Raw genomic sequence first — 72,089 nt, 5'->3', positions numbered from 1 at the left:
GCAGAGCATGCGCTAAGGTGGCAGGTGAGAAACTATCAAACATTGTGGAAACAGCAAATGGGACATATATTTCGTCCACTTAGAAACAGAGCTGGAGGGTGCATCACAGAGCAGGGGCACCTCCAATGCAATAGGAATCCCTGGTGCCACCCCCACGGCAGTCCTGGGCAACTGCTGCTTTAGGTTTGGGTTCGGTTTTCTCCCAACAACCACTCAGAAATATATGTCATGAAGCCGTCCTCCCCCTCAGTCTGGATCAATGGTGTGGGGCTGAGGGGAGCGTCCCCTATTTCTCTCGCCAGAAGGGTTTAGACTCTTTCTTAAACTAAAAGTAGAAGCGGACCATTGGAGATATGAAGGCAGCCAATACACTTTTCCACTCTCCTTTCCATGGAATTCAGAACCAATGGAGAGAGAGAGAGAAAGAATCAGGCAGACGGAATTCCCAATACTGGCCCCCTTAGTAGTAAAGGCTAGTTTGGAGCCTGTGGCTTAAACCTCTGGCAATCCCGAACTTCTTGGTTCTCTTATCCCAGAGCTGGGATGGTCGCCTACCCAGTTATAAACACAGGCTTCCTTGGAACCCTGAGGAGGTGGAGGATCAGCCCAGAGTTCTTTGCAGGCAGGCAGAGGAATGGGCCAAGGAGGCCGGAGTACTCACTAATCATAGAAGTCATTCCACCCACCATGGGATAAAGTGGGTGAGTGTGGGGAGCCGTCGGGAGCTGTACTGATGATGCTCCATGGAAACCTGAAGCCAGGTAATAGGAGGTGGCCCCTGCCAAGTCCAAGTCTAATTTGCCGTCCCTCTTCCTCGCCTGAAGAAATGGACCCTTGGGTGAGAAGCATGTGTGAAAGGTGGTCTTGTGACCATGATTTTTTTTTTTTTTTTTAAGGGCCACACTTGTAGCAAATGGAGGTTCCCAGGCTAGGGGTCGAATCGGAGCTGTAGCTGCCAGCCTATGCCACAGCTCACGGCCATGCTGGATCCTTAACCCACTGAGCAAGGCCAGAGATTGAACCTGTGTCCTCACGGATGCCAGATTCCTTAACCGCTGAGCCATGATGGGAAGTCCTGACCGTGTTTCTTTGACTCCCTGACATGAATTGGTGTGGCAAGCAGATGCAGTGTTTGAAAACAATGTCGTGACCTTCCTCCTTAGCAGACAGGTAACATGTTGACCTCCCAGGAATCTCCTAGATTTGCGACTCTAGATCATTGCATTCCGTTAAAATTAGCGGATTTGAGAAACACTAGGATTGTGGTTCCAAAAGTGTGACAGACCTAAGTCTCCAGAAGAAATCTAGACTCGAGCACAAGACTGAAGATGTGTGGCAGTGACTTTTTGAGTAGGGTATAAATTTGGACAGAAAGTTCTCAAATTGTTGCTGAGATTTCAGGGGTCTGTTCAAGACATTCTGTTCTGATAATATTCAACCGTGTGCTGTTAAGCCAACAACTCTCCTCTCTCCAGCTCTCAAGGACTCTTTTGCTTTCCTTCTGATGTAGATTTTATTGGGGTTCTGCTTCTTTCTTTTTTGCTTTTAAGGGCTGTACCCGCGGCATATGGAGGTTCCCAGGCTGGGGTCGAATTAGAGCTACACCTGCTGGCCTACACCACAGCAACAGCAACATGGGATCAGAGCCGCATCAGTGACCTACACCACAGCTCATGGCAACGCCAGATCCCTGACCCAGGAAACCCACATCCTCATGGATATTAGTCAGATTCACTTCCTCCATGCCACAGTGGGAACTTCTCGTGTTCTTTCAAGATGAAGACAGTGACTGTACATTAGCTTCAAGATGCCTGCATTTTAGTGCCCTTGGTTTTGTTTCTCTTTTTGGGTTTTGGTGGTCTTGTTTTTTTTTGTTTGTTTGTTTGTTTGTTTTTTGTCTTATTGCCATTTCTTGGGCCACTCCTGCGGCTTATGGAGGTTCCCAGGATAGGAGTCCAATCAGAGCCTACGCCAGAGCCACAGCAACACGGGATCTGAGCCTCGTCTGCAACCTACACCACAGCTCACGGCAACGTCGGATCCTTAACCCACTGAGAAAGGCCAGGGATGGAACCCTCAACCTCATGGTTCCTAGTCGGATTCATTAACTACTGCGCCACGACGGGAATGCCAAGATTTACATTTTAATTAGTAAGGAGCTGTAATCTGTTAGCACACCTTGCCTTTAATAGCTACAGAGGCATGCCTGGAGGGGAAGACAGACTGGTTTTTCCAAAGGGGCGTACTGGTGTCGAGAAAATGTACAGAGACCCTAACATTACTTCTCTGCTTCTACGACCTTGACTATTGTGACTCCGCTGTTGCTGCCAGGTTTACCCACAGTCTCCGCTTCGCATCCTTGCTCCTGCCCAGAGTAAGCATTTGGGGCTCATTGCCTCCCAGCTTTCCTTGTTCCCGCTTCTCGTCAAAGACAGTCAATCTCTAGTGTTAGTGAGCATAGCAGTCACGGGATGTTTGCTCAGAATGCAGATGCCTGGGCTGCCCCTTAGAGAGTCTGATGTGTCAAGTCTGTGACGTGGCCCAGGAATCTCACTTTGAACCAGCATCCCCAGTGACTGCGAGGAAGGAGGGCCACGCCCTTACTCCAAAACATGCTGCCAAGTGAGACGCTCCGAGCCCCGCTTCTGCTTACTCCAGTGTGTGGCCTTGGTCCACGTCCAATTTTTGTCCTCATAACCTTCATTTAGGTGTCAGAAACCTGAAGGGACTGGGCTTCTCTAGCCCGAGATAAGATGCATTCTGTGATGCACGTTAAGGAAGAGAATCAAGTTGGCCAAGGGCTTAAGCGGCCGTCTAATTATGTCATTAACGTGCACTTTCTGTAAGCTTAGAAATTTATGGAAGAGTTCAGCTCAGTCCATTTCAACTGAGAGTTCTTCTCAGGCTCTGTGCTTCATGATGGGGATCCAGCTGTCTGAGACCTTAGGGTTTAAAGGGGGCACTGGGAGAGTCTTGTTTTTTCCCTTCTAGGCAGTCTGCCAAGAAGTTGGTTGCCTTCGGTGGTTGCGTTGTCCATGATGTGATTTTTTTGATTTGACGAGTAGTTGGAAATGTGGTCTACAGACCTTTCTTGGAGACACTCTCTGGACCACCTGCATCTGTTTAGGGATATTCTCCCAGACGTATCAAGCCTGATGGAACTGCAGCAGTGACCTCCAGCTCAGGGAAAATTACTACTAGTCATCTTGCTTCAAGGGACCCTCTTGACTTTTTCTTTCTTTTTTTCTTTCTTTCTTTTTTTTTTCTTTTTTTGCTTTATTTTTAGGGCCACACCGAAGGCATATGGAGGTTCCCAGGCTAGAGGTCAAACTGGAGTTGCAGCTACTGGCCTACATCACAGCCACAGCAACATGGGATCTGAGCTGTGCCTGCGAACTACACTACAGCTCACAGCAAGGCCAGATCCTTAATCCACTGAGCAGGGCCAGGGATCGAACCCATGTCTTCATGGATACTAGTTGGATTCATTTCTGCTGTGCCACAGTGGGAACTCCCTTATTATTTCTGAATACAGTACTAATCACAGGACTGCTGAGATTCTAGAAATGTTTGTAATTTCATTTTCTTGTTTTCTGGTATTCTTTTCATTGATTATATATATATCGCTATTTAACTATTCTCATGCTACTGAATTCTTCTAGAATAGTCTTTCACCTAACATTATTCATTTTTGGTGTTAAATGAGTTTTGGAAACTCTAAAGTTTACCATTCTGTCATTGTCTTTCTAATACATCTATCTTTTTAAGTGTGCTTAATTTATAATATTCTACCTTTCTTATTCACTTTTTAAGCTTTAATTTTATCTGTTTAATTTGATCATCTGATAGCTATGACTTTTTGTAAACAGTGAAATTGCATTTGGGGTGACTCCTTTGCATTTCTGTTTGGTGTAGGAAATTACTTTTGAGTTAGACAGATTCATTGTACCAGTTTTTATGACTTGCTTTGTCATCATCTCAGCTCCCCATTTATATTTTATTTATAAGAAGCATGTTTCACTCAAGAGCTGTCTGAAATCCAAACTGTTCACTGTTTGTTGCCCTCAGGGAAGTTTTACGAGAAGCTAGTCTGTTTAGGCGGGTGTTGGCATGGAGCTAGCACGCCAGCTGTTTTCAGTATAGACTGGGCTACAAGGTGGTGTGACCAGAGGTCAGTAACTTGAAATTCCTGAAATCGTCATTTTTATTTTAAAAAACATCTGTGCCTCAGGAAAAGGCATATGGTATGCAATATTAAAATTATTATTATTGTTATTGTTTATGGTGGGTGAGGAATGATTATTAACTTCCTCTCTGTCCTTTGGAGGAAGCATAAAGCAAGCTTCATTGCGCAACCCTTGTGTCATAGACTGAAGTGACCTGGATTAATGTTTAAGGCTGTTTTAAATACAACAGTTTGGGCCCTTATCCAAAGACCTGGGGAAAAGTCTGTTCCCATGGTCCCCAAAATGTTGATATCAATTCTCTCACTTGCAAGGATGTTGGCCATAGTTTAGTACAAGAATCCTGTTTGCAAGCAAAAGAAACACAAACGATAATTTGACTTTAGATAGTAGGGAGAACAGAACAGTTGAAAGATCCATGAAGTCTGTGGGCAGGAACCCCAGATCCAGGGCACTTAGGTGTCCCATGGAGCCCTAAGTCTGGTTGGGAATCTCTTGGCCACATTGGCCTCTATGGTGCCAGCTCCGGCTCTTCGTTGCTTACGGGTCTCCATTTATCCACAAAGTAATTTTTAGACCCACTTCTGTCCATTTCCTGGTCTGGTGAAATCTCTAAACTGACTTCATCATCCATATTTGAAAGAAAATAGGAAGCTGGATTTTGAAGACAAATACTTAATCACTTTGGATAAATCATGTCTTTACCTTTGCACGGACGTTTGTTACTGAGGATTTATGGATACTCATGTGTCCTGTTCTCCTACTTAAGGGAGAAATGATAGCTTTACTTTAATAAATCTGCCTTCTGTTACAACCATTAACCTATCAATGAATAAATGTGTTCTTTTTTCAATTTTTTATTTTTTGTATACTCAGCATCTTTATCTCCTTCTTTAGGTAAAAGTGTCTTAATATTAGGATTCTCCAGAGAAACAGAACCTGTAGGATATTGCTCTCTCTCCCATCTCTATCTTTTTCTTGAGAGAGATTTTAACTGTTTCTTATAACAGTCAGAGGCCAGCAAGTCCAAAAAATTGTCAGGTAGCAGCAAGCTGGAGACCCTGGAAATAGCTGCTGTTTCAGCTTGAGACTGAAGACAATCTTCAGGCAGAACTGCCTCTTTCTTGGGAGTGGGGAGAGGCAGGGAATGGAGACAACATTAGTTTTTGTTTTTTTCCTTCCGTGGGTCTTCACCTGATTGGATGGGGCCCACCCACGTGATGGAGGATAATTTACTTTACTCACAGTAGGCTGATTAAAGTGCTCATCCTTTCTAAAAAACATCTTAATAGAAACATCTAGACTAGTGCTTGACCAAATATCTGGGTACCATGGCCTAGCCAAGTTGACATATAAAATTAGCTATTAAATACTCCGTCTTACTTCGGGAGGACTGCTATCCTGAGCCTTTGTCCATGTGCTTCAGATAGGGCCGACCTCATTTCTGGTCCCAAGGGTGAGCAGCATGTGATACAGGCTCAGCCAGTCATAGCATAAATTTACCCCGGTCACAGGGACTGCTTCAAGGATGGACAACAATCAAACCTAGACCAATGAGAGCCCTTCCTCAACAAGGCATTGTCTCATTCTCAGAGTCTGAGTGCAAAGGCCCCATAAGCTTAGAGCTGCAGGGGCCATCTCTGCTCCACATGGGGGAAGCTTGCTTGGAAATTAAGCCAACCCAGGGGAAAGAAAGCAGGGCTGAGAGGTGGACAACAAGAGATCACTTCTTGTAGGCATTATATAAACATTCTTTGAAAACCTGATGTCAGCTACCTTGATCCATGGATTTTTTTTTAAAGTTATATAAGTTAATATATTCCTTGTTTTACTAAAGTGAGTTTAATCTGAGTTTCTGTCACTTGCAATTGCATTACTTCTGATTAATACATGATCTGCCAGGCAATGTTCTAGGTGCTTCCCAGAAACAGCTGCTTTCAACAACTTTAGTTTTTTCTTTTCATATTTATCTCCATATAGCTAAACAATATGCTTCTCTGATCTTTTTTTATTGTTTGATTTTAGTCAGTAGTGATTGATTTCCTGTTACTGTGATGGATTCCCTCCTTCCCCTCCAATTCTCCCTTCCTTCCTTCCAATCCCTCTGTAGTTACAGTGCAATGCTTAGTTACATTACTACTTAAGAGTGCCGTGATTCTGATTTGGGCCAACATCACCTTACTTTGTATGACATAAACAGTCCAAATCTTCTAAAAAGGTAAGGATGGAAAAATAATTTATGAAGAATCATACAGATTCTTTACAATATATCAGGTGCACTTAAAGAGAACAGAGAACGTATACACCATTCTAAGCATTGAATTTGCTGTAGGCCAGGCAGGGGGGAAACATTTGCTGATGTCTGTCTGTGCCACACCTCATATTTTATTGGTTATATTTTGATGTTTACAATAACCCTGTGATTTGTATTCTTTTCTTTTTCATAGATGAGAAAATTGAGTGTCAGAGATCATCATCCATGTGAAGCAAAAAAAGGTGTCATCATCCTTTTGAATAATATGGGAGTGATGCATGAACTCATAAACAGAAGGTAAATCCAGCACTTTCAGCATTGATGGGAAATGACTTCTGATGTCATTCGGAGGTACTTTAATGCCCCCTTCAGCATATGAGCTCTGGCAGCTGCATCCCTGAAGAGTGGGCTCCTGAGCCTTACCAGTGGTAGGCTCTTGGTTTTTCATTTTGCTGTGTTTTTAAAATTTTCCTATCCACAAATTAATCACTGTGATGCACCACACTAACAAACTGAAGAATAAAAACTATATAATCATCTCAATAGATGCATTAAAAAGCTTCTGACAACATTCACACTCATTTTTAATAAAATCTCTCCAGAAAGTGGACATAGAGGGAATCTACCTCAGAGATGTAATAAAAGCCATGTGCAAACCCATAGCTAACACCACACTCAGTGGTGAAAAGCTGAAAATATTTCCTCTATGATCAGGAAGAGGACAAGGATGGCCACTCACACCACTCTCATTCGACATAGTTTTGGATGTCCTGGCCATGGCAATCAAAGAAAAAGAAATAAAAGGAATCCAAATTGGAAAAGGAGTTCCTGTGGTGGCCCAGTGGTAATGAACCTGACTAGTATCCAAATTGGAAAAGAAGAAGTAAAATGTCACTGTTGCAGATGACATGATGCTATACAGAAAAAATCCTAAAGATGCTACCAGGAAACTATTAGAGCCTATCAATGAATTAGGTAAAGTTGCAGGATACAACATTAATATACAGAAATCTCTTGCATTCCTATACACTAACAATGAAAGGTCAGAAAGAGAAATTATGGAAACAGTACCATTTACCATCACATCAAAAAGAATAAAATACCTAGAAATAGGAGTTTCCTTGGTGGCACAGTAGGTTAAAGATACATCATTGTCACTGCTGTGGCTCAGTCACAACTGTAGCAGGGGTTTGACTTCTGGCCCTGGAAGGTCTGCAGTATCATGGGTGCAGCAAAACAAAAACAAAAACAAAACAAAAAACCCAAAACCTAGAGACAAAAGACCTGCACTCTGAAAACTATGAGATGCTGATAAAAGAAATAAAATATAACACAAATAGATGGAAAGATATACCATGATCCTGGGTTGGAAGAATCAATATTGTCAACGTGATTATACTACACAAGGAAATCTACAGATTTAATGTAATCTCTGTCAAATTACTAACGGCATTTTTCACAGAAATAGAACAAAAAAAATTTTAATTTGTATGGAAACACAAAAAACCCTGAATAGCCAAATCAATCCTGTAAAAGAAAAATGGAACTGGAGGAATAAGGCTCCCTGACTTAAGACTATACTACAAAGCCACAGTCATCAAAACAGTATGGTACTGGCACAAAAACAGAAATATAGGTCAGTGGAATAGGATAAAAAGCCCAGAGATAAACTCATGCACTCATGGTCAACTAATCTATGACAAAAGGAGGTGAGAACAGTGGAAAAAAGATAATCTCTTTAATAAGTGGTGCTGGGAAAACTAGACAGCTACATGTAAAAGAATGATATGAGAACATTCTCTGACACCATACACAAAAATAAACCCTAAATACATTAAAGACATAAGCATAAGACCAGATACTATAAAGCTCCAAGAGGAAAACATAAACAGAACACTCTCTGACATAAACTGTAGCAGTATCTTTTTTTGATCCACCTCCTAGAGTAATAAAAATGAAAATAAATCAATGGGACCTAATTCAACTTAAAACCTCTGCATGACAAATGAAACCATAAATAAATGAAAAGACAACCCAGGAGTTCCCGTTGTGGCGCAGTGGTTAACGAATCTGACTAGGAACCATGAGGTTGCAGGTTCGATCCCTGCCCTTGCTCAGTGGGTTAATGATCCGGCGTTGCCGTGAGCTGTGGTGTAGGTTGCAGACGCGGCTCGGATCCGCGTTGCTGTGGCTCTGCGTAGGCCGGTGCTACAGCTCCAATTCGACCCTGGCCTGGGAACCTCCATATGCCGCGAGTGCGGCCCAAGAAATAGCAACAACAACAACAACAACAACAACAAAAAGACAACCCACAGAACAGGAGAACACATTGGCAAATTGACGAGACTAACAGGGATTAATCTCCAAAGTAAACAGTTACCTCATGTAGCTTTATATCAAAAAACCCAAACAACCCGATGAAAAAATGAGCAGAATATATAAATAGGTATTTCTCCAAAGAAAACAGACATGTGGACAAAAAGCACATGAAAAGATATTCAACATCACTAATTACTGAAAAAATGCAAATCAAAACTACAATGAATTATCACCTCACACCAGTCTGAATGGCTATCATCAAAGAGTCTACAAACAATAAATGCTGGTGAGAGTGTGGAGAAAAGGGAATCTTCCTGAACTGTTGGTGGGACTGTAAATTGGTGCAACCACTATAGAGAACAATACGCAGGTTCTTTAAAAAACTAAATATAGAACTACCACATGATCCAGCAATCCCACTTCTGGGCATATACCTGGAAAAAAAACCATAATTCAAAAAGATATATGCACCCCAATGTTCATTGCTGCACTATTTACAATAGTTAAAACATGGAAAAAACCCGAATGTCTATCAACAGAGGAATCAATAAAGCAGATGAGGTCCATATATACAATGGACTGTTACTCAGCCATAAAAAAGAATGAAATAATACCATCGGCAGCACATGGATGGACATAGAGATCATCATACTAAGTTACGTCAGACAAAGACACATACCGGATGATATCACTTGTGGGTGGAATCGAATAAAATGATATAAAAGAACTCCTTTATAAAATCGAAACAAACTCACAGATTTCAAACTCAAGCTTATGGTTAACAAAGGGAAACATGGAGCGGGGGATCAATTGGGAGGATGGGATCAACACATACACACTACTATTCATCAAACAGATTACGTAACGAGGACGGATTATACAGCACATGAGGTCCACTCAATGTTCTACGATAACGTATGTGGGGAAAAAAATGGATACACGTGTATGTGTAACTGATTCACTTTGCTGTTCACCTGAAACTAATGCAACACTGTCAATCAACTCCACTCCAATAAAACGTTTAAAAAATCAAAAGATTAAATAACCTCATAAATACAATGGAAAGTATAATGGCGACAGTGTTTCAAATGAGGGCCTTCAAGCACTGTGAGATGGTGGAAGGATGGGCTTGATTGGGTGAGGGAGATCAGCAAAGGTTGGTTTGGACGAAAACTCTAAATCTGAAATGATACATGGAGGGAATATCCCATTTCCTCCAGCCTGGGACCCTCTGCTTTATCTGGGGGAGGTGGTTTAGCAAGGAAAGACTCGAACTTGTACCCAGAGCCACCTCCCTCTCATACTCCCCTTCCCTTATGCCTACATTGTACAAAAAGGTAATGTTTTGTTTTTTATTTTTTTGCCTCATGTAGCACACCTGTTTTTATTCAGTAGTATTCGGTAACTTTGCAAGAGAAAAGAAACTCAGCATGCCTCCGGCATCTATCCGTTCTTTCAAATGAGATAAAACTCTAATTCTTTAATACTGATCGAGCCCCTGTGAGATCTTCCACCTGTCGTCTGTGATATAAGCACTCACCTAGGGCAGGAGAGGGTATTTTTCCCTCCCGTGAAGGGTGGAAAAGATGAAAAGAAGTTCTATAAGAATCCAAAGCAAGACTAAACTTCTAATCCCTCTCTTGCCTGGAAAGGGGAAGAGGTGTAAAAACACAGCATGGCCTTCTCTGTTGTCTGAACCCCTGAGGCCAGCCCTCAAGGGCTGAGGGTAGGCTGTGGGCTTCCAGGCCTGCACCGTCAAAAGCTGACCCCAGGAAGACACAGATGAACGTGGCCAAAGGGCCAAGGAAGGATCCCTGGTGTGAACAGGAGATGAAGTACTAGATGGACCCCCCACCCCCACCCCACCCTGCTCTGTACATGGGGAGGGGGGCAGAATTCGGGAGAAGTCCCAGAGGACATCTTAACATTGGAGCACTTTCAACCCACCGCCACCGTGGCCCCACTGGGCATCTGTGTCAGCTGTGACTCAGAGTCCCATTTCTCCCACTGCAGGCTAACGTTTGGAGAGCGTAGAAGGACCACAGCTAGAAATGAAGAACCTCCCATCTATTTTCCTGACTCTCCCCGAAGTCACAGGGATGGGCCTGCATGGCCCTGGCACCTGTGCCTGCCTGCTTGGATCCGAGAGTCTGTGTTGAGTGTGGTCTGTGACAGTCCTGCTGAAAGAGACCTGTGAAGAGCTAGAGATGACGCCTGCTCTGTCACTTCTTGGTCCCACCAGCATCTCTCGAAATGCCAGAAAAAAAAAAACATCTAAGTCATCAGCTAGATGATCAGCCATCTCATAGAGACACTGCACAAACTGGGGGCGGCTCTGGTTTATGCCTGTCTCCTGATATAAATAAAGGCATCCTGGTTTGGATGGTAAATGATACGGCCGCCCTCCAGCGTGAGCCCTCCTATCTTATGGTACAGTTAATCTGACTCTAGAGAGGGGTTAGCTGACCTCGGAGTTGCCTCATGCCCCGAACTTCCCTTTCGTTCTGCCCACAGAAGCGAGTCATCCTCACGGAGTTCCTATTTAGAGAGGGTGACTCAAACCCCACCCTGCCTTGGAGAGGTGTCCCTCCAGAGGGGCCCAGGGAGAGGTGCACCATGGCTGGCCAGGAGCTGACTTGTTCTTCCATTCATACCTACTGGAGGGTGACAGTCACTTGTCTCAGCTGTTGCCCTGAGTCCTGAGGGCCCGACTGCATTACTTAGAGGAAGTGTGTGAGTCTTACTCAAGCTGACAGTGGTTACTCTTACATGTGGGGAGGGGAGGGAAAGTGTGTCACCAGCCCCCTCGTCCTCTCAGGAGCCTCCTGGAAGGCTGACTCTCAAACCTTAATTCTTTCATCGTAATTATACACAGAGTCTAACAAGATATCTCAAGTACATAGCAGTTTAATAAGAAATAAATGCAATTACTAGAGCCCAAGAATTAATTCAATCTCGCGGCTGAGCCCCTAACCTCACTGGGTTTTATTGAGCAGACCAAATTTGTGTTCAGCAGCCAGAAATGCTGCTTGCAATTTACTAGATCCAAGGCACTGTTTCCCTCCTGAGGTTATTTATAATTTTTTTTCTTCTTTTATTAGCATTTTTTTTTTTATAAAACAGAGTCTTATAAAGGCATTTTAAAGGAATTTTATGAAGGTAATTATTACCAAAATTAAGATGAGTAATTATGGCCTATAATCAACTCAGAAAAATGGTTTGCTTTCATGAGGAAGCAGCAATTATTGTTTTCTTCCTTGTGTAGTCTTCAGGCTTGCAATTAATTGGTCTTTAGTGAAAAGCAGCAGCCGCTTAGCTTAAAATGGTTCCCTGGATTGATTAGAGCTACATTTCTAGACAGAATCCTGAAGAATCTGTTTATGTGAATATCTGTATTTAGAAAGAATAGAGTCCATTTCAATGATTAATACGACTACATCAATAATGGTAAAAAAAAAATAACACATCTGAACAATTAAACAAATATATTTTTGGATTTTAAAAAACATTTTCTCTTCCAACAAAAATTTCTAGCTTTGCTCAAAGATCAAAGCTATAATTTTTGCTTCCTAAACATACTGAGTAAGTTTGGGATTACTGTGTGTCTTGTGAGAGACGGCTTGATCTATGATCAATGATCTAGCCAGCTACCAAGCATGGGGAGAGCCCACGGCTAACTTTGATGGTCCCCAGACACATTATGGAAGCCTCTCATTTATAGAGGGCAGAGTCTCTGGCAGATTGCAAAAGCGGCCACAAATTCTTACACACCTATATCCGTATCACTTTGTAGCTCCTCCCATCAAGAAGTAGAATCTTTCTCTACTCCTTACAACTGGGCTAGGTTATGGGACTTGCTTTGGCCAAAGGGACAGTAGCAAAAATGACACAAGCAGTGACTTGCAGAGCATCTGTGCCTTAAGTTTTGCTGTCTTGCTGCTCCTGGGGACTTGAGCTGCCATGTGAAGACTGGGCTGCCCTTCTGGGATACAGGAGGCATATGGCTCAGTCTACTTGGTCACCCCCCCCTCCCCGTTAGTTGATCCCTGGGAACACAACCATCCAGCTAACTGGCTGTTGCTCATGTGTGTGTGAGTGAGCCCTGCTCAGATCAACAGAGGAAACACCCAACCGAGTGAGCCTAGTCCAAATTGCTGACCCTGAGGACTGTGAGCTAAATAGTATTGGTGTTATAGGCTACTAAGTTGGAGGTTGTTACACAGCAAATCCAAATGATACAGCTTTTTGCTGGTTTGAAATCTCTTGCAGGGAGAGCCAAACCAAAGACAGAGAAGCTCACTTATTAGGCAGATGCTATGTGCCAAACTCAATGTTTCATATATAGTATTACATAATACAAAGCACGTATTAACCATTTCCATTTTAAAAATAGGTAAACAGAGACTGAATGAGATAATCAACTTGCCTAAGCTTGTAGGTGGTAGAACAAGGATTCCAAACCAGGTCTATTTTGTTTTAATTTTTAAAAATCTCATTTTATTTTTACAATTAGGTTTTTCAATGTTTAACAATAAATTAGAGCATAGAAAAATAGCTTAAAACAGTTTCCTTAGTAGGCTTTTTTTTTTTTTTTCTTTTTAGGGCTGCACCCGTGGCATATGAAGGTTCCCAGGCTAGGGGCTGAATTGGAGCTACAGCTGTTGGCCTATACCACAGCCATAGCCACACAGGATCCAAGCTGTGTCTGCAACCTACATCATAGCTCATGGCAATGCCAGATCGTTAACCCACTGAGTGAGGCCAGGGATTGAACCCGCAGTCTCATGGTTCCTAGTTGTATTTGTTTCTGCCACGCTATGATGGGAACTCTGAGTAGGCATAATTTTAACTAAAAAAAAAAAAAAAAAAAAAATCAATGTCCTCCCCCTACTTTTATTTTTATTGTTGTAGCTTTCCCTATCTGATGATGTGGCCCCTAATTTTTCTTGATTTGATATACTTTAATTAATTTTTGTCTTTTGAGGGCCACACCCATGGCATATGGAAGTTCTCAGACTAGAGGTCAAATTGGAACTGAAGCTGCTGGCCTATGCCACAGCCACACCCAACACCAGATCTGAGCCACATCTGTGACCCTACACCATAGCTCATATCAATACAGGATCCTTAACCCACTGAGTGAAGGCAGGGATTGAGTCCACATCCTCATGGATACTAGTCAGGTGCTTAACCCACTGAGCCACACCCAGAATTCCTTAATTTATTTATTTTTAGTTTAAATTTATTGGAGTATAGTTGATTTACAATGTTGTATTAGCTTCAGGTCCAAGGCAATCTGCAGATTCAATGTAATCACTATCAAGTTACCAATGACATTCTTCACAGAACTAGAACAAAATATTTCAAAATTTGTACGGAAACACCAAAAGACCCCAAAAGAGCAAAAGAAATGTTGAAAAAGAATAGCAGAAATGGAGGAATCAGGCTTCCTGACTGTAGACTCTACTACAAAGCTACTGTCATCAAAACAGTGTGGCACTGGCATACATAAAAACAGAAATACAGATCAGTGGAGCAGAATAGAAGGCCCAGAGATCAGAGATCCCACTGTTCCACAACAGGATTGTTGGCATCTTGGGAGTGCTGGGACACAGGTTTGATCCCTGTGGTCTGGCACAGTGGGTTAAGGATCTAGCATCACCACAGCTGTGGCTTAGGTGGCAACTGTGGCTTGGATCTGATCTCTGGCCTGAACTCCCTATGTCTCAGGGTGACCAAAAAAGTAAAAAAAGTAAAGAAAAAAGAAAGCCCAGAGATTAAACCCACACACCTATGGTCAACTAATCTGTGACAAAGGAGGCAAGAACATACAATGGAGGAAAGTCTCTTCAATAAGCAGTGCTGGGAAAACTGGACAGCTACATGTAAAAGAATGAAATTAGAACATTCTCCAACACCATACACAAAAATAAACTCAAAATGGATTGAAGACCTAAACCCAAGGCCAGATACTATGAAACTCCTAGAGGAAAATATAAGCAAAACACCCTTTGACATAAATTTCAGCAATATCTTGTTTGATACACATCTTAGAATAATGCAATACAAACAAAAATAAACCAATGGGACCTAATTAAACTTAAAAGCTTTTGCACAGCAAAAGAAACCATAAAAAAAAAAAATTAACAAAACAAAAAGACAGCCCACAGAATAGGAGAAAATCTTTGTAAAAGAAGCGGCTGACAAGGGATTAATCTCCAAAATATACAAACATCTCATGGAGCTTTATATCAAAAATTAAAAAAAGAATAAAATTAGCAGAAGATCTACACAATCATTTCCCCCAGAGAAGACACAGATAGCTAAAAAACACATGAAAATATTCTCAACATCACTAATTATTACAGAAATGCAAATCAAAACTACAATGACGTATCACTTCACACCAGTCAGAATGGCCATCACCAAAAAGTCTACAAACAATAAATGCTGACGAGGGTGTGGTGAAAAAGGAACCCTCCTACACTGTTGGTACAACCTCATGGAAAGCAGTATGGAGGTTGCTCAGAAAATTAAATGTAGAACTACCAAATGATACAGCAATCCTACTCCTGGGCATATATCCAGAGAAATCTCTAATTTGAAAAGATATATGTACCACAATGTTCATTGCAGCACTATTTAAAATAGCCAAGACATGGAAGCAATCTCAAGGGTCATTAACAGAGGACTGGATAGAGATGATGTGGTACATATGTACAGTGGAATATTACTCAGCCATTAAAAAGAATGAAATAATGCCATTTGCAGCAACATGGATGGACCTAGAAATGATCATACTAAGTGAAGTAAGTCAAATCAAGACAAATATCATATGAGATCACTAATATGTGGAATCTAAAAAAAAAATGTTACAAAAGAACTTACAAAACAGAAAGAGACTCAAAGACTTTAAAAACAAATATGTGCTTACCAAAGCAGATATATGAGAAGGGGGGATAAATGAGGGGGTTGGGATTGACATACACACAATATTATATATAAAACAGATAGGTAACAAGGACCTATTATATAGTACAGGGTGATCTACTCAATTCTGTATAATAACGTATGTAGGAAAAGAATCTGAAAAGGAACAAATATATGTATAACTGATTTACTTTGCTGTAAACCTAAAACTAACACAACCTTCTAAGTCAACTAAATTCCAAAACAATTTCTTTAAGAAACCAAAACAAAATCAGTTCTCCACAGAGCAGGCAGTTGTCTTCTTTGCCATCTGTGAGATGCCGCTGAAATGACTTATGTCCCCTCCCACATAGCCTCAAACTCCAATCATTAGAGACTAGTTCCCTAGATTAAAGAGGAGGTTTCTGGGAGTTCCTTTTGAAAGTTAAATTGTTTGGGGGGAACCTGAGGTAAGAGGGGAAGGAGACATTTCAGCACAAAGGAATTCATCAGCTACCAGCAACTCAGGTCCTTAACAGGGCAAAGGCAGTGATGGATATAGTGTGTGTTGATGAGGACAGGAGGGATGGGTCCAGAGCATGTGGTGTGCCATGGGGAGAGCGCACCACAGTGGGAGCTGAGTTAACTAGGGCTTACAGGGAGAGGGGAAGGCACCTGATCTGGTTTTCAACAAGCCTAGAAAAAGTGGAAGGAATTGAAGAACAGTATCACTTAATTCACAACTGAGCCTAGGGTTGTTCCTGCCCATACTAATTTAAATAAACTCTGACATGTACTGGGCCAAATACTGTGTTAGAAGTTTCCATGATTTTTTGATAACATGTAATGGGCACTGTTCTAAATGTTTTACACTGATTTTCAAACAGCAATTTGTGGCTGTTACTCTCACTTTCCCATTTTGCAGATGAGGAGACTGAGGCACAGAGAAGGATCCTAAGGTCACGTTCACATAGATGATAAGTGGCAGCGCTTGGAGATGCACCCAGGCTATCTAGCTCCACAGTCATGCTCCTAGCACCATATCGTTCCATCTTCCAATCATGTTATTTCTTTTTAGGGATGACATGTGATACTCCTTTTGGCTGTTGCTTCATTCAAAACCTATTTATTGAAGTGAACGCAAGTGTATGGGGACTAACTCTCCTGGTCTGCCTGTAACTGAGGCATTTCCTGGGATGCAGGACTGTTAGTGCTGAAACTGGAACAATACCAAACAAGCTGGAATTGTACATCACCCAAAACTAGGAGTATGGTGATAATAAAAATAAACATAGGATCTGCCTTCATAGAGCACTAGGGGCAAATAATTATAGGTGCAATTATAAATTTAGCATCTGATGTTCAACACCGCTAAGTATTAGAGAAATGCAAGTCAAAACTACAATGAGGTATCACCTTACACTGATTAGAATGGACATCAATAAGACTACAAACAACTAATACTAGAGAGGGTGTGGAGAAAAGGGAACCTTCCTACACTGTTGGTGGGAATGTAAATTGGTGCAACCCCCATGGAAAACAGAATGGAGGTTCCTTAAAAAACTAAATATAGAATTACCACATGATCTAGCAATCCCACTCCTGGGCATATATTTGGACAAAACTGTAAGTGAAAGATACATATACGCCTATGTTCATAGCAGCACTATTCACAATAGCGAAGACCTGGGAAAAAAACAAATGTCCATCGACTGATGAATGGATTAAGAAGATGTATACATATGTACAATGGAATACTACTCAGACGTAAAAATAATGCTATTTCCAGGGACATAGATACAGCTAGAGATCATCATACTAAGTGAAGTAAATCAGAAAGACAAAGACCACATGATACCACTTACAGGTGGAATCTAAAATATGGCAAAAATGAGCCTATCTACAAACCAGCAACAGACTCACAGATAAGAACACACTTGTAGTTGTCATGGGGGGAGGGGGCAGGGAGTGGGATGGATGGGAGCTTGGGGTTAGTAGACGCAAACTATTACATTTAGAATGAATAAAAAATGAGGTCCTACTGTATAGCACAGGGAACTATATTCAATCCCCTGGGACAGATCATGCTGGAAAACAATATTAAAAAAAATGTCTATGAATGTGCGACTGGGTCACTTTGCTGTACGGTAGATATTGGCACAACATTGTAAATCAACTATAATAAAAATGAAAGCTAATGTAAAGGGAAAATTTTATTTATTTTCTTTTTAGGGCCACACCTGCGGCATATGGCGATTCCCAGGCTAGGGGTTGAATTGGAGCTGTACATGCCCGTCTACACCACAGCCACGGCAACGTGGGATCTGAGCCAGGTCTGCAATGCTGGATCCTCAACCCACTGAGCAAGGCCAGGGATTGAACCCGCCTCCTCATGGACACTAGTCAGGTTCATTACCGCTGAGCCACAATGGGAACTCTCATAAATGGTCATTTTTAGATTAAATAGTGAGGATGCTGTCTATTGCCACAGAAGCAAAAGGGCACCTCATGTTCCTTAGGTATCTCTGGGCCCAAGAAGAGAAAAATATGGGTTAACTTTTCCCACTGGAGTGATTTTTATTATTACTACCTTATAAAACCAGAGAAGAGCAACAAATAATCAGAGTTACACCTCTAATACCTCATTTATCCCAAGGACACATTCTTATTAGGTACTGTTTAAATCTGATGTGTTGTACTTTAAATAATTATTCACAGCACATGTATATTTTTTAAATCTTGCTTTTGTTTTTATAACTTACAGCTGCAGAGGGCCCCAGGTGCTGTTTTTAAAGAGGATTAAGGTCCTGCATCAAGAAGCCTCCAATTCTAATCAGCAAAATCCATTGTCGCCATGGAATTAAAATTAAACATCATTACATGTTTCCCCAGAAGTTTAGGAGAATACAGAGGTTAAAAAACAGAAAGATTAAAAACAGCAGGAATGTAACATGTAGGTAAGAACTCCAAGGGTGAATCCCCTTTGGCTTTCTGTGATTGAAAACACGGATGTGGATCTTTTATTTTTTTTTTAATTTTTATTTATTTATTTTTTGCTTTTATTGAGGGCTACACCATGGCATATGGAAGTTGCCAGGCTAGGGGTAGAATTGGAGTTACAGCTGCCAGCCTATGCCACAGCCACAGATACATAGGGTCCCAGCCGTGTCTGTGACCTACACCACAGCTCAGTGCCATGCCAGATCCGTAACCCACTGATCAGGGCAGGGATCAAATCTGCCCTCATGGATACCAGTCGGGTTTGTTACCACTGAGCCACAATGGGAACTCCTGGATGTGCATCTTTTAGAGCCTCAAGACCTCTGGGGAAGGATAGCTACCCTACCATGACATAGTCCTCAGTCAGCTCTTATTTGTCTTCAGGACAGCACTGGTTAGTCATGTGCCACTGAGAAACACTGAACCAGGAAACACCTTAATTGCAGGTCAAGCCAGGTAGAGAATTAACAAAACATCAAATTGTGTGCGCATGCTACCATAACCAAAGGCCACAGACGAGGTGGTTTAAAAAACAAGAAACTAGCCTACTGTTCAGGAGGCTAGAAGTCCGAGATCAGGGTACCAGCAAGGTTGGTGTCTGATAAAGTTCTCCCTTTGGGCTGCAGAGGGCCTTTCTCTGGTGGGAGTCAGTGAGGGGAGAGAGAGGGGAAGCCAACTCTGGTGTCTCTTACAAAGGCACTAACTCCATCACGAGGACCCCACCCCCATGACCTCATCTGAACCTAACTCTCTCCCAAAGGCCCTGGCTCCAAAACCATCGCACTGGGAGTTAGGGCCTCCACCAATGAATTTGGGGGAAACACAATTCAGCCCATAGCAGCCTGCATTTTAGTTTAGTAGCATGATTAGAAGGAAACGTCTTCCTAATTTCAAGAAATCAATGAAGAGACAAGAGGTCTTTCTGGCTGGCTTAGAGAAGACGGTTTATCCCTGCATGGAACATTTGGCATATCCCTCACCTGAAGAATGTTCTGGCCCAGAGGCAGTGAGGTGTGGTGGGCCCGGAGGCTGGGTTCTGGCACAGGCCCACCTTGGTTTGAGCCTCTGTGTTGCTGCTTAGCACCCAGATTCATGGGGATCAGCTTGTCTCAGGTCGGTGGCAATAGGGATAGTATTTAACACTAGGTGTTGCTGGATGATTAAATACTCAATGGGAAGTGAGGGAACAGAGGGCCTTTACAGCAAACATGAGTGAAGGGACTCTTAGGGGGAGCCTGGGAGGCCCATGAGCCAGGGGTCTAACCAGCTCTTGAGGCTATGCCTGCCAGACTCTGTATTCAATCTGTTGAAATTGTGTTTGATTAATACATATGTAGAAAATCTGGCCTTCCACTGATGTGTTGTTGAAAAAGAGATAAGTCTATTTAGAGCTTGTTCAGATGATTGTGGCTATTTTTCTTTGATACTTAACCCAATCTCGACAAGTTCTTCTTCCTTACACGTTATTTGCTATGTGGAATCTGAAATCATATTAATGGAGTTTCCCCCTCTATTATATTAAAATCTATTGGTCAGTCTTGCACTTTTTAAACATTTTTTAGGGCTGCACCTGAAACACATGGAAATTCCCAGGCTAGGGGTTGACTTGGAGCTACAGCTGCCGGCCTACACCACAGCCACAGCCATGGTGGATCCGAGCCGCCTCTGCAACCCACAGCACAGCTCACGGCAACACTGGATCCCCGACACATGGAGCAAGGCCAGGGATCAAACCCGCATCCTGATGGATACTAGTCAGAATCATTTCTGCCATGCCACAATGGGAACACCCCAGCTTGCACTGTGAGTGGGTATTTCACACTGCATGGTTTAAAAATACTGTGCATTGGTGACTCAGAAAATACTGATTCACAGTTATATAGATCTTCCAAACATCTACACATTTAATTATATAAAAGTTATATTCATCAATATCAGCACTGATTTTACTTTAAAAAAAAAAAAGCTTTAAGAATAGGGAGGTGTCAAGTTCAGGTAGTGGATTCAAGTTCTCTTAAATTCTGATTTCTGCCTAATGTTATTACTGGCAACAAACACTGCTGATCGTTTCCCTTGAAGTGAGAGAGGCTCCCTTGGTTCATTTCTGAGAAAGCGTCTGCCATGTCCGAGTAACTGCAGTTTCTCTCTCAGCTGCTGTTCCAAGTCGGGACGGTTTTCCATGGGAAAGGCAGCTAGTTCCGCTCACAACTCAAACATTCACACAGTGCTTCTCCCTGCAGCAACATGGCAGTCTTGGATGTGGCACAAGGGCTTTAGTGTATGTGGTGCCATGGCCTTGTGGTACTAAGGCAGCAGCAGTTCTGTCCGCTATTGCTTTTGCTCATTTCAACAGTGAAAAAGTCCTTAATGTGATTAGGAATCCAGTTTTGACCTTACTGCGTTAATGCCAAGCCTCTCCATGTGGTGAAATGCAGTCTCCTGAAAATCCTTCTGCTCCATCCTACCAGATGGGGAACCACGGAAAGCCTGGGTCTGCGGGGATGGGACCAGAGCAGGATCAGCTTGAGGTCAGAGGCAGGACTGCAGACTCAAGCTTCACTGCAAAGAATTCAAACTCACAAATGGCAAAAGGCAAAACAGAAGTAGCAGGCTACATGCGAACCATCCATACAACTGAAACAAAACAAAGCCCTACTGATAAATTTACTTAGGAGAGAGAGCTATGAAAATATTGGCAGGAGGCAGAGAAAGATAATTATAAATATTTAGCAAATAGCATGGCTAGAAATGTAATTTTTAGGTTTTTTTTTTTTTTTTTTTTTAAAGCAACCACGTTCATATCATCTTGTGGCTTAAGAACTCAAAGCACATTGTCAACACGGTTTTAGTTTGTCTTGGTGGGGTTGAAGGTAAGAGTATGTGCTTCCTTTGGACAACTGGCATTAGTGTGATTGCTACACTTGAGTTCACTGTAACTAACACATTCCTTTCTTAATTGTCTGTAACCTTGACCAAATGCCAAGAATGTCTTTGGTGAACTTTCTTGAGGAATAACCATGTTTTTTGCTTGAGTTCTAATGTGCTTGAAACTTGCCTTTTGCTGAATTTCCAAGAACATCGGGCAAAGTGAAGAAAACCTACTGATTCCTAAGGAGTGGGCGTGAATGATCCTTGTGATTTAAAAAAATGTTCACTAACCATCTTCTTTGGCAGCTGGGGAACACAAATGACATTTTCTCCTACTAGGTTGCCTGGCCACTGTAAACAAGATCAAATTGAGTTAGAACTGCTTTGTTTGAGAGTTATTTGTACTCAAATCCTGAGCTTTAGGTGTGAAAGAGAAGGAAAGATATTGACCTCTGGAGGGTGGCTATTAAGAAGGTCTGCTGTATTTTTTTTTTATATCTTCCCTTGTGGTGCATCTTTTTCTTTTTTTCTTTTTTTCCTTTTTAGGGCTGAACCTACACATGTGGAAGTTTCCAGGCTAGGGGTCAAATCAGAGCTACAGCTGCCAGCCTAAAAGGAAAGATGTTGACCTCTGGGGGTGGCTATTAAGAGGGTTTGCTGTCTTTAACACAGAATCTTGTATATCTTCTCTATGTGGTGCATCTTTTTTTTTTCTTTTCTTTTTAGGGCCGTACCTGTGGCATATGGAAGTTCCCAGGCTAGGGGTCGAACTGGAGCAATGATGCCAACCTACCTCACAGCCACAGCAACGCAGAATCTGAGCTGCGTCTGTGACCTGAACCACAGCTCACGGCAACATCAGATCCCCAACCCACTGAATGAGGCCAAGGATCAAACCCGCATCCTTGTGGATGCTGGTTGGATTCATTTCCGCTGCGCCACAATGGGAACTCCTATGTGGTGCATCTTCCATGGCATCTAAGCGATATATAGCGTATCTTCTGTTTTAATTTCCTTCTTGACTTTTTCTGTTGATCCTCCCGTGATGTCCTCCTGCCCCATCCCTATTTTGTTTTCTTTCTTTTCTTTGAAGTGATGGCCTGTGTGTAGTTAGAAGAAGGAAAGAAGGAATAGCTCCGTTTTGCTTGCTTTCCCCTCTCCTCTCATGCTTCTCATGCTGTACGTATCTTCTCCTGTACTGAACCATTTGTCACTGCTCACCTGCCATGTACAGTGTTTGTATCCATATTGTAGTGGTTGTGATGCTTAAACTCATTGTTTTTAGGACTAGAAGTGGCCTTGGAGATCACTTAATCTAGCCTTTCTCATTTTCACAAGAGAGGAAATTGGGGGCCAGCGTGATGAAGTGATGTATACATTTCATAAAGTAAATGGCAAACCCAGACGCCCTCAGTGCAGGAGTGTGGCCCTAATGTCTATTGCATGACACCTGTGTTTTCAGGTGCTGTCCAGCTGCTGTCTCATTTCATCATGGTAACCACCCTACCTTTACAAGTGATGAAATTGAGGCTCAGAATATGTATGGCATTGTCCCAGCCCCGAAGTGCAGAACACTAGTCAGCCTGACTGTTCATTCCACATTTCATCTCCTCTTAGCTCTTTGCCTTTGTTCCCACAATAAGACCAAGTAGTAGTATGTCCCATCAAGTGATGGACTTAGATTGGTAAAAGATATGGTTAAAAAACCCCACTGTTTTAAAAGTACCACATCTCTGTTCCTTTAAGACTTACAAAACTGAAAGTAAACTTTCTTGGAGACCTCATGAATGACCTACAAGTTCATTAAAAACATCTCCTCAGTCCTACCCCGCTGTAGACAGAAAACTGGGAAGTATAAAATTTATGCATCGGTATTTTAATCAAGTCAGAAACCTCCTTCTTGGCTGTTCAACATGGGAGTTAAAAATCTGCATTTAAATTGTAGTTCTAAAATATAAATCCTGAGGACCCAAGAGGCCCTTCCCCAGGGGAACTGTATACAGAGAGTATGAACTTTCTGCTTATCTTTCATTCTGCCAGCTTTCAGAAAGTTCAGGGATGAGCCGGAAGGAGGAACAGCTCTAGGAAATAACAAGAAAATGCTTAGGGATTTGGTATAGAACTTCATTTAATGATAAGATTTTTCCGCTCATTCATAAGGGCTGAATCTGCATAATCTGACATGAATTATGGTGTGGGACTGCTAATAGGCAATTTATTCAACAGCTGTAGGAAGGGTTATGGCTTTCTGTCAACAGTCACACTTAGTTGTTTTGTGGTGAGGCCGGGCAGCTGCTGGAGGAAGAGCAGGGTCCCTTAAGAGATGTGCACACGGGCTTCTCAAACGGTCAGGCTTTGAGTAGTCTCTGCTCGTAGGAGCATCCAAAAGTAAAGGGACCCTCAGCTTAGGAATAGCTTTGGTCATAAAGGAAAACCGTGGGTACCCATGTGTGTAACAGAGAAGACTGGGTTTGTCACCCCATAAGCTTCTCCCCAAAGCATCTGCCTAGGCTCAAGCTTTTCCACTTCTGTACAACCTACACATCATGATCAGATTGGTTTCCCTAGGACAGTTCTGAAGGCATGTGATTAGCCTGCACAGATATACTCACAGCCTTCACATTGACCATGGAATCAAAACACAGCTTCTCTGCCTGGCATGCAAGGCGATCCTCCCCCATCTGGACCCCACCACCTTTCTTTCCATCCTGACCTCCTCCTTTGCTGGGTAATGGATCTTTATCCAAACCAAACACCCCTTCTCAAGTGCATCTGATACTCTTTGGCTCCTGCCATTGCTCACACAGGCTCCTCTCTCCCTTTCTTCCTGCTCTCCCTCTTACCCTCCATCAGTACCTCCAGCACCACCTTGGAGAGACTCTTACAAAAAATGGATCACTCAGTGGTGGTCGTGAATGAAATGAAACGCTTTGGGATTCAATTGCTCGCTGGGATTGTTATCAGCATTAAAAGATGTATATGGAAATGCTTTTGAACTGTAATAATAGTATGGATTTTGTCTTGAGGTTTCTGACGATGGAGGTGATGGATAAGAAGCCAATGAGAATAGGGGGTTGGACCTCAGTATTTTGCATGGACTGAGTCAGTGACAGGTTCAGCTGAAGCGCAGTCAGTAGGAGGCTATGCTGCCTCTGGCGCTCCTGTGGTCCCCACTTTTCAAAAGGGATTTTCCAAGTCACTGGCAATTGTTGACACAACTTCTGGGGCTACTCACGTTCCCCAGGAAGGGGGCAGCTGGATGAGTCATCAGACAGGATCTGCTGGCATCCTCTCTTTCTGGTTAATTGCTGTCATCCTGCGGCTTCTATTCCTCAGGAGGACCACCCTTTCCCAAGCTCCATTCTGTCTGCTTCTGGGCACCTCGTGTTCCTTTTAAGTACTCCACGGAGCTCCTACCACAGAACCTTCTTGCCTGTACTTATTCAGAAGACTCCAGGTTTGGCTTTGCAAATAGATATAAGAACTTCATCCTGCTGCATAATTGTCCCTTTTAATGGTATTAAATTGTCCGTCTTAATGCAATTATGTTGGTATTTATTATACCTGCTCTTTGGGAGAATAAGCAGCTCTTCGCCTTGTCCACTAAGTTTCAGGGTCACTCCTACCCCTGTCCTTGCCATCGGCTCTTGATGGAACTAATAAATCCTTTGAAGCTGACCTGGTTACAATGCCTTGATTAATTCCATGCTGCCGCCCTGCCTCGCTGTAATTGCGGCATGCCAAAGCAAAAATCTTAATGATTTACCCAAAATCAGATGCTGGAAAATTGCTTTCGACGATGTTATTGAAGATGATTTCTCAGGGGCTATGTCTGTGGACAGCATAACTTAAGTGTAGCAAAGCTGTGTCATCCGGGTTGAGGAAAGTCAAGAAAGTGGCAGGGGGAAAAGCTGGCTCAACAATGAAAGGGAACAGGCTTAAACTTTTTGTTTCTGTGGTTGTGTGTGTGTGGGGGGGGGGGGGTTTGCTTACAGATTTTAAAAAATGTATCAGTTTGGAATAAGCTTTGCTTCACATAACATCAAAACCTGATAGGAAAGAGCTGGAAATCATTTCTTTCTCTCGTCAGGCAAAACGAGCAGTGGGTAGTGCAGGCCTGGAACGTGAACCTGTGACGTCCTCCGGGCCCACGACTTCTTCAAGGACTGTAGCAAGCTGAGGGTCTGTGACTCCTCTTCATAGTCCAAGACGGCTTCTAAGGCTTCCGTCTCCACTAACGAGTGTTGGGTAGTTTAGGGAAGCAGAGACAGGAGTAGCTACAGACGTTTTACGGAGCCTTGCCTGAGTCCCGCGCGGCTCGTCAGCAAACGTTCTATTGGTCGAAAGGTAGTTCTATGGCTACACCTACATTATAGAAAGGATGAGACTCGAATCGCTTAGTGAGGCGGCAGGGGTGGGGGTGGGATCAGCTAAACTCAGAGTTCTGTTATTAAAGAAGGGTTGATGGACGTCAGGAAATAAGTAACAATTTCTTTCTTTCGCGTCAGTCACGGTTTCCCATCATCCTCCAGTTCCAAGTCACCTTTAAAGTCAACTTGTCACCTGAATACCTTGTGTTTTCCCACTTTTCCTTTGCTCCTATGGGGTTCTCGCGTCTTGAAATGAATGTCCTCTGCTGCCTCCAGGCAGTGACAATCACCTTGTCCATAAACCTTTCCCTGCGTGTTCCCCTAAAAGAAAGTTCTTCCATCCTGGAATTCCTATAATGTATATTTTCTCTGCCATTTAAGTAATACTTATCATACTTTCCCTTATAGGACCATATGTTTTGTTAATATATCTTTACGACAGTCTATAAACTAGACTCTAGAGATCGGAGGACCAGTTTTGGGCATGATTGCATCCTCAAATACATAAGACTTTGCTTTGATCGTATTGACTCACTCAAAAAAATTTATTGAACAACTACTATGTGGCAGCACAGGTGTGACATGTCTTTTTGAGGAGATAGACTATTGTGCAGTTACAGGGTAGTGTGGTAAGAGCTTAGTATGGAACAGAAATAAATGAATTTTACCCCTCGCTTCATTTATTTTACCGTTCGAAATTGGAAAAACGTAAGAATAGTTAGTCTTATTAGTCTTATTTACTAGAACAGATCAACATTTTTAGAAAACTGCAGCAATGAGTGATGCATAACTTGAAGTAATATGATATCCATATTCATAAGAGTATCATCTGTAACAAGTAAATGACACAAAGTGCTCAGTGAGGATGGAGACTTCCGGCTCCAGCTGCTCCACGGAACCCTCTCCCACCTTCTCCCCTACCCCCTTTTCCCTCTTTCTGGTCCAAGTTTTTTCTTTCTCTTTCCCTGCCCCCGAGAAGGATGTGGGGCAACATATAAAATATAGAGCGTGTAACAAGACAAAATATAGTTAAAATATGAGGGAGTCAAGCAAGTGGACTAACAGAGAAGTTGGAACAATAAGATGATGCCAGAAATGAGATAAAGAAACAGAACCAACTGATGAATGTTTTAAAGACCCATAAAATGTTGCTAGGAGTACATTCTAAATTCAGGTTTAGAAATGTTGGCAGCCAATTCAAAGAGGATGGTATGATCAGTTACGTGACACAGTGTCCATTTTCAGAAGATGAACATGAGTAGATGAACAGCCTGATGGATGCACATCTAAGACCCATTTCATAACTATCTGCAAGGGATGCATGCGGATCAGCGCTCGCTGCAGGGGTTCTCCTGTTGCTCTGGCTTTGCTTTGTTAGACAGGCAGATGGCTCTAGGCATTTGCTGGGAGAGGGCACATTCCCTAGAGCTACCTCTGGACCTGGACTCCTGTTCACTGTCCCTCACCCCAAGCTGTCTACACCAAGTTGCAGGGCTTCCGACTGGTCTTCAGGGTGACTCTGCCTCTTTGCAGTCGCAGAAATTCCTAGGATCACTGTTTTAGGTTGTGTCCAAGCCAAGGAAATTGTGTGGTTTTTAATGAGCCTTGTCTCCACCACAAGTATCACGGAAGGTGGAAGAGAATGGTCCTCTTACCCAACCCGGCTTTTCAGAGAGAGGAAAGATCATCGTTCTTAAAAATATGAAGAATTATGACTATGAAAACTGAAAAATATTTATTAAAACCTATAACTAAGCCCATTACTCTTACACCTAATACACCTCGTGCTCCTTTAATCTGAGTTGTTTTATGAGTATAATTGATATGTTAAGTTCCTGGACAAGTGGTTTGCAACCTTAGGTTTGCATTGGTGGCTCCTTTAGAGATTTATACAAAATACATCCACCCAGGCTACATAGCTAGAGGTTTTAATTTAGTAGGTCTAAAGCCAGGTCTGGGAATCTAAATTTTAATAACACTTACCAAAGGATTCTATAAATGCCAAGACAGCGATTTGCTGTTTTAGACCTCATTGGGTGACTGTGACATACCACTTAGGTTGCCAAGGAGATTGATAAACCAAAGGTGATCCTCCAGTTGTCAAATCTAGGTGATGGGCCACTCTTGGGATTTTGGCTTCACCGAGTTCTTACTGGTCTGCAGTGCTATTTCACATCTGGCCTGCAAGCATCCCAGGTGCTTCCAGATTTGGTTTTCTTTTCTTTTTTTTTTTTTTTTGTCTTTTTGCCTTTTCTAGGGCCGCTCCCATGGCATATGGAGGTTCCCAAGCCAGGGGTTGAATAAGATCTGTAGCTGCTGGCCTACACCAGAGCCACAGCAACGCAGGATCCAAGTCGCATCTGCAACCTACACCACAGCTCACAGCAATGCCAGATCCTTAACCCACTAAGCAAAGCCAGGGATCAAACCCACAATCTCATGGTTCCTGGTCAGATTCATTAACCACTGTGCCACGACGGGAACTCCCAGATTTGGTTTCCTTTACTTCTGACATGACAGACATTGTGGCCCTTGAAAAGCGCACTCAATTTTGGAACCTGCAGTCCTAGGTTCTGACTCTTATTACATATTAATCCTACAACTGTCAACAAGCCATTTAACTTTTCTGAGTCTCTGTTGGCTTTTAAGATGGAGATAACATTACTTTCCTATCCTCTGACGGTATTGTGAGGATTCTGTCCTATAACCTATGAAAATCATTGTGGACACTCAAGTGCTCTGAATATGTAAAGAATTCTTTTAATGAGATCTCTTTTCATCAACTCGTTGACCATCTCTTGTGGATTAAAAAAAAAAAGACCAAACTGTAGCCATTTTTGACTTTTCTGGCTTGTCACCTCACAACACTGCAGAGTTTGAGGTATAGGACTATAGTGGACGTGACTGTAAGGCCATTAGGTGAGCGTCAGGACCAGAACAGCTAGGTGCACTGAGAAATCCCAAAGACTAAGGCAGGCACCTGCTGGTTACCCCCAACTCATAACTCCTCCTTCTGTAAGAAAAGCAAGAAAGCAACTGTGTACTTACCCCTGTGGTCTGTCTAGGGATAGGCCATGACCCAATAGAACCAAGCAGATTCTTAGAGCAGAAAATAGTTCTGGGCCATCAAGCACATTGCGCTGAGAATCTACATGGGATTCGGTGTGTTTGGAAGAAAATGTTAGGGGTTCAATACTGAAGGTCATTCCTTGACAAGGGTTTCTCAAAGGACATATGTGTACAGATCCTTTTTGGTATAAATTGTTGGTAGGCACACCTATTTTCTGTAGTTGGAAAAATTTAAATCTATTCATGTGTCTTCCAGCTGAGAGGGAAGAAAAACCAAACCCGTGTTTGCGTTCATCATTTCTAGTAGTTTCTGGAAATGAGGCCATGCAGAGAAGGAAATCCCTGTTGTTTGTGACTAGTTTTGCTAAGTTCAAGGCCTAGTCACCCTAGGAAGGTGGAGGTTGACCAAGTGCCAGGGTTGAAAAGGAGCTAGAAGCGAATATAAGATAGCTGTTTCCCTCACTGCCTGCTACACGGAGGAGAATCTGGGTCAATTATAAAGCAGTTTAAAAAATGTACGACTAACTGTTTAACCTTGAGGATGGAGTTTGGTAAGTGGGGGGGGGGGGGATCTTCTCTTCCTCATATAAGCACTGCTAGGAACTAACTCCCAAATTAAACTTCAGGAAAGGGAGGCAGGTGGGGGTAGGGCAGAAGGAAGATTTGGGGACATTCCATGGAACCAACCCCAGGAAGGATTCTGGGAAAGCTAATCTTTACTACCCACCTTCTTCATGACCCTCTGCACACACTCTTCCCATGACGCTGTCTGGCTGTCCCTCGCTTCCTTTCTTCACCTTCTCTGTTTCGAACCCACCTCTTTTTCAACACTTAGAATCACCCCCATCAAATCCCATTTCTACTGTACCTTATTTCAGGTTGGTTTGGGGAAGAAATTAAGTAACATGCTGACATTAACTTGAGGTCACCTTATATTTGGTCTAATAATCTAGGAAGGATATTAAGACCTTCTCTCCATTCCATTGTAATAAACTCAAGTGTAAACTGAGGCTGGATACAGGGAAATACCCGATGTCTCTGCTGATGTATGCTCTGTGTAAAATCTGTGGATTCTAGGAGTTCCTGCTGTGGCACAGCAGGTTAAGGGTCTGGCATTGCTGCAGCTGTGGTGTAGGTTGCAGCTGTAACTTGGGTTTGATCCCTAGCCCAGGAAGTTCCATATGCTGCAGGTATGGCTATAAAAAACATTTGTGGCTTCTAAAGGTCCATTTGGTCTGACTCTAGTTCAAAGACTTCTCTCCCTCACATTGGTTTATTTTATAAGCTGATTTGAAGTTCTCATCATTGTTTTAACTTTTTATGTGAGGTTCAATTTGTTGTTGCTTGATGCAAAATGCTCCCCATTATCTAATGAGATGGAATTTATTTCATGATCTCAGTTAATTATTCCCCTTAAAATATAATTAGGATCTGAAATAGATTTATAGTATTGAAGTTAGTTGGTTTCAAAATCTTACTACTGTTTTACACCAAGAAACAAAGTCCCAGGGCATCTGGACCACTGATTTAAATCCTTCAGTCATCTCAGAGAATCACTGCATCCAGTGGGACTTAGTACCTTCATTTGTGGAAGGCTATGGCTTCATGACCCTGTGCAAAATTATGTGTGGAAAAGAGGTCAATGCATTTTATACTCAGGCAGAAGATAGAACCTAAGGACTTTAGTTTTGCAAAAAAATTATTATTTGATACCATATGATATCACTTATATCTGAAATGTAATATATGGCACAAATGAACCTTTCCACAGAAAAGAAACTCATGGACCTGGAGAACAGGCTTGTGGTTGCCAAAGAGGAAGGGGAGGGATTGGGATGGACTGGGAGCTTGGGGTTAATAGATGCCAACCATTGCATTTGGAGTGGATAAGCAATGAGATCCTGCTGTATACCACAGGGAACTATATCTAGTCACTTGTGATGGAACATGATGGAGGATAATGTGAGAAAAAAGAACGTGTGTGTGTGTGTGTGTGTGTGTGTGTGAGACTGGGTTACTTCACAGTAAAAATTGAAAGAATACAGTAAACCAACTATAATGGAAAAAATAAAAATCATTATAAAAAAATTTAAATAATACAAATTCTTTGCACACGCACATTATTATTTGATATCCATCACAATATTTTCTTGAAAACACTTTTACTTTAGGCACTCTTCTTCTGGAAGGACTCATTGTTTACTAATTTAGAAAGGAGTCAACTTAATTGATTTATGTCTCCTTAAATTTGCATACTCAGATTCTGTGTTGACGAATTAAACTCGGAAGTTGTGCCTTCCCACTAATTGAACTTTTCAGCAGATTTAAAATTAATGAACCAAAGCCTCTTCTTCTAGAATTTATTTTAAAAGAGTCATGTCCATGGAATAAGAGCTTATTTTTTTCCCCTGCATTTCCACCCTAAGGAAACTATATGTAATTTATTGAGTGTTTGTAGTAGTTAGCGCTGATCAGTAAAAATGAGGTGGAATGGTGGCTCTGAATGCTTCCACCCATCTGCTTGTCTGGTTTATTGTTTTTCATTTGTTTGTTTTTTGTTTTTGTCTCTTTAGGGCCTCACCCTCGGCATATGGAGGTTCCCAGGCTAGGTTTCGAATCAGAGCTGGAGCTGCCAGCCTACGCCCCAGCCACAGCAACGCCAGATCCGAGCCATCCTACACCACAGTTCACCCCAACACTGGATCCTTAACCCACTGAATGAGGCCTGGGATTGAACCTGCATCCTCATGGATGCTAGTCAGATTCACTTCCTCTGAGCCAGATGGGAACTCCCCATTGTCTGGTTTATTTTTAAAAGCATCCTTCATTTAAAAAGGGATTTTACTAATGAGCTCACTTGATCATATTTCAGGGACAGGTCAGAATTAAAGGAAGTTAATCAACTTAGTAAGAATTTCTGAACATTATTTACATTTATCTGTGTTTTAGGATCCCCAGGGACCCTCAAGGTTCAACATTCAGGTTTCCTGGCTGTTATCAAGAGCTAAATATTTGGGAAGTGGCTGACATAAACATTTTCTTTTATTGAATCTGACCCCATAAATGGTATATGATTTTTTCAGTCTGTTTGTGAGGTGCCTGTTGATTTGATGCCGGGTTAAGTGGAAGAGTTGAGATGAGAGAAATGTGTTGCAGTTTTTCCTTTTATGTACAGTTGATAGAACCCGTGTCAGCAATGGACAATGCGCTTGGGGAAGTCTTTCCAGAACTGACTTTGGATTTTGCTTCAAGGCTTTCTCTTGGTCTTTTGATGGTTAATAGCCCTTAGTTAATGAGCTAGGTAGCTATGATTAGAGTTCAGTGTCCTCGTGGAACAGAGAGAAAGTAAATCTGCCTGGTACGCCTAACTTCATCACTAACATGCCAAAGCCCCCTCTAGGGATCTACGGGTGGGGTCATTTCCATACAAAACAAACACATAAACACACCAGTTTAGGATACCTACTGGCAGGATCACGTCATACAAAACAAATAAACAAACCAGCTTATATCCAAATCAAAACAAAGCAAACCAAAACCAAAACCGAAAACAAGGAAAAAAAGCATGGGTCCATAATATACAACAAAAAACCTTTGGGAATATAAATTGAGGGGAGAGAGGGGGTTTTTTTAGGTCCCTGTGCAGGTCAGTCACAAATCTTACGGATGTCAGTGGTTTTACCACTGGCTGACTTTGGGATTGGAGGGAGTAAAGTAAGGTTGAAACTAGCCGAAGGGTAGGGTCAAAGGTCACAGCTGCAGGGAGTGTGAGGGATGACAGGCAAACCCTGACTCCTGGCCAAGGCCAAGGCACAGTGTCATAGTAATTGCATCCCTTCCCTATGCTCTAGGAATTTGAGTTTGAGGGAATCTTACGGGTCGGAGTCTAATCCCCTGACTTTTCAGCTGAGGAATCGGAGATCCAGACATTTGAATGACTTTCCCGTCTAGTTGTTGCAGAACCGTGACCAGAGCAGGGTCTCCAGCCACCCACCTTGCCAACCTCTTTCCCGCTGACACCCTCATCCCCAACACACAGACTCACCGTTCAGTAAGTACCCACTGAGTGCCAACTGCTTGAGTGCAAATATCTGTGCACTGATATTTTTAGAGTAACCTCTTCTTGGTCTTCATCTTTCCCATGCATTTCCCTCCTTCTCATTCAACAGCACCGCTGCCGGACTCATGTGCACTATTCACATTAGCTTCCTGTTCCTGAAGGAGGTGTGGTTCTGGTGACACCGACAGTTTTGTGGGAGACGGTGTCTGAAGTTACGGAAGTGATGGCTCATAACTTTGTATTAAAAATGTCTAAAAGTCTCACGAAGGTTTGTTTTTTTAAGTCCTTCAGAAAATCAAGTGGGCATGATAGATTTTTCAGAGGAAAAGGAACCAATAAGACAGTTGTATTTAGTTTCAAAAGCTGCCTCCTGAATAGGAATTTGCATACGGATTTCTCAAGAAATTTCAAAAAGGCAAAGGGTTTAGAGGTGAGCTCAGAACAAGATATTTTGTATTATGAAATGCACACAGATGATTATTTTTCCCCATGAGATAAATTCAATGCTATTTATTTTTCTAGGACTCTTATGCTATCCCAAGTGCAAGATTATCTTAACATTTTGCAAATAATCAGAGATAAGCTTTCTTCATTTCTCTCTGCTACGGAAGAAAGATGTACCTTTACTACTTCAACTTAATGAAGAATATAAATATTGCATTGATAGGATTATGAGAGAAATTTATTTGATATAGAAATAAGTCACTTCCCTCGCTCAGAAATTATAATTATCTTAACATTTTGAAGAATTTTCCTATCTATGAGACAATTACCTACCCTTCAGATCGACACAGGCTCATTTCACAGTCCATGAATACTCTTTGATTTATTTTTCATCTTTGGAAAAATCCTACAAGTATTAAAATCATTTGTTAATTCTTCTAGACTTGGCTTTCATAAGAAAACTGTTAGGATGCAGGATTAGTTGTTGCATTGTTAGAAACTGCAGTAGCCAACACAGAATTTGGGGGGATGGGTTTCTGAAAGGAGAGAGTATTCCTGGTCATCTAACCAGCATTTTTTTCATGGGGAGTCATGTAGAGAAGGGGAAATTCGGAGTGGCTCAGTGCAATTTTATTTTTCCTATCTGAGGTCCTTGCATTTAATTGATTTTTTAAACTCTGTTTAAATGAGTCTGTCTTAATGACTTCTCATGGGATGAGGATGAGAATGAGGAAGCATATTCTGTTATGGGCAGATGTGGTATACAGAATAATTCCCCTGCATCCCCTTGCCCTCCATCCCCAGACCCTGTGAATATGTTACCATACTTGGCAAACAGGATTTTTCAGATATCATTAAGTTAATGGTCTTGAGATGGAGATATTATCTGGAAAGGTGGGTTGAGGGTGGGGGGTGGGTGCAATCGCACTGCGTAGGTCCTTGGAAGAAAATTCCTGGGCTGTGATCAGACAGAGATGTGACGATGGAACAAGAGTCAGAGAAATTCTAGGTGGCTGGCTTGGAAGACAGAGGAAGTGGGCCACGAACCAAGAAATGTGGGCAGACTCTAAACCTGGAAGAAGCAAGGAAATGGATTAGCAATTAAAGGCTCCAGAAGGATATGACATAGTCCTGCTGACACCTTGATTCTAGCCCAGTGAGACTCGTGAGGAAGTCCTAGCCTCCAGAACAGTAAGATAATCCATGTGTGTTATTTTAAAGTTCAGGTCATTACATTTCTGGCAAATTATTATTGCAGCAGCAGAAACATGATGCAATAGAGATATGATTTCACAAGAGAAAATGTGAGGCGGGCATGAATGGACTTTTCTTTAGATGGAGACATGGTTGCATTTGGGGCCTGAAAGGAGTAGTAATGGAAACTGGACTTTGTTAAAGAAGGGTTTTATAGTTACTTTGGAATTAGGAGTTATCCAGGTATCCCTTAATTGTGCTCTTTTCCGCCTGGTGAAATGTCAGACTTCACAGAGGAGGAGATGAGCTTCTGTGTGGGCGAGGGGCAGACGGCACCTCGAGGGGAAAATGACTCAAGTTATGGAGTCATAATACCACTCAATTATATGTTTTATGGGCTATTTCAACTTCTGGCCTGGTATCTTTAAATGTAATTTTTAAATCTAGTTATCAAGTGTTGCTGGGGCAACCTGGACAAAAGACATCCATTAACCTTGGGCACTGTGTGCCCATTAAACAAGTCTGGAGTTAGTGGAGAATAGCAGTGGCCAGTTAGGATGTCCTGCTATGGTACAGTTTTTTCTTCACATGAGCAGAATCTTTCAACCAGGAGAAAGCTAGAGGGAGAAAGAGATCCTGGACTCAAGAGAGGTTGACATGACTTCCCTTAGAATAAACCCTGAGGGAAAAGAGAGAAATATATCCATTAAAGGCTGTGACACTCAACCTGGATATGAATGCCCTTAGGGGTGCATGGCTGATTTCTGTGAAATGTATGGAACTACAAGACATGGGGGAACATTTGCCTGGAAGTCAATTGATGGAGTAATTTTGGAAAAAACACCTTTTAAAAATATGTAGTAATAAATTATGAAATAGAAGTCATGATGTGTACCAGTATTTGAAGTAAAGACCTCAAAGGAACTTCATAGGAAGCCATAAAAAATAATGAAAAGATATCCTATAGAATGGGAGAAAATAGTTATAAATGATGAAACTGACAGGGGTTTAATTTCCAAAATATGCAGACAACTCAACAACCAAAAAATGAATAACCCAATTGAGAAATGGGCAGAAGACCTAAATAGACACTTCTCTAAAGAAGACATACAAATAGCCAGTAGGCACATGAAAAGATGCTCAATATTGCTAATTATTAATTAGCAATTAAATGCAAATCAAAACTACAAGGAGGTACCACCTTGCACCAGTCAGAATGTCCATCATTAACAAGTCCACAAATAAAAAATGCTGGAGAGAGTGTGGAGAAATGGGTACCTTCCTGCACTGTTGGTGGGAATGTAAATTGGCACAACCACCATGAAAAACAGTGTGGAGATTCCTCAGAAAACTAAATACCGAATTATCACATGACCCAGCAATCCCACTCTTGGGCATATATCCAGACAAAACCATCATTCAAAAAGACACATGCACCCATTTTTTTCACAGCAGCACTCTTCGCAATAGCCAATACATGGAAACAAACGCCCATCAACAGATGAATGGAATAAGAAGATGTGGTACATATAGGTAATAGAATACTACTTGGCCATAAAAAAATGAAATAATGCCATTTGCGGCAACATGGATGCAACTAAGGTTCTCATATTAAGTGAAGTCAGAAAGAGAAAGACAAATACCACATGATAACACTTATAGGTGGAATCTAAACTATGGCACAAATGAACCTATCTATGAAAGAGAAACAGACTCACAGATACAGAGAACAGATCTGTGGTTGCCAAGGAGGGAGAGGGGAGAGAGTGGGATAGATGGGGAGTTTGGGGTTAGCAGATGCAAAACTATCACATTTAGAATGGATCAGCAATAAAGTCCTGCTGTATAGCACAGGGAATTATGTCCAATCTCTTGGGATGGAACATGATGGAAAATAACATTAAAAAAAAAGAACGTATATATATGTATGACTCAGTCACTTTGCTGTACAGCAGAAATTGGCACAACATTGTAAATCAACTATACTTTAAAAAAAAAAAGGAAGGAATTTCATACCGCCACATACTATGGAGGTTCATTCTGTCCTGGTAGGAGGTGTGGAGGGCACGGATAAGAGGCAAATAGATAATTCCTTACCATTCTACCTCCATGTCCACAGCCCTCCACAGTGCTGGCAGTGGGGGTTTCTGGATGTCTACTTCTAGATTATCCTGCCAAGTGTTCACTACAGTGTGTACAGAATCTTCATAACTTGACCTGAATCTTTCTCTCCAGACCACCTCCCATCGCTCTTAGTCATTCACCCTGTGTTTCAGCCAAACCATTCTTCACCCACTCTTAGGCCCTGTTCCAAACTGACTTTCCAGGGCAGCAGGCTCTGGGAGGGAGGTTCGTGCGCAGGAAGGTTACTGGGGAGTGCTCTTTGGGATGAACGGCTGTTGCAGACAAAGCAGCAGGACTGGGCTGGGATACAGGCTCCATGAACCTCCTCAGTTGACCCTGAGGGGAGCTCTGAAGTGAGGATGACCTTTCAGAGTTGTCCCGAGATGGGACAAGGAGGCTGGGCCTCTCCCCATCTGTGTAGAAGAGTTACGGGGTCCTGGCTGTCTCGGAGTAAGAGTGCTTGATTTTGCAAATAAAAATCCACATTACATTGCCCAGTTAAAATTAAATTTCAGATCAAACAATGAATAGTTTTTTAATAGTATCCTATGCAATATTTGGGACATAACTATATTGGGAATTACTTGCTGTTGATCACTTGATTCACTTTAACTGGGTATTTTGCATTTGCCTGGCAACCTTTCCTGGGAGGGGAGCACAGTCATTTAGAAGATAAAAGCACACTTCCTGGGGAATCTGGCAAGTTCTTCTGGAAGAAGATGGTCTTTGACTAAGGCTCTGATGAGCAGGCTGGGTTTGGACAGAGATGGATAGCCTTAGGGAGCACTCTAGGGGTGCAAGGGGTCATTGTACGTTTGGGCCAGGCACAAACCGCCTCCACAGGGGGCCATTCCCAAAGAGGCTGACAGGTGAGGGCTGAATGTGGGCAGTACTTCCAGCATTTAGGAGCTGTATTTTTATACCACATTGTTTTGACTTTTATAGAATTGCTTTTTTTGTTTTATTTTGTTCTGTTTTATTTTATTTTAGTCTTTTTGCCTTTTCTAGGGCTGCACTTGAGGCATATGGAAGTTCCCGGGCTAGGAGTCTAAGCGGAGCTGTAGCCACCGGCCTACGCCAGAGCCACAGCAATACGGGATCCGAGCCGCGTCTGCGACCTACACCACAGCTCACGGCAACGCCGGATCCTTAACCCACTGAGCAAGGCCAGGGATCGAACCCACAACCTCATGGTTCCTAGTCCGATTCATTAACCACTGAGCCACGACGGGAACTCCTATAGAATTGCTTTTAAAAAATGGTTTTAATTTTATCCTCTGTTCACATTGAGGAATATAATCCAAAAGAATTCTGTAAATCCTGCTGATAACAAGGACATATTGATAATAATAGTAGTCATTATTCATTATCATATGATAATTCATGAATTCATTCATTTGAAAAACATGTATTGAACAATTTCTATGTGTCAGAAATTCTTCTGAACCCTGAGAATTCAGATGAATAAGATAGACAAAAACGTCGGCCTTCACTGAGTTTATATTTTAGTGGAGGGGGAGACAGATTTTAAAAAAGATAAAATCTGAATTGATAAGTGCTATGGGAACAGAAGCAAGCTAGGAAGGGGGACGGGGAGTCGTGATTTTAAATACGTGGTCATTGACATCTTCAATGGCACCTGGCATGACCCACGGATTTTGCTGAGTATTTTACATCCAGACATTGTTCATTATTTTCTGCAGTGTCCTCTTTACGGGGACCTGTGCAGAACTTTCTCTTGGGTAGTAGGATCAGCCATAGCTGGGCTTCTCCTGAGTAAATGGTTTCTTTTTATCTCCTGGGTACCAAGAATCATGTAACACATCATGGTTACCTCTTTGTTTAGACGACAGGAAGCTTAAAACTTCGGCGTGAACTAAGAGTACTGACCTCGATCTTGGCTTCATCTTACCTTTTCTACCTCATTTTAGCCTTTGTCCCAGCTGACTTACCTACTTATTTTAAATTTCATTCTATGGTGTTATACTTATTTTGGTAGGCTTCCTTAAATTTTTGGGGGGGAACAAAGGAAGGTATGAATAAAAGTAAATATCCCAGGAGTTCCCTTCTTGGCTCAGTGGTTAATGAAGCCGACTAGGAACCATGAGGTTGCGGGTTTGATCCCTGGCCTTGCTTGTGGGTTAACGATCCGGTGTTGCCGTGAGCTGTGTGTGGGCCGGTGGCTGTGGCTTTGATTGGATCCCTAGCATGGGAACCTCCATGTGCCCCAGGTTCGGCACTAGAAAAGTCAAAAAGACAACAACAACAACAACAAAACCCAATATACGTGCATACACACTCACATAAATAAACAAATTATCATGTAAAGGTGTCCTACATCTTCACTGTACCTTGAACCTGAAGTTTTTATTGGAAAGTTTTTCATGCTTCATGGTACCTTGCTTATATAGGTGCTCAATAAATATTTATGGGATAATAATTTTAGTAGCAGTTACAATTTAAATGAAAAAGATATTCATGAATATCTTAAGAGATTTTCTATTTGACAAATAAAATATTTCTGGCTTCGTTCTTAAAATAATGATATTTAAAAAATCATAAACCTTTAATATAAATGTGGGGGGGCAAATCTGGAACATAGTCAATATGTAACAATAACTCTTCAAAATCACTTTCTAAAAGTCGTAAATCAGTGAGTTTTAATAATTCTGGGAAGATGAAACCATTTGAAAATTATCATTCTCTCCAGGCAAACTCAGTAAAATTAGATGAAAAATTTTATGCAGTCTTAGCAGAGTCATGGACATGCTGAAGCCCATCCTTCAACTAACCCCAGGTTAGGAATGCTTATAACTTATTTTTCTTTTTAATTAATACTATATGTTCATAAAGGTATAATATCGAAAAGCAGAAAAATTACCTTTAACTTCAGCACCAATAGACAACTGTTTTTCACAATTTTTGGACATACTTATTTTTGATCCTTATTAATTTTGTAAAATGTTTTAGGCTTATGTTACTGATTCGATTTGATATGCTGATTGTTTTGTTTTGTTTAACAATACATAGTAAGCTGTTCCAGTGAAATGAAAAACTCTTTGTAGACATCATTTTAATAGTAAATATACATATATATTTATAAAATAATATACATGCTAAAATATTACATAATCACTAAAAGTGATGAGCAACAACATAATGCGGTTAAGCATCTTTCTAATGTAAATTTACTTATCCATCTCTGTTTGACCTGCTATAACGTTATGAATGTCTTGGAACAAGTCTTTGTTGAAATACCCCCAAATTTCCCTAAGGCTTCCTAGGAGAATTCCTAGGTACAAATGTACATCATAAGGAATATTAAGATATACATGGATGAATGGTTTTTCAGAGAGACTGTTGTGATTATATGGCATCAGCAGTGTGTAAAAGCACCAACGTATCTATCTTACCTCACGTTTGCCAGTATTGGGGACTAGTGTTAAAAACAGAGAGTCAAATAAACGAAAGAGCTCCTTTAATTTGCTGGGTGAAACATGGTGTCAGTTTTTACTTTAATCTGCGTTTCTTTGATTACTAATGAGGTTTACTTTTAAATATGTTTCCAGGAGTTTGCTTTTCTCTTTAACGATGATGCATTTGGTTGAGGAGCATTATTTTCTTCTTTTCTTATGTGCCTTTTATACAACAAAGTATTTTAGTAAAGTTTAGTTCTTTGGCAGGTAACTCCTATTTTTTAAAAGTTTACTCCTCAGGAGTTCCTGTGGTGGCTCAGAGGAAAGAAATCTGACGAGTATCCCTGAGGACACAGTTTTGATCCCTGGTCACAGACATGGCTCAGATCTGGCGTTGCTGTGGCTGTGGTGTAGGTCAGCAGCTGTAGCTCCAATTCGACCCCTAGTTTGGGAATCTCCATATGCCACGAGTGCAGTCCTAAAAAAAGAACAACTACAAAAACAACAACATTTAGTCCTCAGTATTATGTTTTTTTTTTTTTTTTTTTGCTGCTGTAATTCAAAGGGAATTTTAAATTACATTTTCTAACTAGTTACTTGGACATACATAAATGTGATAGATTTTCTTTTTTGTCTTTTTAGGACCACACCCATGGCATAATGGAAGTTTCCAGGCTAGGGGCTAATTGGAGCTGCAGCTGCCAGCCTAACACCACAGCCACAGCAACGCGGGATCTGAGCCGCGTCTGCAACCTACACCACAGCTCACGGCAACGCCGGATCGTTAACCCACTGAGCAAGGGCAGGGACCGAACCCGCATGCTCATGGTTCCTAGTCGGATTCGTTAACCACTGCACAACGACGGGAACTCCGGTGATAGATTTTTATATGTTTATGTTCCAATAAATTTTCAAGTGATTCTCTTGGAAATTTTAGGCATATTATTATTTCTTGTCTGTGAAGAAAGATTCCTTTTTTTCTGAGTTTTATGTCTCTTATTTCTGTTTTGTGTATTATATGGGCTAAAGTCTCCAGAATATGAAATAATGGTGATACTGGGTATCATATACTTTGCTTCTTATTTTAACGGGGAGATATCTAATATTTCATTGTTAACTGTGTTAAGATAGATTGTAGGGATAAGATAGGAATTTTTTTTTTTCTTTTTACAGCTGCACCTGTTGGAAATGGAAGTTGGGAGGCTAGGGGTCAAATCAGATCTGTAGCTGCAGGCCTATGCCTCAGCCATGGTAACACCAGATGTGAGTCGGCAACACCAGATTCCAGCTGCATCTTCGACCCGTGCTGCAGTCTGTGGCAATAATGGCTCCTTAACCCACCGAGTGAGACTGCGCCACAACAGGAACTCTGTGATTGACTTTAATATAACCAAATATCTAATTAACTTATATTTCTCTCTTTATGGACGTTAAGAACAGAATGATAAATTGGACTCCTTCTCTCGCCCAGTGAGGAATTTCACATGCTACATCTGTAAGCCTATCCTTTCCCTTTTCTACTTTCAAGGCTTATTAATTTAAATTATTATAAAGGAGCCATATTTTACTAAATATCAATTATTATTTTAACCATGGAAATTATCTTTTGAGACACATTGGTAACTTGGACCTTGAATTCAATTTTTCAAGTATTTTAAGAACAGCTAATTAATTTTTGTGCTTATTGCCAGTCTATTTATATTATAGTTTTCCCTTTTGTAATCTTGAGTCATCGCTTGTTTACTTATATTGTGTGTTTTAGCATGTTTTTAGGAAGACTATTGGTATATTTCCACAATCTTTGTATAACTAGCAAGGTCTTGTTTCACATCTGAATGAGGTTTTCCTGTTTTTGAATTTTGAGTCAAAATAAGAACTCTCACAACATTTTATAATCATTGTTTAACTGTATACTATTTAAATACCAGTATTTAGTATATTTCCAAGAAGTCTAGGGTCAGCTTCATATTTAATTATTTCTTTCTGTCTGAAAACATGTAGTATTTTTTCTTTTCCATGGACATTTAAAATTTTTACCAGGTTAGACCGAAATGTAGGTCTTTTAAAAATTTGTTTTATTTGGAGTTTACTTTGTGGCACAGTGGAAACGTTCCGACTAGGAACCATGAAGTTTCAGGTTCGATTCCTGGCCTCTCTCAGTGGGTTAAGGATCCAGTGTTGCCATGAGTTGTGGTGTAGGTCACAGACGTGGCTCAGATCCCGTGTTGCTATGGCTGTGGCATAGGCTGGCGGCCATAGCTCTGATTGAACCCCTAGCCTGGGAACCTCCATATGCCACAGGTGTGGCCCTAAAAAGCAAAAAAAAAAAAAAAAAAAAAAATTTGTTTTATTAGAAATAGTTTTTTCAGTTTTCACATTGGGCATTCTGATTTGAAGGAATTTTACTAATAGTATTTATTAAAACATTTTTGGGAGGGGGAGGGAGTGGGATGGACTGGGAATCTGGGGTTAATAGATGCAAAGTATTGCATTTGGAGTGGATAAGCAATGAGATCCTGCAGTATAGCACAGGGAACTGTATCTAGTCACATACGAAGGAACATGATGGATGATAATGTGAGAAAAAGAATGTATGTATATGTGTGACTGGGTCACTTTCCTGTACAGCAGAAATTGACAGGACACTGTAAACCAACTATAATGGAAAAAATAAAAATCATTTAAAAAAATTTGGGGGAGTTCCTGGCATGGCTGAGCAGAAACCAATCTGACCAGTATCCATGAAGATGCAGTTTTGATCCCTGGCCTCACTCGCTGGGTTAAGGATCCAGCGTTACCATGAGCTGTGGTGTAGGTCTTAGATATGGCATTGCTGTGGCTGCGGCATAGGCCAGCAGCTACAGCTCTGATTCAACCCCTAGACTAGGAATCTCCATATTCCACAGGTGCGGTCCTAAGAAAAAAACGAAACAAAACAAACAACAGCGACCATAAAAAACAAAAACAAAAAAATTGAATCTAAGAAAACTCATATCTCAAACTTGTTTAAACAATAAACACTGTTTGTTAAATCAAAAATTGCGCAGTCCAGAGATAAGGACGTATACAGACAACATATAGACTGGATTCATATTGTTTTTAGGTTGTCAATTCTCTCGGCTCCACCCTTCCCTAATCCTTTGCAAGTTTTGGCCTCAGCAAATACTCATTTCAGAGACATGTTGCCAGCAGCTTCTAGGGCTCTTGGCTTCCTTATTTGCTTCTAACAGGAGAGAGGGTGTCTGTTCTCCCATTTGTTGAATAATATCTCTGTGTTTCACTCTGATTGGATAATTGCAGGTGACATGTCGTTCTGAACCAATCATTAAAATGGGGGGATAAGGCTACCTTGGTTACCTTAGACCAATAACTTCTTTCATTTCTGTTATCACCTCTCTATGTTTGCATTTCTTACATCTTTCTTTCCTGGTCTCGGAAACTTTCTCAAGTTTATCCTCCACATCGCCGAATGGATTTTATTCTTTATCAGTTTTGCTTCTCACTACCTTCAATGTGAATTTTAATGCAGTTTCATTAAAACTTGTGTTACTTTTTAGTTTTTAGTCACTTCCTTTTAATTTCTCTATTTCAGTCTGTTCTATGCTATTGGCTTCCTGTTTTTTGTTTTTGTTTCTTTTTTTAATCTCAGAAGCTTTGTCCTTTTGGGGGGTTATTGTACTTTTTTTGAAACTCAGAAGCTTTTTTGGGGTGGGATACTGTAAAAGAACATAAAGAATATACTCTGCGCTGTACGACAACGTGAATGTACTTGATGCCACTGAACTGTACCCTTAAAATGATTGAAAGGATACATTTTATGTTAGGTATACTTTACCACAATAAAAAATATATTCTGTTTTCTATGGAAATAATTTTTAATATGTATTCTCCCTCTGTTTACCCAGAGTAATATTTTCCTTTCCTTGCAATAAACTATTTTATTAGCTCATGCATTTTGCTTATTTGCTTGTTTTTCTACTAACTTATCTCCAGCATTGGCAGAATTTATCCAGGTTTAGTTTTGTCAAAAGTCAGGGTCGAGGCAGAATCCCCCATATCTTTTTGAGTGAAAATAGCTCTTCTTCTCTGATCTAGAGCTAGAGTGGTTTACATGTGCAGAATCCCCAGTACCAATTCTGATTTTTGATAGGAATTGACCAGGATCTTAAGTTCCTCCAGCTCTTTTTTAAAATTAAAGTTTAAATTTTTATAGAACATAAGAGGTAGTATTTAATTCTTTCCTATGTATGCAATTATTTATGTAGTCGTCCCTCAGTATTTGCAGGTTCAGCATCCACAGATTCAACCACCAGCAGATCAAAAAGGTTTTTAAAAATTCTAGAAGTTCCAAAAAATAAAAGTTGAATTTTCTGTGTGCCATATTTATATAGCATCTATGTAGTATTGACAATTATCTACATAGCATTTACATTGTATTAAGTATTACAAGGAATCTAGAGATGATTTAAAATATGTGGGAGGTTGTGAAAATTTTATATAAGTACTACTCCATTTTATATAAGGGACTTGAGCATCTGCTGATTTTGGCAGCCATGGCAGGTCCTGGAACAAAGGCCCTGTGGATACTGAGAGATGACACATGCACTGCTCCCAGAAACTCAAACTCTACTTTTATTTACAGAGCATTTCCGAACATATCTACATATCCAGAATAAAATATGCCACAGCCAGACCCTCCCCACCTGTGCTGAGAACTGAGATCCATGGTTTCTCAATACAAGTGAAAGAAAAGTGACTGTTGAGGCCTAATCAGACAATAGTTCTTGGGCATTGTGTGTGTGTGTGTGTGTGTGTGTGTGTGTGTGTGTGTGTGCCCACACACATACGTGAGCAAGTATGCATGTGTGTGAGTTCGTGCATGTATAAGTGGGAATAGTTGACCGCTTGTGTTCTAGTCATTGTAGCTACTGTATGCTGGCATTGGGACAGACCATAAGAGTGAGTAAAATTTTGTCCTAATTTGCTTGATGTTTTCCTGTGGGTTCTATTTCAGAGGTCTGAATTTGTTTTTGTCAAGAATGTATTTTTTAGATGTCCCCATTGATTCTGCCACTAGTGTAAATAGCCCTAGCTTCTCTCAAATTTTCTTCAAAGGCAGGAAACATCTTTCCTGGCCAGATCTGCAGATAGAATGAATGAGGGTGGTATAATTACTTGGAAGAAGATTAGACTCTGGGATGCCGACTAAAACTGGAAACAATGAGAAAGGTTGGTGTCCAAACAGGAAGGTAGGGTGCTGTTCAAGCTGTTTGGTAAGGATGCTTAATCAGCGTTGGTGTTAAGAGCTCTGATTTGAGCGCGAGGGCACAGGCACAAGCCAGGTAGTGAGGGACAGTGGTATTAAGCACACTGAATAAGACGCACATGTGGAAGGACGTGGACATGCGTGAAAAATTCAGGGATTGTTATGAACTCCCTGTCATTATTAACGAGCAACTGCCCAGTCTCTTTTCCTTGTTTAGAAGAAAATGGGAGGAATTTTAGAAAATGTGCCAGGTTGTGCCTGATGAAGTTGGTTAGAATCCAAGCAGATTTATGAGTACAGCAGAGAACAGAAGAGGCAGGTGCTGTGGAGATGCTGTTAAATGGTACATGAGAGCTGTGGGCTGCAGCAGGGAATTGCAGTTTTGGCAAGAGGTGGACTAAGGCAATGTCCAAAACCTCCCACTACAAATATATAGAAATACTAGATAAAACAATTTTTATTTTTGTCTTTTTAGGGCCACACCCGCGGCATATGGAGGTCCCCAGGCTAGGGGTCGAATTGGTTGGTCTACACCACAGCCACAGCAATGCCAAATCTGAGCCACATTTGCGACCTACACCATACCTCACGGCAATGCTGGATCCTTAACCCATGGAGTGAGGCCAGGGATCGAACCTGGGTCCTCATGGATACTAATGAGATTCGTTTCCACTGAGCCACCATGGGAACTCTAGATGAAACAATTTTAAATACACAGTTCTGGTCACAAGAAAGAAATTAAACCACAGTATTAGGGACACTGCTGTGTCTCTCCTTGATACAGGTATTGGTTGGGGTGAAACTTTGTGTCTTGGTGACCTTAAGCCTAAGGGAAAAGGTCAACTCTTATGCAAATGCAACACTTGCATAAGGTGAAAACCCTCAAAATCTGTACCCTCAATGCAAGATATGTTTAGAAAACAGTCCACCATTGAAGGTAGATATGGAGAAAATTATCTCTCTTGATCTGAGCTCTGGATAAAAACAAAATTCTCCCAAGAAGACGTGATAACGCAGGCCTGTATCTCACAAGTGTAGATCCTTAAAGACTAAGTGTTTTCCAAATCCCTAAACTGAAAAATAATTAAATGCCATGAATTGATACCCCTGAGGTAACTGGTCCTAGCAAGTATAAAACCACTTTGAAAATACACTCCCATAACTGGGCCCACAGGTTTTTCACAGAAAAGACAGATCACTCTATTACCACACAATCAAAATGTTAAATCATCTGAGAAAATAATCCATCATGAGAGAGAGGAAGAGATTAAGCAAACAAAATATAAATACGGATGTAAAGTTCTTGAACTCAGTGAAATAGTCTGAATGAAAATGCAAAATAATGTTTGTAAGGATTTAAAGGATAAAAGAAAATTATCTATGTAAATAAGTAGCATAACACTCTAAAAATAATAAAAAATATTTGAAAAAGAACCAAGTAGAATTTTTAGAAATGAAATTTTAGGCAGTGAATTTAAACACCCGGTGAATGGGTTAAACATTAGATTAGATACCACTGAAAATGATAACTGCTTATCAGGAAGGCAGAGCTGAAGAAATTACTCAGATTGTAGCACTGAGAAATGCAGAGATGGAAAAATCTGAAAGACAGGTTAAGAAGCCCAATGAGAAGACAATGTGTCTAACAGGACTTCCAAAGAAAAGAATAAACAGAAAGAAGGGAATAGAAATATTTGAGGAGATTATGGCTAAATAGCTTTTAGAATTGATTAAAGATATGAATCTTCATATTCAGTAAGTATAACTAATCTTGAATAGGATGAATAAGAAACAAAGCTATAGGGAGTTCCTGTTGTGGCTCAGCAGTATGCAGGTTTGATCCCTGGCCTCGCTCAGTGGGTTAAGGATCTGGTGTTGCTGTGAGCTGTGGTGTAGGTTGCAGATGAAGCTTGGATCCCCCAGGTTGTTGCGGCAGTGGCGTAGGCTGGTAGCTGTAGCTCCATTTTACCCCTAGCCTGGGAACTTCCATATGCTGCAGGTGCAGCCCTAAAAAGACAAAAGAAAAAAAGAGAAAGGCAAAAAGGAGAGAAAGCAAACTATATAGCGAAACTCTAGTAGACTATCAAAGGAAAAAGAAAATCATAAAAGCATCCAGAGAGAAACAAGCTACTCTCAAAGAGATAAAATGTACCACAATGAAGTTTTCTCAGAAGTACTGTAGACATCAGAAGACAATAGAATAATGTCTCAACACTGCCAACTGAAAAAAGAGGCTGTAGTAGCAGAATGACCAACCATCCTAGTTTTTCCAGGGCTGCTCTGGTTTTAGCAGTGAATTCCTTTGTCCTGGGAAATCCCTCAGTTCAAGACAAGCCAGGATGCTTAGTCACCCTACGCTGTTCAATGCAATTCAACTGTCATTAGAGAGAGAGCCAAAAAAATTACATCTGATGATGACAAAGTTAAGGTCACCTCTCACAGATCAGTAGTCTGATAGGATCACTGAAGGATAACCAATGAAAGATAGAGTGTAGCCAAAAAAACAAAACTGAATCCAGATTGAGGGAATGGGATATATGAAGCAATAGGGGACAAATAAATGAGGCAAAATATTGATCAACACAGGCAAGCATCAACTAAACAAGATAATAAGTAAGATGACTGTGACGTTTGGAGATAAAAAAAAGGAGGAAAAAACCCCTGACAACAATAAAATGTGAGATCCTGAGGTGGGGAGATATAGTGAGGACAAGAATTCAACTTTCTAAGTCCATGAATTGATTAAGATGAGGATAAGATTATCGTCTAACTTTACACTTTGTTAAGTGTGCATATTAAATGTTAAAACACAGGCACCCATGCTGAGGCGAGGTGGCAGGTACTAGTCATGCTGACCCAGCGTGGGGTGACGGAGCCCAAAGAGAGTAAGGTGAGCATCTATACTGTGGGTGACTTGGGGTGGGGTGAGGGGGTGTCCCTGCAGGGGCTGCCTGGCCTGGGGTGTCAGAGCCCAGGCCATGGAAAGAGGGAGTCCCTGTGTTTGGGAGGGTAGCCATCTGGCTGGTGGGGGAGTTGCGTGGGGTGTCAAGGGTGCCCTGTAGGAGTGGAGATGAGTTACATATGGAGTGTTGTTCAAATAAATGTTAAGGATAATTGGGAGCCAGATACCCCCTTATCACAGAGAGGCAGAGAACTACCAAGTAGAAAGGGACAAAACTATAAAGGATCCTGTAGTGATTGGCTTGGAATTAGAGGCATCTGTGTGGAGTCGAGGTTCTCAGTATAGGTTGAGAGAGGAATAACCACAGATAAATGTATGAATGTATTACATTCAGGCATATATTCCTTAGCTCACTCCACCAGGATGGCCTGGGAGCCAAACAGGAGAAAGCTGGAGCATCACACTGAATGTCACTGTCACATCAAATAGAGATGGTAACAGTTTATAAAAACACTGTGCATAAACCAAAAGAGGTTATCCAACAAGGACCTTGACATTTTGATGAGCAATGGAAAATTGACATAATTTCAAAAGCCGCACAAAATACGGATTACTTACAAAACAAGAAGGGGGCCCTTTCTGGTGAAGCGGCCTGGTAGATACAATCTCAATCAAGCGAAACTCATCAGTACGGAGACCAATCAAAGCCATGTGCCGTCTGAGAAAATGCGGTAATAGTAACATGATCTCATTCCCACGATGTTCCTGCCAAAGATGCATAATCTTCAGACAAACTCTGATTGAGGGGAGTTTTGCAGAATAGCTAGCCTTTCCCATCAAAGTTGTCAAGGTCACGGAAGTTAAAGAAAGAAGGAGGAATGGTTCCAGATGAAAAGAGAATAAAGAGGCACGACAAGAGCCCATGATTCTGAATTGGATTTTTTTTTTTTTTTCTGTGAAGGACATTATTAGGACAAATGGCAAAACTTGAACAGCGCCTGGGGATTTGGATATTAATTGATTTTTATGGTTATGAGTTTTCAGGAGAATTACTATTATTATTCTTATATATATTTTGCAAGAAAACACTAAAGTATTTGAGGATAGGTGGATGATAGGTAACATGTAGGCAACTAAATAATTCTGGAAAACTTACACTGTACTTGCAACTTTTCTGTGAGTTCAAGATAGTTTCACTAAAGAATATTCCCCACTCCACTTTTTTTTTTTTTTCTGGCAACACTGTGGACTAGATGTCTCAAGAAAACCCTTCCAACTGAGTACTTAAAATGCTGAATTTGAAACAAAAGGCAACAACTTCTTAAACAAAAGGCAACAATTTCTTCAAAGCATGCAGTAAAAAAGAAAAGCATCCAGAGACCAGAAACGCAGAAGGCACGGTTCCCCAGGACTGAGTGAGCTCTGGACCTCTAGTTTTCCCCACATGGCACTGCAGGTACTTGTATCCTGCAGCCTCGGCTTTACTTAGTCATGGAAGGAAAGGGAATAAAGACAGCTCTGTGTCTGAGAGATGAGAGAGGTCTGATTAGCACCTTGAACCTGCTAAGGGTGAAAGGAAAGTTGCCCACAGATGAGACTTACCTGTCTCCTCAGTCCTGGTGAAGCACAGAGCAGCGCGGTGGTTTAAAACATCTTCTGTGAGTTCTCAGCCCCACGCATGCACGTCTCAGGGTCGGGGCGGGAATTCACAGCACCTGTGTGATCTAAAAAACTCCCAGGTGTGCATCGAGTTGAGCGTGACCCTGGTTAAGCGGTGTGGAGTCAGCCAGCTTTGCTAAAACACAGGTCTTGGAGCGAGGGCTTGAAGTGCCGAGGCTCCAGGACCTGGAGGCAAGTGCGAATCCAGGGCAGCTGGAGGGGGGGACAGGCAACGGGGGCCAGGGAGATGGCACAGATGTCCTGAGGTCTCGCTGCCCCTGGCCGTCCTCAGTGACGAAGGCTGCGGAGATGAAGCTGTGCAGGGAAGCGGCCTCGGAGCAGGTACAGTGCGGGAGGGAAGATGGACGGAACGAAGCTTTTCCCAGTGGGTCGCTCCTCGCTGCTGCGTCTGATTGGTCCAAGGTCTGCTCCCGGAAGGCCGCGCCAGCCCACCTCGGGGTTGAGCCCCCTGCCCCCTCGGTTCGGCACAGGATGCCAAACACTATCGGGGTGTTTCACTTGGGTCTGAAAGGGGCGAGAGAAGCAGAAGATGCAGGGGTGGCTGATGGTCTGGGCCCCGTGACAGGGATGAAGGGGCGCTCCGGTCACACACAGGGAAGGTTCATGTCACCCCTGGATGTGGCAGCATGGTCCAGGAGGCAGGCAAGGGAATCTGAGAGGTTGTGAGCCATTAGGGTCAGATGCAGTGTCCTTCTTGCGGCCACTCAAATGTAATCATGCTCTCCCCTTATTTTAGGCTCGTTACTGTCATACAGAGTCTCCATTTTTACTTTCTTGGGAACACGCTGTCCTCAGAAAAGAGAGGAATGCATCCTCCTCAAAGTGGTACCCAGTTGTGATGTCTCGGAAGACATGAGGCAACAGGTTAGTGCTTCATGCCTGATAGTCCTGCTCCTGTAGGTGGTCTTGATGCTGTACTTTCTAATCCGTCGTCCTTCACTGTCACCGTCCTGGAGTCCCCTCCTGCTGGCCCAGCAATTAATCTGGGGTGGGTTGCCTGCGCGGTGCAGTGGCCCCAACCGTCCCCTGACCTTCTCACTGTTCTGCCCTTGCTGGGTTGTGGTGTGCAGCGGATGGTCGTTATGTATCCTCAGCATTTACCTCTGCAAACTGAAGGCTGCTTGCTGGGGATACCTGCAAACTCGATGACGAAAGATGCCCAGGCTCCATGAGAAAACCAGCAATGTCAGAAAAAGAATCCCCTGGAAGCAGCCCTCCACTATGGACCTGGAGCTGGATGACAGCCCAGCTCCCCACCATGGGGCTTCCTGTGTTCCACACTGACTCTGAGTTGCCTGGCAGGATTGGTGCTGGATGCCCCCGGTTGTAAATTGGTTGATAATACTGGCTTTCCCCTTCCTGGCTTGCTTCTCACTTCCCTACCGGTGTTTTCTGGGCTTACTCCCAAATAAGCTACTCGAACTCAGATCCCTATCAGGGTTCCTTTCTGGGAATCTCACATTGAGACCCATGTGCTCACAGACAGCGATGGACAGCAAATTCTGGACTTGGTAGTACTGTGTGACACCCCAGAGAACCCCAGTCCCCTGTGTTCAGACATGCTCATTCCTGCTCCCTTTGTGAAGCAGCAACCCTGGTTCTTCAAGAATATCAGTATCAGTCATCACCAAGCTTACTCCTTTGCCTCCTGGCCACTAAGGAGCCCACTGGCTAAGTAGCACCTCAGATTTCAGTTCGTCTTACCGATGTCCCCTCCCTCAAGAAAGCCAGTACCTCTAAACCTTCAGGTCCAAATTCCACAAGTAGGCCATTAGGTATGATTATGGGAAGTGCTGCCTTTAATTCCACTCCGTGGTTACTGGTTTTTGTTTTTGTGTTTTTTTTTTTTTTTTCTTTTTATGGCTGCACCTGCAGCAAATGGACATTCCAGGGCTAGGGGTCAAATCGCAGTGGCAGCTGAGGCCCACGCCACACCCACAGCAACAGATCTGAGCCACATCCTCGACCTTCACTGCAGCTTGTGAAGTCGCCTTTCAAGGTTTTCTCATCTGAGTGAAGTGAGAAATTAGTAGTTCCCTACTTTACTCTCTTCTGCATGTTCACAGGGCAGGCTAGGACTTAACAGCACAGTTCTTGCCAAGAAATTCTCATCATAAATTCTCTCTCCTCCATCTGCAACAAGCTGGCCCTGTTTTACTTTCAATATGGGGGGAGGTATAAGAGCAGGGAAATCTTGGAACGTCTTGTCTTGGTCTGGCGTCTCACTTTGATAACTGAGATCTATCATTTTAGGATCTCAGGCGAAACTTCTGATTTTAATATTCTATAATGTGCATAATCTCACATCTAGCAAGTCAGCTTAGAGAAATATTCCCATATGCGCAAGATGACATGTGCAAAGAGCTTCACTACAATACTGTTTGCAACAGAAAGGAAAATGAGAAGAAAACAATCTAACTAAACCCAAATAAAGGAAAGGGCTGATAAACTCTAGCTACTCAAACAGTGGAAGACTTTGTAGCAGTTCAAATGAATGGGTGAATATGAAAAAAGGTGTACAAAAAGCAAGCTGGATCCACGTGGCATAATATCACTTATTAGGGAGTTCCCGTCGTGGTGCAGTGGAAATGAATCTGACTAGGATCCATACGGACACAGGTTTGATCCCTGGCCTTGCTCAGTGGGTTAAGAATCCGACATTGCCGTGCACTGCGGTGTAGGTCGTAGACGTGGCTCGGACCCCGTGTGGCTGTGGCTGTGGTGTGAGCCAGCAGCTACAGCTCCCATTTGACCCCTCACCTGGATACCTCCGTAAGCTGCAGGTGCCACCCTAAAAAAAAAAAAAGTTACTTATTAGAAATCCCACAGAAAACTACAGGGCGATTTTGAATTACACACATGTAAAAACATTAAGCCCAAACATAAAAATATTACACATTAACCTCCAGAAAAGGAGAGGGGGGTAAAGAGTCAGTGAAAAATGTTATCCTTTATGGATGACAGAAAGAGACTTTTAACCAAATATAAAATATTTACATTTAATTATTTAATTTACATTTAAACGTAATACATTAGTAGTATGATTAATAACATAATTTTATAATTTAAATTTAATAAAATACTGCATTTAATCTTGAGACCTTTGAAAAAAGATTTTCCAATGCTTTTGAAATTATTCACGAATTAAAAATTTTAGAGACATAATGACTGGAGGTTGTCAAATGCCATAAATTATTAGTTCCTAAATATTTTAGTATGAGGATGATTTTTAGCATAAAATCACATTCCTTTTCAATTGTGGCAGCATCCCTACATGTCTGAATGAGAGTGGCACTGTGGTGTTTATTCCTTTTCTGAGCAATGAATGATGTTCAATTAAGAGCCACTTGTCATAAAGATGTCAACTATTTAGCTTTTTCTCTATGTATCAATGTTTCTTTTAAGTTGGGCACATTTGGAGTTTTATGCAAAATATAAATCTACTCAGTTTATTCGTTCTAATTTATTCTTTCCATAGAGGTTCCCTGCCAGCTCCTTCAGGAGTCAAGCCCGGCTGCTGTTCCCTCCTGCCTCAGTTCTCACCAATGGGCCTGGGGCTCCCACTGGGTCCCGAGGCAGGACCTTCCTCTGAGGTTCACAAGCTTCTATGGGTCGTACCACTGAAGGCAAACAAAGTGTTAGCCGAAGCTATGAATTTGGCAAAAACTATTTTCAGGGTCTCTGTTTCCTCTTAATCACTTCACCCAATTCAGTTTAGCTTAGCAAATATTGATGGAACATCAACCACGTGGGAGGAACTCTGGCAGCTCCTGGCAGTAAAGGAAATAATTAAGATATAACTCTTGCCTTTAAGACCTGAGTCTGGAGACGGACGACATGTTTCTAAATCCTCTCTGAACTTTGAGGACAGGAAAGACCTGATTTTGATTCATCTTGCTTTGTCTGCCCAGCCCCAGGCTCATATTTGCGGCTGCCTAGTGAAACTTGTCTTCATGGTGATCGTGAATTAAACGCATGAGAAGTGTTTTCTTTTCAAACTATGTCTTCCTGGCTTTCTGTTTGTCTCTCACCCGGCTTGATGCCTCAACGTTCAACCTTCCTCCACTGTTTCTTCCATGATGTGCTGGTCGGCAGTAGTTACAGATATTTTCCATTCTCGGGGCTGCTGCTCTTGGTTTCCAGGCTGTGGCCACCTCAATTCCAGACTACCCTGCTCACGTCTTAACTGGGCCCCCTGACTCTATTTTCTCCCTCTCTGATCCAGTCTACTCTTCTTGGCAGACTGGTTTTCCCAAAATAGCCCCTTAATCATGCCGCATCTCTGCTCCCAAACTTCCAACCCTTCCCTAGTGAAGGAAGTGGAGCCCATCATCCCACTCCAACCTTCACTGTCCTTCTCTCGATGGGTCCAACCTACCTCTCCAATCTCACTGCTGTACATTCACTTTCTTGGGCCTCACCTTCAGATAAACTCAGTGCTACCACTCACACGCACAGGAAGTGGAAAGAAGACTTCATGGCAAATCTTATTGGGTGACCACTTTGAACGATTCACTGTTAGGAGTCAACATCCTTTTGTCTCCCATTTCTGTGCTCATATTCAGCATAGCTATCATACAGTCGTGGATCCCGAGCTATGGTGCACATTGAAGTCATCTGGGGTCTTTAAAAATACCCCGGCTTGGATCCCACTCCCTGAGATTCCAAATTACCTGGTCTGGGCATCAGGATTTTAAAAGGTCTCAACGGACTCTCACTTGCCACCTAACTTGAGAACCTCTGGTTTCCTGGGAAGGCTGCTGTGTGCCAAGCTTTGCCAGTGTTGTAGGACAAGCCACAGCAATAATAACAGCCACTTCGTTGGCCACTGTGTGCTGTAATTTAGCGAGTGACCTGGTATTGGGCTAATCTCACTGTGGTGTGAGCCTAAGGAAACTTCCTAAAAACTGTTGTCGTTAACACACAGTTTGAAGGGGGAAAAAAAACCTCTAGGCTTCTAAAAGCATTCTTCGAGGGGTTGGGTTTATATTCTAATTTGGATGCTGCATTTTTCCATCTCCATAGGAGGTGGCTAAGAAAAACACAAATGGGCTCCTGCATTGCCGTCATGGGCAAATGAATCATGCTCTAATTGCAGATTATCAGCAGAATAGCTACAAGTGTGTCAGAAAAGTGAAGAAAAGCATTTGCTGCAGGCAGACAAAAGGTTCTGATCCTTTGTTTATTTTTAGATAAAGAAGCCTATTTTGTTTGTAACCGACTTTGTGCCTGATATATTTTAGGCATTCACAAAGTTTTCTATGTGTCAGCTTATACTAGACTATAAAATTTCCTAAAATAATATATTTAAAATGAAAGAACATTCCAGGGAGGACTATCACACAACTTAAGAGATGGCCAGTTATGTCCAAAATGTATCAGGCTTTCATGAAACATACATAAAATTACATGAAATGCCATTCTGGTCTTTAGACTGGAAGATCAGAATTCCTCCAATAACCTCCAGATAAAATTAGCCAGAAACGTCAGTGGGAAGGCAGTTTTGAACTTTCATTTAGGAATACAAAAGCAGGAGTCCCTGTCGTGGCGCAATGGAAATGAATCCAACTAGGAACCTTGAGGTTGGGGGTTCAATCCCTGGCCTCACTCAGTGGGTTAAGGATCTGGCATTGCTGTGAGCTGTGGTGTGGGTTGCAGATGTGGCTCAGATCTGGCATTGCTGTGGCTGTGGTGTAGTCTGGCAGCTATAGGTCTGATTGGACTCCCAGCCTGGGCACCAATGTATGCCATGAGTGCGGCCCTAAAAAAGGACCAAAAAGACAAAAAAAAAAAAATATATATATATATATATATATATATATATATAGGAATACGAAAACATTATTCTTCACTGAGCTGTGAGTAGTTTGAAGTTATTGGAGATCTCAGGTGCTGATTTTGACTCTGTTCCATGCAATTTGGAAATGTATGGCTCTCAGTTTTTCCATCTATGAAACAAGTTTATGAGAATAAGGGGTGGTATGTAAGTCACGTGGTTGTTTTTGTGCGTGTTATTCTTATTGTCTCTAGACGGTCTATTATTGTAGCAAAAGTATGCTTACATTGGGTTACAAACCAGTGATGGTATCTCTTTTCCCAGATGGTTGGAGGTCTCACTGCTGTTGTGACAGGTGAATGTGAATGAGGTTTATCCCTAAGCGGGAGTGGCCTTATAGGTAGAGACTTGGGATGCGGCTGTTTGGTGGCACAGAGAGGACTGGCACCGTGCCAGAGTTCTTTTTCTTCAGTTTAGCTCTCACTGAGCCATTCAACTTTGTAACAAGAAATTGAGACTAATTTTTGTCTTTTAGTGCTGGAATTACAGCAAAGGCATAAAACTGAGGACAAAACAGCTCAGTACGCCATATCCTGAAGTTAGTTACCAAAGGGCCATCATCTTTGGGGCCCTTTGGGTATTTATTATGAGATGGTTGACTTGCCATGTGACCATGGTCCCCTGTCCCATCTCTGTCTGCATGAGATTGGGAGATGGGGGGTCACTAGGGTGCAGATAAGAAGTTTGCTCCTCTTTCCCATGGGGCTTTCTTTCTTTTCCAAGAAGCCAAGAGAAGGGCCTTCAAGGGCTTAAGCCATAGGATTTGGGGGCATCTGTGAGGAGAGACCTCATCTTCTTCCTTGATGGATGGGTCTTGAGCCCCAGAAGCTACAGTCTCATTCTGTACTGACCTTGGAGTGATGCAGAGCAGGGCGGGACAGCTTCAGATGAGTCTGACACACGCCTCCTTAAGTGTGTGGGATACGGGGACCTGGCCGCTGCTCGTCTGGAGAATCCTAAGCAGGAGGCTTGTTGGAACAACGACAGCGTAAGGAGGGGCCCCAGTGTAAGGTGCTGGAACACAGGCTGGGCCATACCCGCTCTAGTCCCTCTGAGGGCACAGAGGGACCACACAGAGAGGAGGGAGGGACAGGAGCACAGGGCTGCCCAGTGGCTGCTGGGCCAAGCGAGGGGCCACCCAATCCAGACAAAGGGCAGGAGGCACGTGCTGCAAAAGGAAGAGGTCATTTCTCATGCACCAGATGTACCTCCTGCCCTTTCCTCCCCAAGGCGTGGGGAGAGGCGAGGTGAGATTGAACATCACCCCGAGATAACCGCGCACTTCGTCCCCGCAGTGACAGGGGGGTCAGGACGCCCGCCCTCGTGGACGTGATCACTGCCTTCATTTATTTCTCCTCCCTCCCTGCAGGGGCTAGAGGAGCCAGGTTTTGAAAAGAGAGAGAAGTTATTTCAGAGTCAAATTATGTTCGTTCTTCATGCCAAGAACCCAGGACCTAGGGATCTAGCTGTCTTGGAGAAGGGAAGATGAACAATTCCCAATCACTTAAGGATTAGACTTTTTCATGTGTGTAATAGTCAAAAGTGACTCCTAAGTTATGGGCTGTGCCAAGAGGTCACTGCCAGGAAGCAGGACAGGGTTACGGGCCAAGCACGCCTGAGGGAGGGGTTGAAAAAGTAGCAAATTCATGTTAATAACCATTGAGTTGAAACGCCTTCATAAACACTGTGTGCCTTTGAAAAGGTGGATTGTCCTTCGTCATGTGGAACCTGAGTCTGGGATCTCCGGGGACCAGGGTAAAGGGAGATGAGGAAGCTCCTGCATCTATGTTCCTATGAAAGTAGCTGGCATGAGATGTGGGGGCACAAAAGGAGACCGTTATGCTTTTTTTCGAACCCTTTGCCCCGAGATGCCCAGAGAGGGTGGGAGGTGAGAGGCAGGGGAGAAGCCAGTCTGGGAAGGAGGCCACTTTATAGGAGCCGGGGCTTGAGCGGGAAGGCCGGCTGGGCAGGCGTTGCGCTCGGACCCTCCCGACGAGGGGGACGGTGTCCCCTTCAGAAGTGGTCGCTCTTTTTCCCGTCTTTGGGAGGCTTAATTGCTGCAGGTGAGGATTGGGGACAGAGGTTTGGAGCAGGGGACAGAGGGCAAGGTTTCTTTCCACCACCATTGTCTAGTTAGAATTAGAAAACCGCTCAACGTCGGAGCTAGAAGGATTTGAGGAGAAACATCTGACACCCTCTTTTTATTTAATCCTTGTTTTGCTGCGACGCAATATAGGATCGCAGCCTCGGCTCAGTCCCCTCCCCATAAGGTGTTTTGAGGAATCCATTTAATCCTCATACACTGAAAACCAAGCGTCTGCCAAGGGCCTGCTGAGTTGCCGTAGAGTTCCTGCTACTCCATCCCTGGAGCTCAGCTCCAGCCCCACTGCTTAGAGGTGCCTTGAGGTGCCTCGAAAGCCCCCTGAGCACCACCTCCCACTCCCCCACCAGGCACCTGTGCCCCTGCTGCGAGGACGTCACTTCTGCTGGCTCTGAGCCGACACGGCCACGATTGCCCGTGCCCTTGACCTTTTGAAAAGCCAAGACTTTTTTAAAACTGGATCAGGTGTGTTGCAGCTGGCTGCCTCTTGTTCTCTTGGGACGTGCTCTCTCCTCAGAAGGGCTTGATCTTTCTTTCCTCAATTAGTTTTTTGGCAAGTCCCCCGTGAGTTTATCGGAGGTGCCCTCACATATCTGGACTTTAGCAGTGAACACAATTTAGGCTTAAGCTGGGATGCCTTCCTCAGCCGTAAAGAAATGGACATTGGAGAGACATGCAAGTTACCCTAGAGCCGCACGGCGTGTGTGTGACTAGAACTGAAAGGTTGTCTATGCTGAGAGGGGTTGGGGGTTGAGAGAAGGAGTGAGAAGGAGGAAGAAGTAGACTCACGTATGCTTTCTGGAGCCACAGGAGATGGGCTGTGGGCTGGCCGTTTGAGAAAGCAACGCCCCAAGATGGAATTTTGTGCATGTAAAGCCATGGGCCATCCTGCCAGATACGGGGTGACAGCCAAGATTTGACATGACTAGTTTGCTTTTACATTAATATCAAAACCTCTAATTGTTTTCAGTTTACGACTCATTTTTTTTTCCCCCAAATGTGAACATTTTCCTCGGAAAGTAATGAAAATTATTTTTCCCGTTGAAGGATGATCTCGGTTCTCTTGCATATTACACTCAGCCATGGTCTTGTGTTTTATTAAAGCAAGCTTATTTATGACCCACGTCTGGATATCTAATGATATCTGGAGCTGCAAATAATGGTCTTCTTTTAGATTTGGCATCAAGCATTGAATACTGTTTACAACTGTGAACACAATTTTGATTGGACAGATTTACTGTTTCAGAGAATAATTTCCTGGAACTGTTGTGGGGTGATTATAAGCACCATGTTTGCTATCGAGTGAACAGAGAAACTGTTTTTAAACATATTAGCGATGAAATTCTTCTCTTCCAATGCACTTCTTGGACATTTAATTAGACAAGTTTCTTTTTTTAAGGCTAAAGGACTATTCTGTGAGGTGGGGGTGTGACGTGATTAACACATTGGAAAATTCTAAATCAAATTTAAAAGAAACATTGTTTCCCCCACCCTTTTTTTTTTTTTTTTTTTTGCTTTTTTAGGGCCACCCCCGCGGCATATGGAAGTTCCCAGGTTTGGGGTCAAATCAAAGCTGCAGCTGCCGGCCTCCACCACAGCCACAGCAACACCAGACCCAAGTGGCATCTGTGACCTACACCACAGTTCACGGCAATGCTGGATCCTTAACCAATTGAGTGAGGCCAGAGATCGAACCTGCATCCTCATGGATACTAGTCGGGCTCGTTTCCCATGATCCACAACAGGAACTCCAGAAACATTGTTCTCTTAAGATCCTTCTAGAATTGTTCCAGATTGTATTTTTCTCTTCAACCCAGAGGTGAAACATAACCAGTGCCTCTGATTGTTGCCCTGTTGACTGTGGCGAGGACAGCGGGAACAAGTGTTTACAGAGGTCTCAGTCCTTGCGGAGGTGGGCGAGGGGAGCAGTCAGCAGTCTCTAGCGCTTCGCCCATTGGAGGCGTGCTCCTGTTAAGGGTGGTTATTGAGCCCCTGGACCAAGCCATGACTCAAAGACACAGGGTGGCTTATTTTATCCTCAGTTTTAATGGTAAAGGGATGGGTAGGATAAACAAATTAGAAAATAAAAAAATCAAGAGCTTGAGCATTGAAGTTAGTCCAAAGAGAATCTGATTCCCGGCTTTCCGAGCAACTAGTCTTGGGCCTTTTGTGTATTTCTCGGCTTCTCTGAGCCTCAGTTTCTTCACTGGTAAATGTTTCTTTGCCTGGTAGAATTGTTAGGAGAGTTGAATGAAGAGGTGGGTGAGTAACACCCCGCCCAGTGAATGACATCTATTAGGTAAATAATGAACGTGAGCTAGCCTGACCACCAAGTATCCCTCCTTTTGTCAACAAGAGCTAATTTTGGAGTTCCCGTCGTGGCTCAGTGTTTAGGGAACCCAATTAGCATCCATGAGGATGCGGGTTTGATCCCTGCCGTGAGCTGTGGTGTAGGTTGCAGATATGGCTCAGATCCTGCATTGCTGTGGCTGTGGTGTAGGCCAGTAGCTACAGCTCCGATTGGACCCCTAGCCTGGGAACCTCCATATGCCGTGGGTGTGGCCCTAAAAAGACAAAAATAAAAAATAAAATAAAAAACCAATAGCTAATATTCTCTTTTGAGAACAAACCTTTTCCTGTTGTTGAGGAAGTCCTGCCAGTGGCACCAATTCTTCAGCCAGCTTCAGCATTATAATGTGTAGCTCAAAACTGGCCAAGTAGCATAACTGCCTCCCTGTCTGTATGACTCCTTAAAGGATCAACGTCAATCAGCCCAATGAAAAGACAATCCTGTGTGGCAGCTACTGGGGAGACATACTTTTCCCCCCTCTGAACTTGAACAAAGAGAAAGTCTGAAGCTGTTGGCAGCTATTTTGCCCCAGTGGAGCCTCAGAATTAAAGCAGTATATGGTGGAGAGCGAAGCCAAGAGGTATAATGTAAGACATAATTTGAGTCATTGATCCCCAAATGTTTCGGCTAAACTAATTAATATATACTAAATTTTGCTTAAGTCATTTACTTGCGGTCCAACAAGCCCTGACTGATTCAAGCAATATAATAAACTTGAGTCATTTTCCACCTCCCCATTCCCTTATTCCAGGAGCCAGATCCCTGCAAAGGAAGCATGAAAGCAACAAAATTCTCCTAGGACTCCTAACAGGATGCAGATAATGCAGGGAAGTGCTTTCCAGACTCTGCAATTTCACATACATAAACAACGTTGAAAATATATTTTCATTAAAAAATGCAATTCATAAGACACCAACTACCTTGTACTTTCACTGCTTTCTCATAAAAGAAAGCATTTTTAATATTCTAAAATTAGAAGTACAGAATATAATAAAGCATAGTATTTTAAGTCAAATAAATCTAACTTAAAGAAAAATGCTCTTGCGCTGTCCTCATTTCTTTCATTTCACCACACAGCAGTGAAAATGTCAGTGGTTTTATAATTTCTAGGTCTGAAATAAGACTTCTGACAAACTACTCACTAGCTGTTCTTTAATTACTCTGAGTTTGTTTCCTCACCTGTAAAATAGAAATAATCATGATCTCTGCCTCATAAGATTTTGGAAGAAATATAACCCCCAAAGCACAAGTAACAAAATAAACAGGTGGGACTACAACAAATGAAAAATCTTCCAGTAAGGATGAAAGGAATGAATGCATGTAAAGTTTTTAGACTAGTGCCTGGCATATAGTGAGTGCTCAATAAACATCATTATCGTTGTCATTACTGCTATCATTACTAATCATCACTCAGTCTAAGTATGTGGGACCAATATCAGACTCTAGTTTCATCCTTGACACTAATTCTGTGACCTTGGGCAGGTCAGCTCAGCTGTCTGGGTTTCAGAATGTTTCCCTGTAGAATGCAGGTATTTAGCCAGATCATCCCCAAAGCGCCGTTAACTCCAACTCTGTGAATGCAGAAACCACACACTTTCTCTAATTCGTCTCTTCTCTTGTAGGAGTGAGCGGCGCACATGGGATCGAAAGGCTCCCCAGGGGCTCTGAACTATCCATCCTGCCCCGTAGCGTCCCTGTCAGATGCTGCTTTTGTTTTTGGATGGACAGGAAGACACGGGATAGAAAAAGACTGATGGAGGAGTGAGCGAAGGGGCTCAGGTAGGAAGTTTCTGAAAATGAAGTTGGTAAAATTCCAATGATGCCTGGCGCCTCTGACAACCGATTTGGGGATGACAGGTTATTACTTCCAACCACTCTACTGCCCTCTACTGGCAAATCCTAGTAACTACTGAGAACATCTCTACCTTGAGTGCCTCCTGGTTTGAGAGGGCGAGCGTGTCCTCGAAGGAAAGCTTAGCTTTCTCTTCCGCGTGAAAAGTAGATAATGTGGTAAATAGTGGATGTTTGAAGGTTAATTTTAAAAGGAGAACACGGTTCAGGCAACTCAAATATGAATTTAAAGGCTCTATTGGCTGATGTACATCAGGTAGCACCTCGCGTTTAGGGAACTTCCTTCCAAGCAGGGCTGGAGTTTTAACAGAGTCAGGAGAAGTGTTGGGTGTGATATGGTGGTCTTGACTCAGGCAGCAGTTTGCTTTCCCTGAAACTGCTATAAAACGTGTGGTTGGACTGACAGGAGAGGATGATACGTCTCTACACGTCTTTCTTGGAATCCTTGGCCCACGTCTCATGTTCACAGCTGTCAGAACAGTTCTTTGGAGAGCTTTCTGCCTCATGGCTTGTCTGTTAACTGTCTCATGTCACTTAAGATTCCAGGGAAGGGGAGCAAGGGGAGGAAAAAGAAGGAAAGAAGAAAAGAAGAGAAAAAATAAAGGGAAAGGGACAAAGTCAAAGCTGGCAACTGGGTCCATTTTAATTCTTTTTCAACTTAAAAAGGAAACTTTCCCCAGTCTTAAGAACATTTCTTAACTTTATTCCTCAGGAGGGTTTAACGTGTATTTTTTTCCTTTGAACTAAATGTTTTTATTCTTGTTTACTAACTAGTCCTGTAAGTGTTAAAAAAAAATTCTACTGAGAGAGAGCTAGATCACACAGATGTGTCATGTTATTCTTTACACTGTATGCATGTGTGTAAATATTGTGTGTTTCTTTGTGGGTGATGTATTCCACAATAAAAAAATGTCAAAATAGGAGTGCCCATCGTGGCGCAGCAGAAACGGAATCCAACTAGGAACCGTGAGGCTGTGCATGTGATCTCTGACCTCGCTCAGTGGGTTAAGGATCCCGTGTTGCTGTGAGCTGTGGTGTAGGTCACAGGCTCGGCTCGGATCTGGTGTTGCTGTGGTTCTGGCGTAGGCCAGTAGCTGTAGCTCTGATTGGACTCCTAGCCTAGGAAGCTCCATATGTCACAGGTGTGGCCCTTAAAAAAAAAAAAAGACAAAAAAAGTCAAAATAAAGAGAGAAAGAGAAATATTTAAGGATGGAAAGGAAAACAAAATCCACATCTTACGATAACTCATCCTCATTTGGATCACTTATACATCTTTAGGCTTAGAGTCAGACAGGGGAGGAACTGATAGGAAGCAATAAAGAATTTCAGTGGCGTTCCTGTCGTGGCTCAGCAGTAACGAACCTGACTAATCTTGAGGGTGCAGGTTTGAGCCCTGGCTTAGCTTAGTGGATTAAGGATCCCATGTTCCGTGAGCTTGGGAACCTCCATATGCCGAGGGTTTGGCCCTAAAAAGACAAAAACAACAATAATAAGAATTTCAAGAACTGTAAGTTGTGGGCATTGTTCCACTGAAGCCTGTTCTAAGGTTTTGTTTATGTAAAGACGGCTTTTGCTGTATATGAAACTTATAGTATATGAACTTCCACCAGACACTGGTGAGGAACAATTCCCGGTACCTCGAAGGGTACATTGTTGCAGTGCTGAGGTGGATGTAACATCTTGCCGATGAAAGGCTTTATGTTTATGGGTCAAATCCACATTCACACACATGCGCCGTTCCTTGCTCCAAACTGCTTTATGATTCTAAGATGTGCACTCACTGTGCTGCTTCCATTAGGGATGAATAGCTGCTTGCTTGAGAGACCTGTATATCTTAATGAAAAGGGACTGAACTGGAAATTTTAAACCTACGCTTTTTTTTTTTTTTTTTTTTTTAAAGAGTTGCACATGCAGCATGTGGAAGTTCCCAGGCTAGGGGTTGAATCAGAGCTGCAGCTGCCAGCCTACACCACAGCCACAGCAACGCGGAATCTGAGCTGTGTCTGCAACCGACACCACAGCAACACCGGATCTTTAACCCACTCAGCGAGGCCAGGGATCAAATCCTTATCCTCATGGATAATAGTCTGGTTCATTACTGCCTAGCCATGATGGGAACTCCCGTAAGCCCATACTTTTAAAGCCCAATTGATAATAATCTAAAAGAGATGTCAGGAGTTCCTGTCGTGGCTTAGTGGTTAATGAATCCGACTAGGAACCATGAAATTGTAGGTTGGATCCCTGGCCTTGCTCAGTGGGTTAAGGATCGGACATTGCCCTGAGCTCTGGTGTAGGTCACAGGTGCGGCTCGGATCCCGCGTTGCTGTGGCTCTGGCGTAGGCCGGTGCCTACAGCTCCAATAAGACCCCTAGCCTGGGAACCTCCTTATGCCACGGGTGCGGGCTAAAAAGACAAAAGACAAGAGAGTAATAATAATAATAATGATAATAATAATAATAATAAAAGAGATGTCAAACTGGAGGCAGAGCCTAAAGGGGAGGAGGGTGCTGAGGAAACACCCAACAGGACTACTCTTGCTTAGCCCAGGACTTAAACCTGAATAGCGTGTGTTATGGATGGACTGTTTGTGTCCCTCCCACATTCATGTGTTGAAATCCCAGTCCACAGAGTGACGGTATCAGGAGGTGGGCTTTGGGGGATGCTTAAGTCGCGGTGGTGGAGCCGTCACGAGTGGGAGAAGAGCCCTTACAAAAGAGACCCTGGAGAGCGCCTGCACCCCCTTATTCATGTGAGGCCGCGCGGAGAAAAGAGCCCTCTAGGAACCAGAAAGCGGGCTCTCCCAGGACACCAAACTTAGCGCCTTATCTTGGGCTCCCCAGTCTCCACCACTGGAAAAGTAAATGCACGGTGTTTAACCCGCCGTGTTATATGGTATTTTTGTTATGGCAGGCCAAACGAACCGAGGCAGAATAAAAAACAGTCACAAACGGCACTCATGTATTCTTGGTGGCACTTCTTCCAGGGACCCTGAATCTCCCTACATTCTGATTTTTCTCCGCCCTGCTTCAGCTCTTCTCACATCAATCACCCATCTGGACGCCACAGCCATCCCACCCCACCCCAGCCCACCCCAGCCTTCTCTCTCCCTCTGTCTCTCTAGTTGCATGTGCCAAGCTTCTCCAGAACTAGCGGCCACAAGGAAACCTCTCTTGGAACCAGATTCAAGTTTGGCAGCAAGATGCACCTCATCTGTTTGTTAGCTTTGCTCTTCCCACTTCCGGTCGGTGTTCCTGATCAGAACACCCGGTATCTGGGGTTGAAATTTGGCTCTTCCACTTATTACGTTACCCCCAAAAGTTTTTCCCTCTCTTCATGCCTTATGGTTCTTATCTATTAAATCTATTTTATCTATCTATAATAGCACTTAATTATTATGGTTGGTGTGGGGATTAAATGAGCTCTTCAAGTAAAGCATTTAGAGAAGTACCTGGCACAGAGTATCCTCCAGAAGTGTGTTTCTTTGAAACTTTTATTATATATGTATATATAGCAAAAGTAATAATTTTGAGTAAAAAGTATAATATTAACATATTATTATAATACAACATATAATTAATATATTGATACAATACATATTTTAATCTAATAATATATGCATTATTATATATATTATTAAAATATAGTTGATTTACAATGTTGTGCCAGTTTCTGTTGTTCTTTTTTTACTACTTAATGAATGTTATTGCACTTATAGGTGTACAACAGTCGTCACAACCAAAGTTTATAGCACGCCCTTCCCACACTCTCAGTACATCCCCTCCACCCCCCAAGCTGTCTCATTTGGAAACCATAAGTTTTTCAAAGTCTGTGAGTGTGTTATAACGCTCATCATCTTCATTAGGTCCTGATTGATCAACTGATTGATCCAGCATCAAACATTTTTTTTTGATGATGAAGAGTGAATTTGCATTGCTTATCTTTCAGAGAAAGTCAACCAAAATTGTCTGTGTGATGAGAAACTGTAGCCCGTGGTTATAGTCGTTGTACAAATGTTCATCTCATGCTGCTTGTCATTTAATGTGTTCTCCTTACTATTTTCACAACCATTTAATTCACAGATGACTCATGACTGAGAGAACATTTCTCCCCCTGTCTCCTTATCTGCTCAGGGTTGAAACAACTAGTAGCTGTGTTTTAAGAAGAGAAATTGGCAAATGGGTTTATTTTAGATGCTCTCTGCTCTGTTCTCTCTTTCTAGCTTTGTAGGGTAAAACAAACTCCCTAGTGGGTGGGACAGAGAGAAGCCTCACTCTGACTCTCATCCAGTGCTTCTCCTGGGCCAGACTCCAGAGCTAGGGAGGCTTAAATTCATTCCAAAAGAAGTGGCTTTGGGATTGGAGTCAGAAAAGGCAAAAATAATTGGATTAATTCGATAGGGATTAAAGACCATTCATAGTCTTCAAGCATATACATAATGAAACAGTAGAGAATGCTGTAACCATTTCATTTATCTACTGGAGACAGAAAAGAATATTTGTTGGCTTGTCAGGAATAAGATTTTATGTAGCTGGCATAAGGTGAGTAAATTCTACAAACGGTTTCCCTGGGCCAGGGAATGTTCCCTTTTGTCGATACAAGTCCATGTAGGACCTTCATCTAAAAAGCCTTCCCTGCCCCCTACCCTCACTGCTAACACCTGTCCTCTGACTTATTTCACATTTGCTAATTAATAAGCGGCTATGCATTGCCCGCGACTTTTTTTTTTTCCTCTTCCAATCTGGCTCTGTGGGTGGAAAGTATTCATAGGGTTTTCCCTGTCTTTAAAACCGCCTTTTGTGAATAGCTAATGCCTTCAGTGCCCCCCTCTGAGCGGTCGTTGATTTGAGGTGATCCACAGGGTTGGGAGGCTGCCATGGGCCAAAGTGCAGGAATATTTTCTGGGGCCTCCCTGAACCCAAGCCTTGCTGGGTTCTGTGCAGAAGTGGATCTTGCCTCCTTTTCTCTTAGGTTTTTCACATGACTTCCAAAACAGGGCTACTTTTTACCCAATGTGTTGTAGAAATATCAGTGAACAGTCCTCTTACTTATTTTGAGCGGCGGCCCTACCTTTTTCCTGGGGTGCTGTCTGAGCGTAAATCAGTGAGAAATGGTCTGGAAGGCAACTCTGAGCCACAGGCACCCTGCCGAAGTCAGCATCTCCCCGCCGAAGCATGAAGCCCTCCTACTGGACCACGTCTCTGTGTCTGACATCTTTGGAAGCGTTTTTCTCTGGCTTCTGTTGGGCTGTCCCTCACATCCAGATGTGTCTAGGGGAAGGTACTGCCTAGGATTGGGCTGGACTTAAGCTGTAAGGATGTTGATGAAACTCAAGAAAACTTATGGCTCATCAGGACAGTTGTGCGTTGGGAGAAGGTCAAGACTTTAAAATATCGTGAGAGACTGGTAGACGAGGAAATTGAAACTGTAATGTCAATGAATGACCAATGTTAGACTCTAGTACACACATTTAATGGCAGAAAGGGAATGTACTAATTTATAACTGATTATCTCTGGGGTTGTGGAATCATGGATGGTTTTTATTTGCTTTTATTTCTTTTTTCTTTTTGTCTTTTTGCCATTTCTTGGGCCGCTCCTGTGGCATATGGAGGTTCCCAGGCTAGGGGTCGAATCAGAACAGTAGCCACCAGCCTAGCAACATGGGATCTGAGCCGCATCTGCGACCTACACCACAGCTCACAGCAGCGCCGGATCCTTAACCCACTGAGCGAGGCCAGGGATTGAACCCTGCAACCTCATGGTTCCTAGTCGGATTCGTTAACCACTGAGCCATGACGGGAATGCCTTTATTTGCTTTTTTATATTATATTTTCACATTTGTGTATGATTATTGTGCATACTTTTAACCATCAGAAAAATATTAACTTTTTTTTTTTTGTCTTTTTTCTATTTCTTGGGCCGCTCCCACGGCATATGGAGGTTGCCAGCCTACGCCAGAGCCACAGCAACGCGGGATCCGAGCCGAGTCTGCAACCTACACCACAGCTCACGGCAACGCCGGATCCTTAACCCACTGAGCAAGGGCAGGGATCGAACCTGCAACCTCATGGTTCCTAGTCGGATTCGTTAACCACTGCGCCATGATGGGAACTCCTTAACTTTCTTTTTAAAGAGAATAAATATCAGCAATTTAAGGCTAGGTGGAACTGACAGATAATGATGATGAGATAATATAAAGAGCACATCCCAAATTATGGAACACTTTCTTGATAGTTTTTTGATCTATTCTCAGTCACACTGAGAAAACTAAGGCAGCTTGGCAGACCTCATAATAATAGTTATATTTTAATCTCATTGGATGAATTCAGGTTGGGGTTTTTTTTTTTCATTTTTTTGTTAAAATATAGTTGATTTATAAGGTTGTACCAATTTCTGCTGTACAGCAAAGTGACCCAGTCATACACACACACACACACATATATATTTACATATATGTGTGTATATATACATATATATATATATATATATATTCCCTTTCTGATGTTATCATCCATCGTTGTCTGTCCCAAAGAGACTGGATGTGGTTCCCTGTGTTATACAGTAGGACCTCCTTGCACATCCATTCTAAATGGGGCTTGGTATTTTTAAAAATAAGGCCTTAAGACCTCAAAACATCCAGAAGAAAGGTGAGACGTGGTCAGTGATCCAACATTTACATTCAATGTACACAGCCTGTATACCCTAGGCAATTTCAGTTTGGTTTTCTGTTCAGTTGCTTTGACATTACATAGGCAGAGTGACAACGAGAGGCATTTAAAGGAAATAATCGTCTTTTCCCCTCTGTATTAAATAGCCCTAAAGGGGCTGGCAGGAGAGAGAGCTCTAGGAAAGACACAGAAGCAAATACTCTCTTTCTCATAGAACTCTGTAGAAGAAATAAGTTCTTAATTTGGGCCAGGATGTTCAACTAAAATAGGGTTCCCTTGCTTAGCTTTAAAGGTTTACTGCACCCAAGTCCTTAAAGAAACACTGTATTCAAATACACCTATTAAGAGTTTGTCCCACTAGTGGTTTAGAAACAGTGAAGAGAATTAGCAGCAGATGAATTAAAAGCACCCAGAAATGAAAATGTTACTTTGTCTCCAATGTAAACCCCTTTCAGGGCAAGGGCTGGGAGGGAGGTTATTCTTCTTAGTTCTGACTACTTCCTTGTTCTGCAACCTTCAATGATTCTTGTTGAAGCATTCACATTTTTTTTTTTTTTTAGCACAAAGAATTTTTTGTTTAAAAAACACAGTAAAACATGATAGATGTAGAAAGTACACAGAAAACCCAAATATAGCAAAAGGGTGACTGCGAGTGGTTTTACTTTTTAAGCACTATGTCAGGATTCATCTTAGAAGAAGGAATATTCTTGGGGGGGTGGGATTGATAGGTTGTGTGAAGGCAAGGCCCACGCATGGCCTAAAAAGAAGGAATAAGAATAAAGAGAATCAGAATGAAGCAAGAGGGTAGTTTTCTTGGTCTGAGGGTTTCCCAAGATGTACTTAACTGATTTTCCAACTTCCTCTGGTGGCGGATGTGCAATGGGAGCAACCAAGGCTCTGGGAATGGGCTTTGAGGCTGAGAACCCCCAGCAGCCCCCTTGGGACTCTGAGAGCAGTCATATTTCTTCTGAGTTTCGTTTTCCTTTTCTGCATGGTCATTCTCTTAGGATATTCTCAGCTTTCAGTGAAGCCGATTAGCTTAATAGTCTAACGTCTGTCTTGTGTGCAAGTGGCCTTGGGCAACGCAGGCTGCCCACTCTGCCTCCTCCCACAGATGTGGAGATGATAACTCCTGGAGGAGAGTAGACATACATCCAGGAGTGGTCCAGGAGGAAGGGGGACAGCCATCTGGATACCGAGGAGGACATGTGAGCACTTCCAGAGAATCCTCAGGAATATTTAGAAAGTGACTAGACTTTCTGTTTATAAGTTTGGCCTATTTTATTTGTGTTTTTTTTTTTTTTTTTTAATCCTTTTGGGTTTTTTTGGCCTATTTTATTTGGATTTTGAGAAAGGGGCACTTTTAAAAGCCTGGATATTTTGGAAGCACTCTGATTCTGCAGGAAATGGATAAAAGTGGTGATGCTTGTGTCAAAGGCCTTTCATGAAGGAGTTCTCTGAGGCCATAGGCTAGCCCTGTTCTTGATATATTGCAGATGATTAATAAAGGTGGGCTGAGGAAGGATTAGACAAATGAATGACCAGTAACCAACACCATGAGGTTCACTGATTGAAGATAGTGACTGAAAGAGGTTTTGTCAGAGTCAAAGTAACTGACTGGAAAAAAAAAAAAAAAAGAAAAGAAATATTTGGATGGTTTTGCCATTAGAGGAATTGTTTAGGTAAAACCAAAATATCATTTTTCCAGATAATGCCAAAATCATCATTGTGTTTCAAGATTATGAAAACAGATCAAGCTGGTTATGTTACCTAGAAAAATGATCAATTGATAATCTGAACATCTTTCTTTATACCAGGATTTTTAAAGCGTATATTATCATCTCGTTTTTGAATCAGCTGAGAGAATGAGGTCTCTGCTTCAGTGTGTGTGTCTGAATGAGTACAATTTACTCATTTCACGCAGCATCGTTCTTGTAGACACATCGTCTATTGAATCCTCATGGTTTAAAATATCAGTTATGCCTGTGCCTATTTAGTAGAGGAACAAAAGAGAAGGACTGGGATGAATAAGTAAAATGTACATATAAAAAATTCAAAACCAGGAATGGATAGTTGAACTAGAGCTGCTTTTTTTTTATTTCATTTTAAAATAAGCAAAGGAAGGCCTTGTTTAGAATGAAAACTCATGAGCTTTGTCTTTTGTGATGAAAATAATAAATAGTGAGTCCTGAAGGGTATAGGACAGGAAGTGCCAGCTCAGGAGTCCCAGTTGTAACACTGACTGGCAGGAAGGCCATGATGACAGAGTGGGCCTTGCCTGTGGGACTTTGGAAAGTATTCTGATGGGTTTTGGCCACTCTCTCCCTGTATAAGCCTAGCAAAGAATAAAAGAAAGGATTGGTTCTTTGATTATATACTTATCATGACTCTAAATAACCTTCTTTCCAGATTCAAGGTTTAAAAGTTTCAGAATTCCCATCATGGCTCAGTGGAAAGGGATCTGACTAGCATCCATGAAGACACAGGTTCGATCCCTGGCCTTGCTCAGTGGGTTAAGGATCCAGCGTTGCCCTGAGCTATGGTGTAGGTCACAGATGTGGCTTGGATCCCACGTTGCTGTGGCTGTGGTGTAGGCCAGCAGCTGTAGCTCCGATTGGACCCCTCACCTGGGAACCTCCATATGCTGTGTGTGTGGTCCTAAAAAGACAAAAAAAAAAAAGAAAAGTTTTATTCAACTCACCAGTGTCAACCTACTCTGCGCCGGGCATTGTGATGGAAAAGTATGTGGGATGTAATAGTAAATGAAGTGTATAGTCTCTGCCTTCAGGGTGTTTAGACTCCAGGGATGCAGTCAGTGCATAAAGCATGACCACAAGCTATGTTGTGGGCTGTGCGGGATGATGTCGTGGGAGCAAGTTGGGGTTGGTTTGGGATGTGGGTAAAAAATGGTAGCCAGGGAAGTCTTTTTGGAAACATGATGACTGACCTGAGATCTTAAGGACAATTGCCTTTATTTTAATAGATAGACCATATGATCCAGCAGTCTTACTTCTGGACATCTATCCAAAGGAAATAAAAACAGGATATCAAAGAGTTGTCTGTACGCTCATGCTCATTACAGTATTATTTACAGCAGCTATGAAATGGAAATGCCCTAAGTGCCCATGGAAGAAGGAGTGGATAAGGATGTGGGGAGTTACCACCGTGGCTCCGTGGGTCAAGGACCTGATATAGTATCTGTGAAGATGTGGGTTCAATCTCTGGC

General features: G+C 42.3%; 2 long non-coding RNA genes across 2 annotated transcripts; one reads left to right on the top strand and one right to left on the bottom strand.

The window, feature by feature from the left end:
* Nucleotides 34,390-50,070, bottom strand: LOC110257540. Its single transcript, XR_002340299.1, has 3 exons — nt 49,982-50,070; nt 48,998-49,144; nt 34,390-34,549 (listed from the first exon to the last, which is right to left on the bottom strand). It is a non-coding gene; the product is annotated as an uncharacterized LOC110257540 (long non-coding RNA).
* Nucleotides 50,163-54,970, top strand: LOC106506762. The gene is made up of 3 exons (XR_002340298.1): nt 50,163-50,380; nt 50,796-50,923; nt 53,538-54,970. It is a non-coding gene; the product is annotated as an uncharacterized LOC106506762 (long non-coding RNA).

Source organism: Sus scrofa, chromosome 18 (genome assembly GCF_000003025.6).
Source record: "Sus scrofa isolate TJ Tabasco breed Duroc chromosome 18, Sscrofa11.1, whole genome shotgun sequence".
In the NCBI taxonomy this organism is placed as follows: Eukaryota; Metazoa; Chordata; class Mammalia; order Artiodactyla; family Suidae; genus Sus; species Sus scrofa.
The sequence above is the reverse complement of the archived record's forward strand: the minus strand, read 5'-3'. Positions and strand labels throughout refer to the sequence as shown.